At 39.9% G+C, this 60,064-nt stretch overlaps 2 protein-coding genes across 5 annotated transcripts in view; one reads left to right on the top strand and one right to left on the bottom strand.

Annotated features, from left to right (window-relative positions):
- Positions 1-22,439: 22,439 nt before the first annotated feature.
- gabrb3 (gamma-aminobutyric acid type A receptor subunit beta3) lies at positions 22,440-52,709 on the bottom strand. Of its 4 annotated transcripts, none has more exons than XM_008292572.1 (10): positions 52,630-52,709; positions 52,462-52,553; positions 52,264-52,331; positions 36,410-36,630; positions 33,761-33,843; positions 32,292-32,429; positions 30,757-30,909; positions 26,292-26,536; positions 24,590-24,670; positions 22,440-22,787 (listed from the first exon to the last, which is right to left on the bottom strand). In XM_008292572.1, the coding sequence occupies exons 1-10, from the start codon at positions 52,707-52,709 to the stop codon at positions 22,440-22,442; spliced, it is 1,509 nt and encodes a 502-aa protein (XP_008290794.1). The 4 variants fall into 4 exon arrangements, with proteins under 4 accessions (XP_008290794.1, XP_008290797.1, XP_008290796.1 ...); XM_008292575.1 differs by having other exon boundaries at positions 24,584-24,670; positions 26,301-26,536; positions 52,630-52,701; XM_008292574.1 differs by having other exon boundaries at positions 24,584-24,612; positions 26,312-26,536; positions 52,630-52,701.
- A 6,063-nt stretch (positions 52,710-58,772) lies between these two features.
- The window catches only part of gabra5 (gamma-aminobutyric acid type A receptor subunit alpha5), a 27,775-nt gene continuing 26,483 nt past the window's right edge, over positions 58,773-60,064 (top strand). The window contains exons 1-3 of the mRNA XM_008292576.1: positions 58,773-58,832; positions 59,572-59,653; positions 59,837-59,961. Of these exons, the coding sequence (XP_008290798.1) occupies positions 59,574-59,653; positions 59,837-59,961 (205 nt within the window). The 5' untranslated portion in view covers positions 58,773-58,832; positions 59,572-59,573. The remainder of the gene's footprint in view (positions 58,833-59,571; positions 59,654-59,836; positions 59,962-60,064) is intronic.

The following is a 60,064-nucleotide window of genomic DNA, read 5'->3' as shown; positions in this document are numbered from 1 at the left end:
CACATATGCTACATGGGAATTTTAGACCTATGTGTTAGGGAAGGCAGGGGACACCCTGGACAGGTCGCTAGTGTATCGCAGGACCGCACTTAGAGACAGACAACCAAGCACACTCACATTTACACCTACGGACAATTTAGAATCATCAATTAACCTTGACGTATTTTGGGCTGTGTGGGAGGAAGCCAGAGAACCCAGAGAGAACCCACGCTGCACAGGGAGAACATGCAAACTTTATGCAGAAAGATCCAGGGTGTCCTCACCAGGACGCAAACCAGCGACTTTCTTGCTGTGAGGCAACGGTGCAAACCACAGAGCCACCTTGAAGCCCTGAAAAGCCACGGCTGACTCGACTGCAACCAGTAACTTCTTTGCAATGAATTTTAGAAGACAACACTAGATTCCTTGGTATCTGCAGTTCAATTGAAAAAAAAAAGAAAAAGGATAGATACTTCATGATACAATTTTGTGTAAAGGGGCTGCACACGTCATGTAAAAAATATGAAAGAAGATTAGTCTATTTATTCTATTTTTACATTTGTAGCGTAGTCTGTATGCACGACCTCCATGCAGTTCACATTCCCTTTCATTTTTTTATAATGGTATAAAAGTATGGCGTTACAGCATCTGCTCCATGTACCATGCACATGCTTTACATTTGTAGCTTAGACATGTGTGCCACAGAAAATAATGAAATTTCTCTGAACAGTGGAGGTTTGTATCACTGGCACTCTCGCTCTAATGGTAAAACTTCATCTCATTCAGATAGTTGGCTCAGGTTGGCTCAGACCACAGCTCCTGGCTGCGTTGCATGGGGCACTTGGGCATTGGCAAGCTCAATGAGAACAGACAGCGGCTACTTGAGCTTTGTTCCTACCATGACCTCTGCATCACCAACACGTTCTTCCCCACCAAACCACACCACAGAGTGTCCTGGAGGCACCCAAGGTCTCATCACTTGCAACAGCTGGACTTCGTCATCACCAGGAGACCCCTTCTCAACCATGTGCTTGTCACATGCACCTGCCACAGTGCTGACTGCGATACTGACCACTCCCTGGTCAGCAGTAAGGTGCGTCTCCAACCAAAACGAATCCTTCCCTCCAAGCAAAAGGGCGGCCCCCGTCTTAACATCGCCAGAATGTCAATGCCCGAACTGCATGAACATTTCACTAAAGCCATTGACACGGCCCTCGTGGACTGCCCAACAAACAGCGCCATGGCGTGATGGAACTACATCTGCGATGCTGTGTATGAGGCCGCCTTGGACACTTTTGGGAAGAGAGTGAGGAAGAACAAAGATCGCAAGAACAAAGAATACTGAGCTAAACGTGCGGATAGGCAAGGCAGCAACTGCAATGGCCCACCTAACAAAGAGAGTGTGGGACAACACCATGCTGGCAACCAACACAAAGATGAAGGTGTACCAAGCCTGTGGTCTGAGTACCCTGCTCTACGGCAGTGAATCTTGAACACTGTAGTCCCGCCAAGAATGTAGGCTGAATGCTTTTTACATGCGCTGCCTCAAACGACTCCTGGGTATCACCTGGCAGGACCACGTTACAAACAAAGTCGTCCTGTCCCAGGTCGAGGTGCCAAGCATGTTTGCCATCCTGACCAAGAGACGGTTGTGTTGGTTGGGCCAGTTGTTTTGCATGGTGAGCTTGCCACAGGGATGCCCACCCTCTGATACAAAGATGTCTGCAAACGTGATATGAAGGCATGTGGCGTCTGGCGGACCTCGAATCAGCAACATCAGATCACACCAACTGGTGTTCTACTGTCGAGGTTGGCATCCTACAAGCCAAGGGGAGGAGGGAGAGCCAGTGGGAAGAAAAGAAGACCCACAGCCGGTAGAGGCTCCAGCCAGCACCTGTTGCCCCTACCACCAACTACACCTGCAGCAAATGCCAGATGATCTGTTGCTCCCACATTGGGCTCTACGGCCACAGCAGGCGCTGCACAAATACACTGATCTGACCAAGGCGCATATACTCCATTGTCTTCTTAGACAGATGGACGCCAACTACTACAAGTTGGCAGATCCTCTGGTTACTTCTGGAAATTTAATACATCAGCTGTATTGTTTGAATTAATTAGAGGAAGAACAGTAATGAACTGTTAGTGGTTAGAGCAAATAGTGAGAAGTTTAGATGCGCAGTAAATATTTAGGATTTCCTTTAAGAAAGCTGAATACTGCCTCTGAACAGTTCCCATGTTGAATCTTTCTTTGAGGTTGAACTTTCCTGATGATCTGAGTAAACCACAGTAAACTAGATTTCACTGTGTTTATTGTCTGATTTGAGTGAACTGTGCCTTTAAAGGTACTCTAATGTCTCAAATCAATGAATTGTATATATTTTTGTTCATATGTAATATCTGCAAAACTAGTTTTTGGACGAGATTGAAAGCTAAGTTTGTTATGTAATCATCCTCATAGCCAGCCTCCATTGACCTGAATAGTAAACACTATTTGAGTGACTGAGCCAGAAAAGTTTCCTGCATGTGATCTCTTGGGGTCTTTGTGGGCTGTGAGATATAAACGCATTAAAGAGACGAGTTGTTTGACAAACCAACAGATATTAAATATTTTTGGCAGGTGGAGAAAATATCTTAAATGTAAATCTGTGGTGGGTTTAATATCTATAAAATATATATTACTCCAACACACTCTCCAGAGAGAAACATGAATATTAAACGATTCTGCGAACCCAGGACTTGACTCAGTTTCAGATGTTTTTTTTTAAACTTGTTATTCCAGTGCTGACTGCAGATGTTCTGATAAAACAAAAACATTTCAGCATTAAATTTAATTATTTTAGCACATGAAATATCTGCTCCCTGTGTTTAAAGACAATAAACAGCCTGAAATAGGAGCCACATATTTCTTAAAGTCTGTAATTTGCAGAGTGTATAGAATATATAACAAAGAGTGAAACCTAATAATGACTGAGTGAAGTTCTTTAAAAATAAATCCAGATGCTGACATATTGTGGTCTTAGCTGTTCTTTGTGTTACAGAATGTACATGATCCTCTAGCTGTGTTTCCTGCAGTGTTTGTTCTGGACTGACGTGTGTTCAAACTGAAACTAACAGAGACTAATAGACTGTGAACCGCTGAGTCACTGTTTCATTAATAGTGTTTTACTGAAAGAGCATCTGAGGACAGACTTAACTTGTTCTTGATTTGCTGCAAAAATATCAAAGATCAGAAGAGACATATTTATATCAATGAAACAGACAATGAAGTAAATACATGAGGAGATGTATTAATAAGATATTAAGCCAATATCAAATGAAAAATGTCGATATAAATCACAGAAATGAATTAAAACAATTGTATATATACACACACAGACACAAAATAATGAAATAGATGTTTTTTATTCACTTAAAACTCCATTCTAGCACTCTTATATTTTGTAACTGTATATATGATGTTTCCCCTTAAAGTCTCCAGAGTTAGTCTGCACAAAGTGATATAAAAAAAATCAAATCAATGAAAATAATCCAAGATTCTAAATATATATTCTAAATTCTAAATAAATAAAATAATTTACACAAAAGTAGCTTTTTTCTCAGCAACAACAAAAAAAATCTGAATTCAAGTGTTGGTTGTTGATATTCATTTTACTGTCCAAATTAAGATAAGATAAAGTTTTAATAATCTCAAAGGAAGTTAAAAACAAACAAACAAAAAAACAAAAAAACAGAACATGAAAATAAGTGCAGAGTCTGACAGACAAGAAATAACCCATTAGCATATTACATAGCTAAAAATAAAAGTTGGTAAGCTAAAGTAAGACTAGAAGAGAAAGTAAAAGTAAAACTGTTAACTGTTAATATAACACAAGATAATGAAATGTTACGAACATTGAAATATTGCACATTAAATTCAAATTTCACAGAAAAAGTTCAATAAAATATATGTTTGTAGCCTTTTACCAGAGCTGCTAATATAGTTTGAGTGAAGAGCTGTATAAAAGTCATCTTTAAGCTTCAAAAATACAAATATATGAACCAGTGTATAAAAGATAACAGCCAAAATGAATAACACGACGCCGGAGCACAGATCAGATGTGTGAGCAGATAACGGGATGGGTTTAAACCTCTGCAGCCGCCCTGCAGATACGAACACAGCAAACGTCAGCCAACTGAACAAAGTCGTCCCTGTTCAACAGTCACCTTTAACCCTGTATGTAATGAAGCATACTGTAGATCATTGTAATATCTCTAAATAATATTAGCGCTATGATGCTCCACAACCTTGGCACACTCCACCGGTGCTGGCATGACGCCCAGAAAGCCTTTAAATTAATGAGATAACTGTACATTTGCTGTGTTCACCTGAATTCTCAGGTCCTGCACACAAACTGCAGACTGTTGTCGTCGCTCTGGAGGCAGCTGGATTCTTGCGAGATTCACAAAGACTGAAGGACTTGCACCTGGCTAACAGCAAAGGCTTGTCCTGTAACACAGAGAGAAGAAGGTAAACTAAGATGAACCTCAATGAAACTTACTGGTGATGAATCACAAAAGACGCTGCAGGGTTCTGGTGGTTAAAGCCCACATTAAAGTCTAGTAAAGGATAATTCAGCAGAAGAAAAATAGCCGGAAGAGTCCAAAAGGAGTCACCAAAACTCAGGGATTAAGAGAAATTGAGAACAGACGAACTAACAGAGGACAAGACAAACACAAGGCTAAACACACCAAGGTAATAAATAATCAGGGGCAATCAGAGGCGGGAACAAGACATCAACAGGAAGTACAACCTTCTAAAACACAAAAGTAACTCAAAATAAAACAGAACGTGACAATAAAGTGTAACCAACACATCAGGGACCAAGAAACCAAATGACTGTCAAACTGTCCTCCTCTGTCAGCAGAACAAACTTGGTCTAACTGTATGTAAATTAAACTAACTTAAATATTTTAACACAATCACAATTGGCAAAAATGGTTGATTAGAATGTTACAAATGAGGCCTGTTGCAAACATCCATCCATTATCTATACACTCCTTAATCTTCACTAGAGTGGCGGAGGGCTGGAGTCTATCCCAGCTGACTCAAGGCGAAGGCAGGGGACACCCTGGACAGGTCACCAGTCTATCACAGGGCTACACTTAGAGACAGACAACCAAGCACACTCACATTCACACCTAGGGACAATTTAGAATCACCAGTTACCCACACTGCATGGGGAGAACATGCAAACTCCACGCAGAAAGATCCCAGGCGTCCTTACCGGGACATGAACTGGGGATCTTCTAGCTGTGAGATGACGGTGCTAACCACTGAGCCACCGTGCAGCCCCCTGTTGCAAACACAACTCAGAAATCCTGCCTAGATTCTGATAGACCGTGGCTGAAATGAAGCCAGGTCTAAGGAGTCAATGGGAAGCTTTGTTCAAGGCAGCATCACACCTAGAACTAAATACTGTCCGCACAAAGCTATATGTTTCCCCGGACGCCTTCATTCTAGAGATCTTCTGTGGGATGAAACCTTGTAAAAAGAAGTCTTTTCCTGCTGCACGTTATGTTAAGACATTCAAGTTACAAGGAATGAACAACAGTTTTTACATTTCTGTATTTTTGCCCATTGGTTTGGAGCTGAGTATCTCAGATATACATGGATGACCCTAAATCTGTAGACAGAAAAGTGAGGGTGTTAGAGGACATAGGTAAAGGTAAGTACAAAAAGGAATCAAAAGAAGACGAGTCTGCCCGAGCACACACCCAAACACTTAAACCACATTCAGTGCCAAAGGAGGCTGAAGGTTTGCGCTCTTGGGGTGTTTTTGGACACGAGAGGTCCTGCTGCTTCCCTCCATGTGACCAGGCAGGTGATGGACAGATGTTGTCCTTCCCTGAAACGTAAACACTACAGGCTGCATCCTCCTACAACCAAACAAACATTGGCTGCACCTGATCAGAGGTAAACTTCACTCCTAGACTGTCTGGTCCTGGATTTCAAAACAGACCAACATGGCAGCTTGTTCATAAAGTTTAATTGTAATAGTCACAACAATGTGTTTCTGAAGACACTTGAGGCACAAAGTAAGCAGAGCAGATGTTAAATCTGTCTTCATTCTTTGTTCAGTTAAGCATCACCTGGGGACCTCTGGTAACTTTGTCGTAAAACATCGTCTGTGATTTTATTATTTTCCATGTCTGTAATCTGTGAAGTAAAAATTCTCTGAAATGATCTTCCTGTTTCACAGAACACAGAGGCCCTGTGATAAGGTTTTATGTTGTTCATACCTTGTAAAAGCAAATTTTGGATGCAAATTCAGGAGGCTCATGTCTCCACACCATCATGAAGACCTATTCACAAAAAGTTCAGATCCATCAGAAAGAATGTTTAGATGGATGACGTGAGTGGTAGCACATGGTAAAGGAACATTTCATTGTCTCTCAGCAGACTCATCGTTATGTGGCAGCCTGTTAATATCATATCTGCAGCAGTAAATTCAAGCAAAACACAGACCGTGCTTTTCTAATGTAACTGAGGCCCACAAAAGACAGATGTGGAGAGGCAACACAAGGTCCCCAGGTCATAGTCATCAGACTAATCCTGTGCAAATAGGTCCCTAAAGCAGAGTTGCAGATGAGCTGGTGTGCTCAAGCTACAGTGAGAGGTGAAAGAATATTTTTATGGAAAAACTCACACATTTGTAACTTCGATAACTTTTTCTTTTTTTTTTAAGAGTTTAATGAGGGACCAGAGATATTTCTGACAGTAAAATGTGTTTGTCTCTTTGGTACCTTAATGTTCATCACAGTGAGTTGAAGCAGCTACAAAATACAGCAAATATTTAAACTTGTGTGATATTTTTCTGCACTTTTTGGCTGCATTATGTGTTGTTTTTGAAGTATTTGATGAATCACAATCTACGTCCTGCAAACACACACAAACACACACCTAAATGTCTAGACAACACACACTCAAAGAGCTGCTCATTACTGCTGATTGTATTAATGAGTGCATCATTAAAAGTGATAGAGAGGATGCAGTGACGAGCTGAGAGCTGCTGACGGAGCACAGTCAAGTCCAAAAACTCTCCACTCAGACATGTCTAATCAATTGTAAAGGAGAATCGTGAAATACAGGACGGCAGCAGAGGCCTGGATTCTCTGTAAAGATGATCTCCCCAGAGGTGCTCATGAGACATCGAAGATGCATCACTTTGCAAAAATAAAGTGACAACTATGCAAGAGAACACCCGCTTTCTTCTAATCTATTAAAAACAAATTAAAACTCCACAATAAACGAGTGTTTCCTCGTCACTGAACTGTGTGTGGAATTCATTAGAAAACATCTAGTCTGGTTCCTGCGTTGGTTACTGACCTCGAACTAATAATGGTGAGTTTTCTGGAGCGAACCAACTGCTTACCGAAGCCTTTTTCAACCGCAGCCTCATATTTGACGGCAGCTTGAAAACCACTGATATTTGGTTTTCGTGCTCACAAACACTAACCCTGCATTTCTAATTCCACACCATTTCACTTCAGTTTTTCAGCTGATATAAGGATTTTTAAAAAATGCTGCAAGTCAACTTTTTTGCCACAGATGACTTGAATCTCATATCAGTTGAACACAGCAATGGGAAAACACTGTAATGAATGTGCTAATCAATAGATATCAAAATCAAGAGAATGTTATCGGTGTTTTTAAAATGTCAAACCATTATTAAGACAAAGACGTATTCTGGAGTCTGGTTTGTGAATTAAAAATGACAGTTTTACTCTATATACTGTATTTTAAAAGCCAATAAAAAATCAATTATGTGAGACTGTACAACAATATGGGTACTCTGAATTGAATGCTAACATGCTCACAATGAGGCTGCGTGTTTAGTAGGTATAATGTCTTTACCATCAGTGAAATAATAAAATAATTTAACTGGTTAAATTCTAACCTTCACTCTGATTTTGTTTATATTGTTGATTGAAACAAATTCAAGTTCAGCACTGACTTTTGAACTTTAACACCAAACATTCATGTGCTTTTTGTTTGTTTGTTTGTTTGTTTGATTATCTTGTTTTTGGACTGATGATGATCCCACCACTGTGTTTTAACTGTCATTTGCAGCCACAGAAGAGAATTTTGATAAAAAACAAAAAACAAAGAAAAAAACAAACAATGTATAGACTCACAAATATAATCCTTCTCAGTCAAAAGTGATCGCTAGAAGTGTATGGTGGTATATTTATTAGCTGAGACTCTTTCCTCAGCCTGTATTTTCGTCTTATCTTGCTCTGTTTGAGATGTTTCTGGGCTGTAGCCGTTGGGCAGAGGCTGTATGAAGGCCCCTGTTACAGAGGATAACCTGGTGTATCGATATTGGATAGATGACTGAAAAAACAAAACAAGAGTATCTGGAGTTTGTTTTTACCTGCTGGTGACCACAGTTGGAGATGACAGGGATGTAGAGCAACATCCATCCATCCATCCATCCAACCATCCATCCATCCATCTATTATCTATACACCGCTTAATCCTCACTAGGGTCGTGGGGGGGCTGGAGTCTATCCCAGCTGACAGGGTGAAGGCAGGGGACACCCTGGACAGGTCACCAGTCTATCACAGGGCTACATTTAGAGACAGACAACCAAGCACACTCACATTCACACCTACGGACAATTTAGAATCACCAATTCACCTCAGCATGTTGTTGGACTTGTGGGAGGAAGCCGGAGAACAACGTAACTACTGAGGTACAGAGCAGCAGAGCAGTAGCAGCCACAATGAACGATCCTGTGAGCCTGAGCTCAGGACACAGAAATCCTGATTTTCAGATGCTTTTCAGTTTCAGATCTCTCATGGTAGAAGTGTAGCAAAAGTCACGTGTGAAAAGACAGCCACCAATGGGGAAGCCGCTTGACTCGAACATGTAGACTTTTCAACTACGAATACCTCTGTACACATTGACAACTCTTTGCTCGCACTGATAACTCTTATTACATGTCTGAACTTTAACACAGATGACACATTAGAAAACCTCATTACAGACAGACCAATTGTGAGACAACTTTCGCAGATTCCGGTTCACATTGACAACTTCTTTTACACATTGACAAATCTCACTTAGGACAAACGGATTGAGATACAGACAGACAACTCTCCATACGCATGGACAAATAGTTTTGCTAAAATAATGACCCCATAGAGGACTAGGAGAGAACCCACGCTGCACGGGGAGAACATGCAAACTCCACTCAGAAAGATCCCGGGTGTCCTCACTGGGACGCAAACCGGCTACCTTCTTGCTGCAAGGCAACGGTGCTAACCAACTCTGTCACCTTGCAGCCCGTTATAGAGCAACATGAAGTTTTTTTTGTCTGTTGGACAGCTGCCTACAATATGCTGTATGCAAAACACTGAAAGCTGCTGTAGTATCAAATGTAGATACTGTAAGTTCTAGGTTATCATTTTTTGTCTAACTCGCAAGTCACACCAGATATTTCTGCAGGCCCAAACCAATGTAGTAACTTGATTCAGTGCAAACAGTGGTAAATGTGTAAATTTGTACATTTATGTTTGTAATGTAAGTTCAGTGCTGCAAGCTTGGATAACACCAGCAGGTTGAACTTCTCAGTATCTGCCTGCAAACTTTGTTGTGCAAGTTTGTGCATTATGCACTTCTAACCTGGAGAGGAGGGCCGTGCTGACTGAACTTGAAAACCTTGACAGGAGTCATGTCAGTGCTGCAGCGTGGTCACAGTTAATGCTAAATAATTATATAACTGAGAATGATTGTTTGAGCAGGTGGCTACTTTGGAAAGCAGCTTTTTTGTAGTAATTATTGCTTAATGAGTCTATGGGCCTGTTGTAACAAATAGTAGTGCAGAAGCAGATCAAATAGATTGTATCTATGCAAGGCTGGACAGGTGACCACATATGATTCAACCCTGATTCAACTGTGTCTAAATAAATGTTTTAGCACCAGTGAGGACAAGTGAGGGTTACAACTTCATTACTATGAGCACATTATTAAATATTTGATCAGAAAAGACACATATTGAGAAATAAATCTCATTTATGCAGCTGATGAAAAGAGGCTACAGGATACAAAATAAAATACTCTGCTCTGCACCAGTTTGCATGATAATGAAACACATTTATTAGCTGAAAATTGAATTTAAACCACTTCAGCTCTCTGTGCATCTATTATGATCCTTTGCTATATGTCTGGGTGCGAATGCAGCAGAACCATCTGGACTCGCTGCAGCCCAGCTGGTGAGCAGCTCTGCTCTCTAACAGCCAGCTGAGGTGTGCTAATAAAAGTGATGAGTTCAGGTGCTTCGCTGTAACCAGCGTGACAGTGTTACAGTGAATCTGCTGTACATTTGTCACTGCAGTTTATTTTTCTTGTCAGCTCAGTGGCATGTTGTGGTGACGAGGCAGGGCCACACATCTGTACTGGTATTAGCATGAAGAATGTAAGATTTCTTAATGGCTTTTTAATAGAAGTTGCTGTCAAATAAAATAGAATTTCAACTGTTATTGTAGATTTTTGCCAACATGAGATTTCTTATGGTCAACTTAGCATCTGAAAACCTCAATTTAATATGTTGCATTGAATAGTTTTTATTACATATTAAGCATTTTGCACATAATGCAGCTGTGACTGTGTTGTAAAAGGCTATACAGCACAACAGCAGTAATTCATGTAAACTAGGTTAACTGTTAAATAAATAAAAGAAAACCAATAAAAAAAAAAGTCATTGCTTTGTTATTAAGTGAAACATCTTTTATTACTGCTTCTAATTTCACACGTACTGGAACTTACCTGTGTTGCTGTGTTGATAGATTCAGGCAGATTTGCAGCAAAGCAGTGTTGCTGATTTTGCAGCAGACAGCAGGTTTGACGTTCGTCCTGGCTGCTGCAGAACATCAGACTTGCTGCAGTTTAGATGAATTAGAATCAGTTTACCTCCTGCTGTGGTCACTTTTAGCCAATTTTGACACTTCACAATTCACTGAAAGCATGGGGAAATATACCTTATGTGGCAGTCTGGAGTTGGGCACAAAGGAAATGGGAGGGTTGTCTGTCTCTAAATGTAGCCCTGTGATAGACTGGCGACCTGTCCAGGGTGCTGTCAGGGCTTCACCCTGAGTCAGCTGGGATAGACTCCAGCCCCCCACGACCCTAGTGAGGATTAAGAGGTGCATGGATGGATGGATGTTTAAACCCTGCATGAAAACTAATTCTAACAACCGTTATTGTTTAAAACAACCCTCAGACACAGAACAGAAGTAGATGTTGGGAGCTGAATACGTCAACATGACAAAAACAAGACGACACAAGAAAAAAATGTATTGTACATCAGCTCAGACACATCAGAGGAGAGTCCTTTAAAGGCCATTAAAAGTGCAGCTGAGTCACAACTAAAACCCCTGCGGACCACTCTGCATCAGATTAAACATTCTGAGGTGAGATTTTTCAAAATGAGGAACAGGTTTGTGTTGTCATAAAACCCAACATATCTGGTGTCGACATTTTCACATTTCTCTAACGGCATCTTTGAAAAACAGCTAAAGCTAAAAACCAACTTAAGACGGCTACGTTGATGTTACATTGCTTGACATATAACAGTCAAACATAGACTTAGCATTGTTGTTCACCATTATTAACTAATTATTTCTAACTTTGACTGTTAGAAGAATCAACGTTTCTTACCTCACATTTTGCAGACTTGGATTTTTTTGTCTCCCTGATACAGGAAGAAAAACAGACAAATGAACAGACTGAAAGACCAGACTGTATACAAATGACATGTATACATGTATACACACAGGAGTTGACTGGATGATGAGACTCAGGTGAAACTGATCCGGGCGGAGACAGCAATCAAAAAAGTGAGAAAACACACAAAGAAAAGGGGCAAAAAACAAAAAAACACAGGAGACACAAAAGGACTGAAACTTAAATAAACCCACAAGTAACTAAAAATATGGACACTGAACACACACACGACCAAACAGAGGGAGGCACAAGGCTTTTCTTATTTCTCTAAGACTCTGAGACTTTTAGGCACCTGAGACGTATAAAAGCAGCAACGCACAGATGGAATCAACAAACCATGATGGAGCAGAGACTTGTACAAGGTGGTAAGTTAAACATAACCTGGATGTGTTTTTATTGTCTCATGTCACTAAGCCAACAACAGCAAACGCACTAAGCAACACACAAAGCTGGTCAACACAAGGGTTCAGAACGTACAAGGAAAGGTTCAGAATGACATCTTTCTGTAAAAGAAGAATCCTGAACTAATATGAGGAGTTTGCTGATGCACCTCGATAAGAAGTACATTTTAAAATTCTAAAAGTAAAAATGTACAACATTTGCACTTGAGATGAATGAAATGTTGCACTTTTCAGGTGCAATATTTCATCATCAAGAGATGTATGACTTCACTACTTCTATATCATTATCAGTATTCATTATTACTTTTCTATTCTAGTCTGATCTTAGCTGACTTCTTTATACTTTTGTTTCATGCTTATATGTTAATGCTTTTCTATGAGGAACTGCATTTATTCTCATATCGTTTCAGGTTTTTTTCTGAGTAATATCTGTCACAAGTCCCTCATCATTAATAAAGTTCCATTTTATCTTACTCTTGTATCTGTGATACAGGTATCTGTGATATTTAATTGACGTATCTTCTCTTCTCAGGTGGGAGGGACGAAGACCAGAGGAGACAAGGAAAGGAATCGAGGATGTAAAAATTGAGAAATGAGAAGAACGGACGGACAATAAAACACAGGAGACATGAGGGGGAAAGAGGCACGATAAAGACAATGGCACTATTTTAAAACAGAATGCCAGGACAAAAATGAATTAATCAATTGACTGGACATGGGAATAGTGTGACAGGATTTTGAACGAACATGGAAAAAATCAAGTCTATAAAATCCCATGTGAGGCCACATATTTGTGTCATTCTCCTGTGATGGACGTCCGTCAGAGCTTTGTGCAAAAAGAGCCTAAATATACAGTCATGCACAAAAAGAGCTGTCAAAGCTGCTCCATTTGAGTTTATAAACTGTCCCTTCAATCATTCCGAGACAACTGAGAAGAACTCCGCACAGGCCGAGCAGAGTTTCAAGTAAAACCGATCAATCTGGTGAAGCAGTTTTGCCAAATCCTGAAACATATTGTTCTATAAAGTCGCACTTTTTTGTCGAGATGCTCTAGTGAACATGCAGAATGCGGCTGCCGGTGATAAATCTTCTGTGTTTGGATCTCACAGTTGATGAAGAGCTTCTCTGATGAACCTGGAGAACCAATTTGAGGCTGCAGCTTTGGCTCCTGGTTATTGGTCCAGCTGCTCTTTGGGGGGATTTTCTCTCTCACACGGCAGCTGCTGTTGTTGTTTCTGCTGCCTCCAGTTTTAATATCACTCATTTAGATTCATTATCCTGTGTGGCTGTACAGATATTCCAACTGTCTGTCTCATTACGCCCAGAATCGTATTATTGCCTCGGTCTAATCATCGTCCCAAAGAAGCCCAATCAAGTGTCTGATTTGTTTCCTTTATTGCGCACCTCCAGGTTCATTATCTGTAAATCTGAAGACACAGAGGTGAGATTTTGTTTGTTTCATTGCAACAATGTTTTTTTTTTTTTAAATCTCCAGCATTATGTTCTGATCTCCCAGTTAAAAATAACTCACTGTCCATTTAAGATTCCCAGAGGAGCGCTCTCACTTCTACTCCTCTTGTACCATCTGATCCCTCATTTACATGCCAATTACTGAGCAAATCTGTAATATTTTTTTTTTTGACTGACACTCTCTCACCCACCCATCTGACAGCTTCCCTGTAAAAACCCTAATTATACAGTCAAATCCTCAAAGCAGCGTTTGTTGCACAGCGTTTGCAGTCCAGCATCCTCAGGGATTTTATCACACAGGAAGCTTTTTGTTTCTCTAAAAGTTGTCATCTCTGAATATACAGCACACCCACTTTCATGTGGCAACTTTATTTCAGTGTCATTGTCATCGTGCAGCAGTGGGCTGATGTGTTCTCAAGGCCTGTTCTGGGCTTTAAATTAAGGTTTGAACCAAAAGCTTTAAAGGTTTACTTTAAAAAAAAAAAAACAGAAAAAAAAAAACAAGGACGTTATTTGTGCTACTGTCACTTCTTACAAACAGCACAGACGTCTGCTTATGGGGAACAGGGCAGGATAGGTTTGTTAGTTTGTTTCAGTTTCTAATTTTAACTCGCTTTCAGACTTGTTTCAGGTGCGATGACTCACTTTGACGTGATTAAATTACATTTAAAGAGCAGTGGCATCATTCGATGGAGCGATGGATGGTGTAGAAGTAAAGAGAGCTTGCAGCGACACTTCAAATATCCACAATGACATTGTTCCAAAGACAAATGAAATCACCTCATTCATGTGTTTCACAATTCAGCTGCAGATTTTTGCAGCTAAATTATGACTAGTTGTAATTCCAGTTTCTGATATCTACAGTTTAATTGTGACGAGTCATAATTCTAGTTCAACATATCTTTAATTGTCCTCAATTTAGGGTTGTGAACAAACGTTTACATCCACTTATAAAGACCATGTATATCATGCAGTCGTGAGTTTCCAATGACTCCTATGACTCTGAATTTGATGTAATCAAACAGTTTTCAGCACGATGATGCTGCCAACAAGCAGAATGAGGCGTCACTGAAGGAAAGGCTCCTCTTACTGGCAGGTAAGTTTCAATGCTCATTTTCCACCTCAGCACTTTTCTGCACGATGGATGTGAAATTGTATTTGGTCATCCGAGAGTGTCACATTTAGAAACTCTTAAGAAGCCTGAATAATGTGTACAGGCAGGAAACTGCAGGAGGTAGTGACATGTCTGTAAAATCTCATGAGAATGCCTTTGACCTTTATCCTCGTGTTTCATTGAAACACAACAAATTTAGTTGAACTGCACCAAGAGGAATAGTCAAACATACAACTAGAAGCTTGTGGACGAGCTTACTTAAGGTGAACATTGATGTTTAACCAAATATAAGTATTGCTGCATGTATATTTTTAACCCAGCAGATTTTGTCACATTTCCAGAAGACTTATAATAAACATAAGAAAGAACTAAAATACGGATTGTTTTTTGGGATGAAGACATGTTTCACTGATTCTATGTTAGAAAAGTCAGAGTTACAGGAGTCATTGGAAACTCAAGACTGCCATGACATGCATGGTCTTTACAAACTTTTATTCAAGACTGTACGTCATTGTTTTTAAAAGTCCTTCACTAAGTTTGAACCAGTCAGAGTGACGTAGATCTCTTGATCTGAAACTCCTCCTCGTCAAAATGTACAGAAATCTTTCTTCTTCTTTGTTTTTTTAAAGTTATTTTTCTGGCCTTTTTGCCTTATTTCATAGAACAGAGACGAGAGAGACAGGAAAGTGGGGGAGAAGAATGAGCGAGACTTAAAATCACGGCCGCTACATCAGGGACTTCAGCCCCTGTACATGGGACGCCAGCTTAACCAGGTGAGCTGAAATGGACAGAAATCTTGAGTTAGAGTTTTAACAAGGTTAAAAGACGTTGCAGATGGGGCGCCGCTAAAGCTCACCGGGTTGAGCTGGCGTCCCATGTACAGGGCTACAGTCCCGATGTGGAGGTCATGGGCTCGAATCCTGCTCATGGTCCTTTCCCACACGTCCTCTCCCCATTCTTCTCCCCCACTTTCCTGTCTCTCTCTCACTGCACTGTCAAATAAAGGCACAAAGGCCAAAAAAATAACTCAAAAAAAAAAAAAGACGTTGCAGATATCTGTAGTCTTGTCAGAAGCTACGGGTTGGGGGTGGAGGTAATTTGCTTTTAAACATGTGCTAAAACTGTAACTGCATATGACAAGCCATCTACCAACATGACAGAGCAGCACGAGGTCAAAGTTCTAGTAAATTTCAAGCACATGTCTCTGATGAATGAAGCTCTTGTTCTTCAAAACTCCTCACTGATGAGATCTAATTAGTTTACTGCATTTTCTAACAATCTTATCCACCACAGCAGCTGCAATTCCATCCCTAAACATTGTTTATATGCTTTGCTGTACCAACATCGAATAGGCAGCCCTATATGAGCAGTGTTCTGTACAACAGCTCAATAAGAGATAGGAAACAGATTAAAGAGCGAAAAGTAGCTAGGAGAACTGCAACTCACTGGAGTGATGAAGTGTATGATTTTATCTCAGGATCTTTTAGTGGAAGCTGTAAATCGTTGCTGGGGAAAGACATGTCAGGACTGCCTTGCTAAGGATGCTGTTACTGCAACCTGAGTCTGGCTAAGCATCACAAAACAGACGGACAGACGGCTAAGGTTTCTTTTGGAAAAAATGAACATGAACAAAGGTGATGTCATGTTGCATGTCGCAGTTTTTACGTAGCAAATTTCAACTGACCCTCAGTTGGAGCTCTTACTCATCCAAGAGGTGTTGGATGGAGTGAGGGATCTTTTCTACCAAACTGTGAATTTCTTCATGGATTGCTGTGTTTAAATAATAAAGCACTAACCAGAAAATGTTGCAGGTGGAAAAGATATTAATAGTATTATAGTATATTAATAATATGTTCTTGTTATGCACATTTTGAAGCATTGCATTAGAAAAACGTTCCCAATTTCCAATTTCAATGTTTTAAGTTCATTTTTTTGACTCATTTGAGGAGTTAATGTGCTTCATGGTTGATGGAAACATATTTCGAAGATGTTTTGGTTTAACAAATATTAAACTCACATGACTGATGAGTTGTTTTGGCCTCTTTTGTTGTCTTCATGTTTGAACAGCATGAAACCTGAGCAGTACTATCTGAAGAGAAAGAAGAATTACAACTTTGAGATTTTTGTTTCTTCTTCTTCACGGTGTTTTAGTGGTGAGCCATAAACAGTTTTAGTGTTGCCTTCTTCTGCTCTGCTTAATACAACTAACATAACTTATACCGCCACCTTCTGATGACACTATGCAGCCAAATTCATTCACCTAGCAGTTAACAGAAACAAGCTTTATACGCATTTTCTTTTTTAGCTGTTTCAAAAGTTTGCTTTAAATTCACTTTGACCATTATATAGAAACATGGATACAACGTCTTTTGCATGTCGAGCAGAGACGGGGCACTGCTAACTGCACAACCTCCTACTTTCATTCAGTCATTATGAGTCATTTCAGCCAAGAACAGTTCCAGCGGTTTGATTAATCTCACGTGTCACCAGAACAGAGCCATTTAATCAGAGAGCCAGCGACCGCGGGCTGCACAACTCACATTCCATGACAATGTAGGAGAGAGAAATTTCAGGCCTAAAATCTGTGTGTCACATCATCATAATGTGCAGCACACAGCCAGACACACACCTGCTGTTCATTTATCTGAAGTGAACCGCTATCAATCAGCAGCGGATTGCGGATTGAATTATCGCGGCTCCAGCATATCCAGCAGCCGAATCCTGTGATCCATTCATCCTCCGCCACACTGATCACTGCACTGACACGAGCCGGGAATAAGGAACAAACAGGCCCGGTGACAGAAATGAGATTAGAATGACTAACGTTATCGGGAATATAATGGAGCAGAGAAAGGATGTGGAGACTAAATGATGAATGCAGATGACTAATGAATGATTAGGGCTCGCAGTCGTCTTACAGGTTATGAAAATGATACAAGCGTTGCTCGTTTGAGACTCACTGCTGTTGATGCTTACACAGTAAAACAGTATCTGTGTTATGGTTATTGTTATGGCTACTTCAGGTTTGTTTCTGCTGACGAGGTCCCACAAGGGAATTTCCTCGTTGGGCTTCGCTTATCTGCGGCCGCAGATCATTTATGGTTTGGCTTTATTGCACTGTAACAGCAAATAAACATAAAATGTGAGAGGTAAGTACAGTGTACATGAGGAGGATTTTAGCCACGCTGGCACTCTGGGATATCAACAACTATTTAATGGGAAATTTTCTACAGACACCCATGAGCCGACTGACTTTTCAGCAGCAGGTCAGAGCTTCCACCTTTTTGTTGTTTTGTAGTTAAAATTAAAGTTGCAAGGGAGGACTGTCCATCGAGCTGCTTCCCCCCCAGTTTATCGTCTGTTCCAGGTATTTTTGCTTTTCTTACAGACTTTTTTTGGGGGGGAAATGATGTGGAAACTATTTGAATGTCAGCATGTTAACACTGTGATTATCTGAGGTGGGCATGGTACACCAGCGAAACGTCAGCATTATTACTTTTTTATTGTGAGTCTGTTAGCATCTGTAGCGTAGCAAGAAGCAGAGCAATAGTTTACCATTTGAGAGAAGGCAAACCCTTTTCTCACAGCTGTTAATTTGGAAGGAGACCATTTGAGAAGACAACTAGCCCCAAACTTTCACCTAAATATACCATCTGCATCAGAACATGAGGTAGTGACCTGAGTGGGATTTTTATGGCCCAACTGGAGGCAACACGATGTCTCCAACCTTACAAAAGAACTGTTAACAGTCACAAACTGTATACGAGGTGTGTCAGAAAAGTTTCAGGACTGGTGTCACAAATATATATTTCATAATCCAAACTACAAACTACAAGTTTTCCCCTTCAAAGTAATCTCCCTGGAGTCTAACACACTTTCCCAGCCTTCTCTGCCACGCTGCCATGCACACCTGGAAGGATTCTTCCAGGATCCTCTCAGCTCCGTCGTCACAGCCATCTTGATGTCATCCACGTCTTCAAAAGAGGTCCCCTTGGTGACCCCCTTGAACTTGGGGAAGAGGAAAAAATCCCACAGAGCCAGGTGGGATGAGTAGGGAGGTTGCGCCAACACGGTGATGTTCTTCTCAGTCAGGAACTGTCAGATGCTCAGAGCGTTGTGAGCAGGTGCGTTGTCATGGGGAAGCAGCCTCGACTTGTCCTGCCACAACTCTCGCATCTTCACTGAATGAAGCAAACGCTGCTGGATCTTTTTGTAGACGTGCCGGTTGATCATCTGAAGGGGAAAAGTCATAGTTTGTAGTTTGAAATATATCTTTTGTGACACCAGTCCTGGAACTTTTCTGACACACCTCGTGGAATGGATAATAAATAATGGTCAACTGGGCGGGAGGCGACCTACACCATGCATAGTCCATCACAGGGCTAACACACAACCGTACACGTTCACACTCATATCTACAACAAATTTAGAATCACCAGTTAACCCACTGGGCACTGGACTGTGGGAGGAAATTGAAAAACCCACTCAGGCAACCAGCAGGTTCAAACTCTCAACCTTCTTGTTGTGTAACAGCAGTGTTAAACACTTTGCCACAACATCACCCTGATAAACAGATTAACACTTTAAAAAAGTACTCACATTGGCATAACCAGACTGAGCTGTTCACCTTCATGTTTTGTCAGACACACACTTCACTGTATATCAGCAGATGCAGTCGCGTAAAGCCACATTAAAGTGAGTTTAAAGAAACATGGGGGGAATCAAGTGCAGTGAAGATTTGAAAGCATCTCTGTTCACTGAGAAAGTGCTTCTGGGACATCAGCTATGCGTCGTTTTTGTTGGATCTGTTGGAGACGTTGGGCTCCGCCAGGCTCTGGGTGTTGCTGAGTGGCGTTGACTTCTGGCAGGTGGTGTCACTCCTACACACTGCGAGTCGCTCAACCAGGCAGTGCAGATGGTGCGTCGCGAGCTGCCAGCAGTTGTTGTGTTTTTTATGTTGCTTTTTTTTTTGACATGCTACATACCCCCGTCCCCACTGTGAGGACTTCACATGTCCTACCTCTAGGAAAGAATGGAAGTAAGCACAAGCTGTGACTTTGTGTTTTATATTTTCATTCACAAATAGGAAATTATAATGTTGTGTAAAGACTAACAAAACAAAACAGCGAGTTTCAGAAATCACTGAGCAAAACACTGTTGACAACATAGCCGTGTAGTTAACGTAAGCTGAGAGAACATGTGCAGAGTTACAGTATGTACATCAAATCCCAGAGAGGACCGAGAAATCTGAGCACGAAGATGCAGCGATGACTCGATCCTCTCGCTACACGCAGTCTGGAAGAAACAGGAAGTTTATCTGCTGTGTTGTATACGTGTTCTACAAAATCAACGAAATATTGTGATGGCAGTCGTGAAAGCACAATGACAACAACAGTGAAATAGTGTAAACTGAGCAGATATTGTACAAGTTTACAATAAAAGCCTGGGAATGTCATGTGACACACAGAGCTCAACGATTGATCAGTCAGTCGATTAGTTGCCTTTAAATGAATCATCAACTATTTGGATAATCGATTTAAAAAAATAAAATACAAATAATTAATTGAATCGTCAATAGAACAGTTGCAGTCCTACTGACACCAAAACTGGCCATGTGTTGTCAGCTGTATGATGTTTTCTTTTGTGTTTAAAAAAAAAAAAAAAAAAAGTAATATCAAATGGGTCATTGTAGATGGTAACGAAACAGCTTGATATTTTTGGAAATACTTGAATTCATGTACTTTCTTGTTGTGAGTGAAATTAAAAGACGGAAACCCCTTTCATACCAGGTTACAGCTAGCAGACAGTTAGTGTAGCTTAGCATTAAGACAGCTTTCCTGGCTGTCAAAAGGTAAAATATCCACCTATTAGCAGCTATAAACTTCACAAATTAAGACATAAGCTGAAATGTTAAAATTAGTCAGACTCTGGATTGTAGTTGAGTGGAAGTATAAAGAATCAGAAAATGGCAATACTTAAGTACAAGTGTCCCAAAACTGTAACCCTAACTCCAACCCAAGTACAACACTTGAGTAAATGTACTTAGTTAGTTTACACCACTGTTTAATTTGTGAACAAAAGATGCAAAAAATGAAAGTAGCTGCTGTATATAATCCTTCCTAACAAATGTTTTGGTTTATATATGGATTTAGCATGAGATCTAATGTACAAGTCAGCATCAGAGGGTCCAGATGTTTCCAATCTTTAAGCTAAGCTAAGCTAAGCTAAGCTAAATGGCTGCTAGCTTGACCTTGATATTTGGCAGAACAGAGAGTGGTATCAATTTTCTTTGTGGAAAATAAAAAAAAAAAAAATAAATAAGAAAGAAATCCCTATTCCTCTAAGTAATGGCAGCAAATGACAGAATGACAATTTTATAAAATGCTGGTATGAATTCTCTTGTTAATTAAAACTGGGCTTTCAAAGACCTCTTGACATCTTTGCACAGTGTTTGGTTAATCACAGGAGCAAGGTCACAGCGAGAAAACAGCCGGTGGCATCAACTCCAAAACAAATTAAAGGAACAGTTTGAGATTTGGAAAATATGTTCAGCTGTTCATTCATGCTATGCTAAGCTAAGCTAACCAACGTCTAGCTATAGCTTCATATTTAACAAACGTGACAGTGGTATTAAACACTTGTGCAAAATAAGTATATTTTCCCAAAAAACAAAACCACTCCTTTTAGTCCGGTTTCATACTTAAAGGAGTTGGACTGGTTAGTGTTGACATGAACTTGAGTGTCCCTGTCATGATATTTGAAGTTTTTTGAAATATCCCATTTTTGTGTTTGTGGATGTAAATATCTTATCCCGATTTCAGAAATCTAAATAAACCATTATCCCAGTTGAAAGAAACCTGATTATGTTAGCTTGACGGCTCTGTAATAAAATGTACGTATACATCATCTCCTTGTGTCCCACAGCTGCTGACTACCTGCTCAGGTAAGAGCTAAATGACGCAACAGAAACACAAACCAAGCAATATTCCCCACAACTGCCCACTTATTACAACTCTATGGGCACTTGGTATCAGAGCTGATGCTCGTACTGTTGATTCCTCTGGTATAGTTAACTGTTCAAAAGGTGAGATGAATAAGCAGATTTCTTTCTCTGTGCTCCATGTAAATGCTGCACCCTGATTATGATCAGACCACAGTTCGTCTTATAACTGGGACACTCGTGCGCACGTAAACACAACGGCACAAATCAGTTCCAGATCATTAAGTTAGACTTTAGCTTAGGTGTACACATGGTGTTTGTCCATATTTGTTCCCGTGCAGATTGATGGATAATTAGAGCTGCATTAATACTATGAATACTTGTCATTTGCACTAAGCTGTAAGAGTGGGACCACATTATGTTTTGGAGTTATGGGGACAGATGTAAGAACTGATGTAAAGCAGTGTAAACAATTGAAGACATAACACTGCAAAGAGTGTGTGTTTCAACCCATGAGACCGATGTCTCAGGAGTTCACAGGGGTTGATGCAGAGAGTTACTGTCTGTACATGCGAGTCTTTGTAAAACACATGTTCTGCAGATAAATCCTTGTGACTGTGCATCATCGGAGTGACTCATCAAAGTCTGCACTTACTCTGATAAAAAAAACAAAAAAAAAACGTTACTGTGTCAGGTTCATCACAAACAAGTCTCTCATTCAGAAACTAGAATGAGCCAAAGAGGGGTTTAAAAAACAAAGTGTGTTAATTGACGTAATAAAGCCAGTAGATGAGGTTGAAGAGGGAGAAGCTGAAGGGGAATATAATCCGTGACCATCTGTCGATGGCGTTCACATCGGTGAGGTCAGGGATTTTGATTTTGAGCTGCGAGGATCGTCTCCGCAGACGGGTTTTCTTAAGATGTGCGTTCCTGTCCATGCTGAGGCGTCCCGACTCCTGCGGCGTGCTCGGCTTCCTGTACTGGACCCCCGAGTTGTCGAACATCATAGAGGAGGAGTTGTGAGTCTCGCTGACGGTGGTTGTGATCTCATTTCCTCCCACCTCGTTGTGGATCTCCAAGGTTGTCAGCAAAATGTTCCCCTGGGAGTCGACCTAGGAACGACAGACAGCAGCGGTGTTAAAAATGGGCTGAAGCGGAGGCTTCAGTGACTGATGACACATGTGCACCATGTGTCAGGGGCCCGGAGCCGGCCTCCTCTAGCGGCTGACAGATTACAGCCGAGGAAACAGAGAGCGGCCTTCAAAAGCAGGTTTTCTGTCCCAAAGTTAAATCACTTCTCACAAATCAGCTCAAGGTTGGACTGGATGGCTCTAACACTAATGTCATGACAACTATCGCCACCCACACAAACACAAATAAATCATTTGGACCTATGTGGCAAAAATAGAGGCGCAAGATGAACACAGTGATACAAGAAGGTGGTAACACGGCATGAGAGGAGGTGACAAGGTGAATATTTATTTTCTGTCAACTTTGGTGCAAACTTATGACACCAGCTGATCCTATTCTACAATATGAGAATGAAATATGGACATTCTGAGATCCACGTCAGAGCTCATCTATAAATTAAAGCCTGCTTAACCTCGTGTTATATTGAGTCCTTCCATTCATTATTTATAGCAGCGACACATCATCGGAAACAAAACATATACATCATATTTCATCCAAACAAATTCCTGGAGGTAGCTAGACATATATCAAAGAAAATCATCGACACAAGAAAGCTGTAAAGAGCAGTGAAGTGGGATTTTCGACATATAGTCATCATTTTGCAACACTTACAGCTGTCAAGTCGGTCAGCTGTAACTGTTGCATATATGCGTGATTTTTTTGCGGAAAGTAATAGAAGTATAACACACGAAATTTAGGGTTTGGTACATTTCTCGGTACAGCAAAGGAATATATATATATTGCCATTGAAGGAGTTACAGAGCTAAAATGCTGCATATTGTCATAAATAAAGAGAAAGTATCCTAAAGTGTACGACATACTAATATTCAAATCAACCAGTTTCATCTTTAAAACTGTACAAAGTGAAGTTGCATTTCTCTCCTGTCAACACTGAGGACTAAGACCATATTACTGACTAGTTCAGTGCAGGTATAATCACCTAAAAACTGTGGTGATCTGAGTTTTTTGTGCATGATTGTGAAACATTGTTTAGTGTATGTCCCTGTTGGTTTGGTGGCTGTGAGTGTTTTTTGAGGCTGGGCAGGGTTTTTGGACGGGAGAGGTTTCACTCACTCTCTCCCACATCTGATGTTCATCATAGTCAGCACTGGATAAAGCCTGCCTCCACCTGTGCTCCAGCGCCAGTGGATTGTCTTCCCTCGAGTGGTAACAGGCCAGCCAGTTTGCTTAGAATAATTGTGTTTAGAGAAACTCGCCTTGTCTAACTTGTGCCTTTGTCTCAGCTCAGCCTCTGCAGCCGTGCTCCTGCCTCAGCCGTTTAGTCACCCTGTCCCTTTGGAACCTCCCCTGGACCACCCTCCCTCACTTGACTTCCCTTACGTGCTTCCTGGTTTCCTCTGTACCTTGCAGCCTGAATAAATCCCTCTTTCCTAACCACCAACCCCACTGTTGCTTTTTTGGATCCCTTTCCAGTGAACCTTAACAATATTAAGCCTAATGATGGGTTGTTTACATTTATCTTATGGGATAACAAGAGACACAAACATGACAATAAAAGGGTGTGGCACAACACAGACAGAAGCACTGTTAGGAGGAATCCACTCATACAATGGTCGTGGTCAGAGAAATGGCTGGTAGAGGAGGATACTGTGATATAAAGTATGCTGCTTTGTTAAATGAGGAGGTCAAACTTTGCATGGCGGTAGCAAAGTTTCAGTGGTGGGTTCACAGATGTGACACTACAGCAGTGACAGACACTCACCCGTCGTGAGTGACGACGCCCTTGTACCTGATTGGACTGTTTAAGAGACGAGGACTTGCAATTGCCTCCTTCCAGAAGGGACTAGCCGAGAGAAACACAAACACAAACCCCTTCGTCTGAGCTTTGGTCAGGTGGTAGCCAAGGAGCTCACAGAGCTTCACAGTCACAGAAAGATGATGGAAGAGTCACAGAATCCTTCTGTGTGGATCAGTTACAATCTGTGATTCATCTGAATCACTGAACCAAGGTCCCTTTTCTTTCCATGTTTGAAAATACATCAATATTGTGTAAAATACTGATGCAGTCTAGGAATCAACCAAAAGGGTTATTTAGGGTCATTTAAGGGTTGATACTGATATCATTTTTTTGTAATCAAGGAAGGTTAAAAAAAAAACAAAAAACTATATATATTTGGAAATTATATACATTAATAACTTAGCCTCTAGGCATTAGCCCTGAAAGTACCAAACTCCTGATTTGTGGCCACTGCTGTGCTGTTTGTTCAGTTTTTGCAGGTTGTGTCTCTGCTAGAGAGATGTCTGTCACAGCAAACTGTTAAAGTTAATCCTACTCTAGAAAGATGTTATGGTACTACAGATAGCAATAGAGGCTAAGAGGCACAACAAACATCTTAATTGTGTAATAGCCTTGCCCTGGTGGTGAAACAACAGTTGCACTGACACCAAGTGAACTATTGGAGCGTTTTCTGTGTAAAGGGGAGACTAAGCATACCTGTAAAGGTTGTTGTGTTTATCATAACTTAAACATCACTTCCTATCTCATGTTGCAAACACAGCTCCGCTAATTCACCAGAGCTGCTCCATTCAGCAAATGTGCTCATCTGTCTCTCTGTGTAAACAATAGCTTTCAGTGCTTGGCTGCTACTCATGATGTGTAAACAATCACACAGCGTCGGACATTGCTACGACTATGGAGTGACCGCAGATTGAGAAAGCCAGCTGCATGAGGACAAAAGTAGCTTATTTAATTTATTTTGTGGCAATCGGCCAATATAAAACAATACCAAGAACAGGAAGAACACAAAATATCAGCCTCAATAATCATAACATAATGTGCGTAACTGCATATTCACTTTCATTTGATCTGCATCAAAATCAAAACATATATTTGATTCCAAAAGTATGCATTTGCTGTAAAATTTATATTTGTTTGCTTGCATTGAATAACTGTTGGTCAATATATTGAAATAATTTACAAGTTATGTAACATCTTATTATCGCAATGAAAAGTCATGTATGTTTAACACAACAAGGGAATTTATTTTTTAGGCCAGACAACAAATATGCTCGACTGTTGGGTTTGTTTAGCCGATGAGTCAAAAAGGTCATTTCAATTTGTAAATTTTACTGCAGTGCATTTTCAAACATGGAAATTAATTTTAAAATTGCCACAGAACTTTAAATGAGTTACATTATGCAAACAAATGAAAACAAGTTAGTTTCATATCCATAGCTGTGGACCTCTGCGACTACTTTTGTTAAAAGTACTGATCAATTACAAATTATTATTACATACATCTCCACCATGGTCATGGAGAATTGCTCCATGTGGATGATACAACCATTTGAGGCACTTAAGTTATCATATTGCTAACATATTGCTAACATCCAGCCCTAGAATAAAGATTCGCTTAGTTATGAACATACACAGCACCTCTCCAGTGTTTGGAAGTGTTCCTCACCTTGGGCACGTCAAATTTATTCCGGTCATTATTTGCCTTCTGCGCCTTCTCCGCCAATTTCTTCTGCATCTGAGGACCTCGTCCAAAGAAAATGTAGTTGACAAAGGCATATTCCAGCAGAGCCAGGAAGACAAACACGAAGCAGCCCATCAGGTACATGTCTATAGCTTTGACGTAGGGGATCTTGGGTAGGGTTTCTCTCAGATGGGTGTTGATGGTTGTCATAGTCAGCACAGTGGTGATCCCTGGAAGAGAAGAAAATCAATTCCCACAGTGTTACTCCATCTAAAATAAAAGTAGAAAATTTTAGCTTTCTGCCAAGTTCCAAGTCTAAGTCATTTTCATCAGCTGCAGGTAACTTTTCATCATGGATAAAACAGTCATAAACAAATAAAAACCTTAAAAACTGTCAGATGGATCTTGGTGAGCTTTCATTTTCTTAGCTTGGATAAGTAGAAAATGCTCATCTATGTGGTTTACAGCTCATTTCAGCGCACATCGAGCGAACAGACTCAGCAGATACACAACAAACAGCAGTGCAGTCAGTCTCTCAGCATCATGCACCATCAAAAATAATGTGCCTGTGTTGTTCCTGTGTCTTCTGGATGGCTCACCAACCTGGACAGTGTGTCTATTTCTGTCGATTCAGGCTTACATAATTAAAACAAAAATGTTTCACTGTATGGTGTGTGTGGGGGAGTTGAGAGCGCCGTGGGTACATGGCATCGATTTCTGCATAACAAAGGGACGAGCAAGGATCTAAACTCTCTAAGAGTTCAGAGGAGACGGATACTCGACAAACCCCTTGAATAACTGTGCAGCACTGCTCCCAAGTTTACAGCAGCTGAAGTAGACGAACAAGTTAAGAAGTGATAATCACAGAAGACATAGACCATGCAGCTGTTGTGAGATTCAATGTAAATACGCGGTTTAATTTCTTAACGTCCCACTTCAGACGTCTTTTTCCACTGCTGAGCCTGACAGGCATCCTTGTAAATCTAGTTTTGCTCAGGATATTCACACCACCATAATGGCAGAGAGAATGGAAACCTGTAATAAATCATCACACAGACAGTGATTAAATTTGGACAGCACAGTAAGTGTAAAAGCTTTCTAACTTGCATTGATCTCAGTGTCTCAGACAGCTTTCTTCTCAATGAGGAGGCGTTACAGCAGATGAACCAGAGGAGAGAGTTTCCTGAAGAGGTCTGACCCTGTGGAGGTGCTTTCCACACGTAAACGGCCCACCAGGCCTCCTGAAACCTACTACACTCGTCTTAAGATAGTGTACGATTTAGTGATTGCTGCAGTGATGTGCTCTTTCTAACACAGGCACTACTTTTAGTGCACTGAGGCTGAATGAGGATTTCCATTAAGTCAAATATTCTAGCAGAGATCAATGAAGATAGGGGAGGTACAGTGTTTTCCAGCGGAGACCTGAGCCTCGTTTTAGATTCAGTCCTGCAGGCCAGTGGAAAGTCTAAGAGAGTATTAGATCCAGTTGTGTCTCCTGTTACACCACAAGGCAGCAGCCTCAAACAGGCTGAAGGGAACATACAACTGATAGGTTGTTTTTGAATCTAATATTTTTCTGTTTAAATGCGACTGAAATGTGGGAAGAACTCACCAGTATATCACACAATGTCTAATCAGGGTTCATTTACTATTCTAGTGCTACTACAGAGTCTGGTTGTGATGATACCGAACAAAAACTTTTGCTTTAATATAAATGCTAGAAATATAAATACTATTTCACAAATCCTGCCAATTTTGTTTCTAAAATCAAGTGGCCCTACACAAACATTTCAGAAATAAAATGCTGTCTTCATTTTGTAAAATTAGAATTTAAACCCGGATTCATCTGATAAAAGAACAAGATAAAAGTAGAACTTGAGCAGCAAGTCAACACCATGTTTGAATGTTTATGCTATTTAATGTGTGCTCACAAGGAAACAACTGAAATTTAATTACAATCCCAGCAGCTGAATGTGCTTTAAAACAGTATTAATTCATTTCTTTCTAACTTAAAAAAAAGCCATTCGCAAACGCAACATTTTTTAAAGTTTTAACAATGAATGTCCTGACAAAAGTTTTGTCTGGAAAACATGTCTCTTAGAAATTATGTTTCTATATAGTGTAATTTACTGAATTATCATTTAACAAGTGACAGATACGTTGATTCAGAAAGTATTAGTCATATGCTCACTGACAACATGTTTTTTTCTTGCAGTACAATATTTACTTGTAGTGACTACACTTATTGAAGGAGCAGTCTTTCTGGAACCTTACAGTCCCTCTGTGGTCATTCATTTAACCTTCCACTCTGTGTATCAAAATTACATATTTAGAAGTGTATTTTAAGTGGAAATAATCCGTTCCTGGCTTTAAAGTACTTCCTCTAGAATGTGCAGTTCTTAGTGTTTTGGGCAAACTGAAGAATGCAACTCCAGTATTTATTGTGTTATGATCTTCAACAACTCCTGAGGGAAAAATCTGGCTTTTTCTCTTGGCCCTATTCACAAACTTGCTACTGGACAGGTAGTGTACTCATCGTTTGTAAGAGCTTTTTGCTAAAAATGGCTTTACGCTGCAGCTGCATACAACGCTGATGAAATTAAATCAAAGCAGTGAGGTTGAAGCTGTGGTTGAAAGACAGCAAACTGCGCTGTAGAACTGCGGGGAACTGAGGAGTCGAGTGATGATCCTCTGTCGGTTCATCACTCTGACTGACCTATTTTACACTGGACCTAGTTATCTGACCCACTGTTAATACAAAAACACTGACTGGTGGGATGACCTGATAGCTGAGTAGGGCACAGACCGCATGGATGAAAAAGCCTTCAGCAGTGAATCCCTACTTAGCTTCCCTTTACAGAATGCTATTTGCCTGTTCTGTTCCCTAAATGTAATGTCTATTTCTACTGCTCCTATCAAAATAAAGGCAAAATGCCAAAAATGTATCTTAAAAAAAGAACAGAGTGGTGCAGCTTTAACTGTGTCTTCTTTTCAAGCATAAAACAAATCTGTGGTGAATTAATTGAATAAAAAAAAAGACCTGATATAAATCTAAACTCCTTAACATCCTTTTTTTCCCCTACAGAGTCATTCAAATGTCACCACACACTCTAATTTGAGTTCACTAAATGTCCTGAAACATCCAACCTGTCATCCTCGCAGGTCGGCACAGTGAATCTTATGAGCTAGACATGATTTCACAGCAAACGTTCCATCAACTGCACAACATCTCAGTGGGCAAAGGGGCCATCCGTCATCAACGTATCCTGCGTAACAAAAAAGTCAGATTTTCCGCGGTGCATCCATCTATTCAGAACATCCTCATTACCTCCCACCTGCATCCCACAACTGTCTTCTCTTCATACTTCTTGTTTTTAATCTGTCCATTCCTACCTGTGTGAGTAATGTGGTTTGCAACTGCAGTAAAGGACTGAACATTACTGGTTTAAGGGAAATGCAAGAGTGGAAGGAGAAGAATTTGCAAATCGGATTCTGAAGATAAAAGGTGCAAAGTGTAACAGAAAAACGGCCAACATAAAATTTAGCTGTCAGTGTCGATGTGAAGGTAATGTTTCAGTGGGTGGTGTATGTTTTCTTGTAATAGTTTTTCTCTTGACACAGGGTGTTAAGTGGATGTATTGCAATACTTATTCTCGCAAAGTCTCCTCCAAGTAATGTCCTATTTCTACAACCACACGTGACTTGTTATCCTTGTCGAGCTAATGCTATGACAGGGCTGAAGGACATGCAAAAAGAATCATATTTCTATTACTTTGACAGATACTGCGACATGAGTGATAATTTTAGTGGGAATAGTCATTCTGCTGGCCAGACATGTTCCCTTTTGTCCGGGAAACAGGATTTGCAGGCCAGGGTGTCTCTGTAGCTCCACAATGCTTAATTAAATTGGTGTCTTTGACACATTTGACCAAAAAAAATTGCAGCTCCTTTGGATATTGCACGTGGTCATATGACAATTTAAAAAAAAAAAAAAAAAGGATTAATTGTTTGGTCCTTTCCTTCAAGAAGTAAAAATGTTGTATGCTAAGCACAACACTAATAATAACAGATTCATGATACTCGGACCTACAGGTGTGTTAAAATGACACATCATGTGATCAAGTGTAAGGTTTTACTTTGCAGAATGACATAAGGATCACTATGAAAGTATCTGGGATGACATGACTGTACAGAGCTTGAAATGAACATCGGCCAACCTTCCAAAGGTTGCAGGGTCAAGTCACATTTGCCATCAATCCCAGGTTCATTCTGTATTGGACTTGACTTTGGTGATGTCATACTTTAAATGCTTCTGTCGGGTTTCTTGCTTTGTGACAGGGGTGGCCACTGTACACAGGCCTGCAGGCTGAATCTATTAAACACAGACGACATCTGCCTGTAGATTAAACTGCAGACCTGAGGTCACCGCACTGCACAGGACACATCGTACCTAATGCAACTCTGGCAGCTGAGGCGTCATAATTTATCCAGAATGAAACCCAGGATAGGATGGTGATGAGGATGGAGGGCATGTACGTCTGCAGGATGAAGTATCCAATGTTTCGCTTCAGCTTGAAGCTCAGAGACAGTCGAGGGTAGGCACCTGCAGGACAAGACACAGGAGAAGAACAAGCCCTCTTCAATTCAGCAGAAACATCACTTTGTTTTGGTTCCTATGGTGACAGTTTCATGAATTGATTTCATCACCATGGAAACAGGCAAGCACAGTTCAAGTTGCAAATCATTTGATAAAACTTCGTGTTGAGATTATTCAGCAGCTCATATTCATATACAACATCAAAACCACCAGCAAGTGACGTGAATAGTAGAGATTATTTTTATACGATGCCATGTTCTGCATCTGTTCTGGCATTCATGTGGATGTTATTGTATTTTGGAAAGCCCAAATGCACAAGGCAGGAAATGTACTAATACTTGTCAAATAAAGGCACTGACCATGTATTTTATCAGTCAGCTCATAAATTTCTGACAAAGTTTGAAGAGGTTTAAATGTTTCACATTTCACATGCAGTCCAATGCTTTGTGTATCCCTATAATTTCCTATGAAATTAATAAATTCCTATATAAATGTTCCTATAAATATCCCAACAATTTCCCTGAGGTTTCCACCAAAGGGATCAATAAAGTTCTATTCTATTCTGTTCTATTCTATTCTATTATAATGTCAATTGCATCCAGCAGCACTTCTCAAGAAAACCTTTGAGCCAATCAACAACATTTGTATCAAAATGTAAACCATTGTTTTGATCACTGTTATTAAAAACTACAAGTCTGTAAGTCTAAAAGTCTAAAAGTCTATATAACGCCTTTTGTTTGACTTGCAGTACTGTGGTAAAAAAAAAAACAACAACATTTTTTTCCATTTTTAATATGATATATATATCTATAATGAAAGTATATTGGGCTCTGTTAAAAGAGGGGAAACACTAAACATAGTGCTGATGGAGAACTGCTGGCACGCTGCTTTTACTTTGTTGGCTGTGTAGACATTGTGTCAAACTATTAATAAATAATAGGATGTTTTTAACTTTGACATATGCTTATTTAGTGATAAATATTTGATGTTACAGAGACATGCACAGAAGTTTTCAGCTGATTTAAGGGGCTAAAACTGAACATGTGAAAAGTGCCCCATAAGATGTTTGTTATTTCATGAATTTAACCCTCTGAACCCAAAGCAGTTTCTCTGCATTTTTTGCTGCTGTTACATTTTTACTCAACGTAAGCTAATTTTTTATTGCAATACAAATCTTTCACCTCTATAAAAATAGCATAATCATGGCTAGAAGTAGAAAGAACGCAATCTCTGCTGGTTTATTTCTAGCAATATTTTAATGAGACATATAGAATAAAGTCATTTTGATTAAATATCTTGATTTTAAGCTTAGATTTCACTAATTTTCCTGATGGATTAATAGAAATATAAACAATAATGCATAATCCATTGTGGTGTTCTATAGTCACCTGTGGAAAAGACCACGTTCCTGGAGACCAGTTTGTAGTCGACTATGGAGAACTGGGGGAGCTCAATGCGTGTGACTCCAGTCACAGCAGTGTCTCCTCCTTTCCAGTAGAATTCAATATCATCAGTTGTGTAACCATCTGCAAGAACAGATTCAGTTCAGTCATTTTATTGTCTGAATAGGCAACTTGCTTTGCAGTCAGATAAAATAAAGACAAAATAAATCACAAGTACAATAAACAAATGCAAAAAAAAACCCAAAAAACAAAACTGTTTCTTGTACTTACAGTTCATACAAAAACAAGATTATATGTACGCACTTCAACCGTGGTAATCTCCTAAAGCCATGTTAAGACATAGGAAATATAACATTGCAGACATCATCAGTCTGTTAAAGTGACACATTTTTTCATTCCAACGTAGGTCACTTTCACATTAATGTTTCTCATGACTTCATTCAGACGTACCCATGACATTGACAGAGGGAGTCACAGTACCATATTTGCTGAACATTCAAGATTGGACGGTACATCAAATGACGTAATGCATAACGATGCACTAATAAACAAAAGAATAAATCTGCTGTGTAACAAATGATTTCACTGCAGCTTTTCAACTGTGACTCTATATGTGACCACTTATCTATCTGAGGTCACTGTGACCTGTTATTAGATCCTGATCAATCCTTTCTCCATGTCGGGGATAATTTATAATGATAAGTCATTGATGAAGGTACTTCTGTTGTACCATGTGTGTAAATGCGCACATTTCTCTCTCTCTCTCTCTCTCTCTTTGGAGATGTCAACACATTCAGATGCTGTCACATTAATAAAAAGAAGTTCTTGTGGAGAACCTGCTGGTCAAAGACGACTATCGAGGTGTCTGTGGTCTGACAACTACATGTGACTGTTATGAGCATTGAAAAGTGCAGCTGTCTCATTTCTTGGATGGTAAAAATGTATTTGTTTATTTGCTTGAGTGAAACCCGGAGGTCAAAAAGCATCAACTGATTTACACCAAATGTTATGAATCAAACAGACCTGACTGTGTGTAAGAGCTGATTGCATGAGATGTGAATCTTCATGGGAACATGTGTCACTGCAGGCAGACAGACTTACTGTATGCCACACACATGAAAACCAAAACTGTCAATAGTTTAATGGCAGCACAGATAGGCAAACATGCCCAAGACCCAGTCCTCTGCTATAGAATTGCCGTGTGCTTAAATCCTTTCTGTGGGGATGAAGTCGTTGTAACTGGAGAGGCTGCAGCGAGCAATCGCTGAGATACGACAGGTTAATAAATCCAGAGCGATTCAGCAGTCTGTGCAGTTTCTGTCTCCACGAGAAGAGCAGTGTGAGAACTTTTTTTTTATGAGAATCACGGTGCTGTTCATATTTTTAAGTGATGAAAAAGTAGAGCTGTCTGCTGTATTTCTTTACTAAGCACAAGATGTGGGGCTTAAACTTACAGCTCTCAATTTCCAGAGTGCAGTTCTGTTCGTCCAGCGGGTATCGCCTCAGATCCATCATGCAGGCTGCTGTCGTCGTGATTCTGGATCAAAAGAGAACCAAAAAGACATGACCTCATTTTATATGCAGTACAGGTGTTACAGTAAGAAGTGGCTAGTACAGATGTGATTCATCTATAAAAGATGCAAGCAATGTTTATTATTAATTCTTTATAAAGTTAAACTCAATACCAACTACTTTCAGAAGCAGGCATTCCCTCAGAGCTGCACAGTTATATAGAGAATCCGATTCTGAGCCGCAGTTTAAACAAACATGCAACACCAGTTATGGGATGTGAGTTGCTGTATTAGTATTAAATTGTGTTGAGCTGCAGCTCAAATGGCTTCAACAAAGCAAATAAAGCTCTTTGCCACTTCATGCGTCTTGGGCAGTTTAGAGAGCAACGCGACAGAGTAAAAGCCAAGAGTAAATGCAGAGTCAATAAGCACTGGAGATGGATTGCTAGCTAATTACTGAAAGCATCATGGGAAGTGGTGAGAGATGATGAAAATGTGTAAATACATCTGGTACTCCAAGATGCAAACGTCAGCCAACACTGATTTCCTATCTAGCTAATGGAAGTGTATGTATACACTATGCAGAATGTGGAGAAGTGTTAATAAAAGTGTATCATATGTTAATTTCATCAGGATAAACGACACTTAAATGGCCCTGACCCTAACCCTTCATAGGTCTTTATCTACAGCAATAGACTGAATCATTTCTGTGCATATTGCCCTGCTGGAATGTAAATAATGAAGATGATGTCATTCATATACCAAGTATTTTAGCATAAAGTCACTATTAAAACAACGGCAGAATCAAGTCTAGTTGCTATTAATCATGGATTTAACTCTTAAAAGCTAATCTCTGTGAATCAAAGTTACATATTTTTTTCTGGGGAAATAATAAAATAATAAAATGGCTGAAATGTAACTCCACATGGCTGCTTCCCCTAAATTGGTCAGATCTATGAAGTCCTTGGTCAGATCGATGAAGTCCTATGCCTCTCCTTCATTCACCCTTTCCCACTCAATGCAGCTCAAGCGCACCAGCTCATCTTTGACAACACCTCAGACTTCTACTCATCACGGTGCAGGGGAAGGGCTCTCCGCATCATGAAGAACTCCACCCATCCCATACACAGACTGTTTCAGCCCCTCCCCTCAGGCAGGCAGCTCAGGAGCATACAAAGCAAAACCACCAGGCTAAGAAACAGCTTCTATCTAACAGCTTCTTCCCTGAAACTGTCAGACTGTTGAACTTGAGCTGTGTTCTGTAGCCTCACACCACCATCACAGACGGACTGCACCAACTGCACTACTAAACACTTTTATCCATATATGTGCAATATTTTAAACAGTACAATATTATATTACAGTCTCCCTCGTTGCTACACATATGTTTAGTGCTTATTTTTATTTATATTCTGCTCTTGTTTTTATTGCTCCTGTTTTTATTATTTATTGTACTTATTATTTATTAGGCTTTTTCTTTAAAAACCAGGACCTTAGTACTTAATTCGTACCACAACATGTGAATATGAGCTGGCATGACAAAATAAAGTTCCTTGAATCCTTTAAAACTCCAATACTACGCTATGCAATGCCACGCTGTAATATTGGGGAGATTTAGCCATACATATATTTAAACCAATTCCCCAGAAGAATAAAGATATTGAAAGCTCCATCCTGCAAGTGGACAGGGTTGGTTCCGTAAGGCCAATTCATGCTTTTGGTGAATGTGCCCTCCAGTGTATGTGTGACATAGATTTCGTCATCTACCCAAATGAAAAACAAACAATTGTTTGGTATGAGGAGAGAATGTATGAAGAGATTCTAGATCATTCACACCTTTTTAAAAAATCATTACCAGAGTTGTAATTGAATTAGTTGCTGCAGGGCTTTGAAGGTGCTTTGATTTGTGCATGCTTTCCATCGACAGTGCCCAAACACAGAAGGGAGTTTTAAATTCTCCAGGTATCCTGTGCTATATTTGCACACCACGCCCTGCACACCTCAGAGATAATTACTGGCACTGTGTTACATCTAAGTCTGTAAGTAGCTGCTAGATCCTGTTCCCTGTGTGTTTTCCTGCAATGTATTTTACAGTTCCACCTTAATGGGCACATCTTACACTGCTAAACATGCCACATGACCATGTCAATTTGTATATTTGTGAGTCTGTCAGTGCCCTTTGTGGTTTCCATCCTCATCCAGTTTCATTCAGGATCGTATTTATCTGTGCACTTGTTCGTACATTGTGCCCTGATTGTGAGCTAGTGTCCTTTGGCGGTATTTATCTTATGTCAGTATATCCTGCCTTTGAATGGGACGTTTTGCAATCATGTGTGTTTTTAGACATGAGGTAGTTTCACAGTGTTCCACTCCTCTCTGCACCAATGCTATCATGTGTGGACTAGTGCTTTGGCAGTACTCAGACAGGGTACGTTCATGTGTTTTGGAGATGTTCAGCTTCAGTTGTACGCTTTTAAAATCCAGCTTACTCTTGCTCGTGTTTCTCCAATCCTGCATACTCTAGCTTTAACTAGGGACTAAAGAATGTGGGCCTTTCACAAATATTCAATTAATGGAAACAGCAGTGCTCACCTGAGGCCATAGAGGACAGTGCCATCCGGGTGGAGTCGAATCATCCGGTTCTTAACAGTGACACCGTGCACAAAGGACTTCTTGTCATTAAGGAAGTAGGTGTCTGGGACCCAGAGCTGGTCAGCTACTCTGTTGTCCAGTGTCAGGTTGAGAGGGATCCCTGCGTAGGCTAGCCTCTTATCTCTCCAATACTGCTGGAAGTACATCGTCAGCGTGTAGTCCTGTGAAAAGTAAAAGAGCATCACGCAGTTATACTTGAGTCAGAGAAAGTACAAATAATGTAATTTTGTTTCAGATATTTGCAATTTCTGAAAGCCTGTGTGGCCGAAAGCAGCCAAACTGAAGCCAGACTTTCTTTATAAGGTTACTGAGTTCAGCACTTGACGTCTGCAGCCCAGAGCTGTGGATGGATTTTTTTGTAACAAAGGTGATATTTATAGAATTGTCAGTCTGCCCTGGGTGACCATATTTCAAGACCATTCTCAACAAGAAATCCTCCTCAGCTGCTCTCTGCAAAAGACTGGCACCAGTGCTCAAACTATAGATTTCCATTACTGCAGAAACAGCATCAACACCATGTTTCAGCAGGGTACTTAGCACATTTTTCAGATAGATAGATTGATATCATTACATATTACCAGCCATACATGCAATGACATTAATAATTTATTGGGCGTTCATTTGCAGCTAGTTCCACAAGTTGATCCATCAAACACAAAAGCTTTTCCGGGCCTTTAATGGAGCTCTTTACTAGCTCACTTGGCTTTGTTCTGCTGACTAATGTTCTCTTAAATAAATAAGCAGTTCTCAGGAAATAAACAAAAAAACTTGGCTGTGCTGAAAATGTCTATACTCTGGTGCAATGGCATATCCATAATAAAGTGTTTGAAAATGCTCAGAGTTGAAAATCAATACTGGTATTTCCCTTTTCAACACTGAACTAATTATGGCTTGGGGTTGGTCTGTGAGGTTCCACCTTAGAAACTGCTGATCTGATTTTGACAAAGTAAAGAATTGCATTATTTTTTGTTGATTCTCTCATTACACTGTACACTGGTGCAAAAGGGCATCTGCATTATGCACGACTGACAAACTCTAAGCTTGTTTTGTGTTTGGAATGAATTACACTATGTTATTTGGTAGTGTAATATAGTATTGATTCTTATGAATAATTTAGTGTGTGCCTACAATCAGAATACATATTTATTGTCTTACCCTATGTCAGAAGGTTGCCTCTGGTTACTGAGACTGTGTGGGCTTCTGTTTGTTTATTTGGCCATAAAGGAGACATTTTCAACTTGTCAGACTAGGTGTAGGTTCTGTAGTGAATGTTACTGTATCTTCCAGAAAATCCTTGGCTTGAGACTTGACAGTTTTATTTTTTGAGCCTCTTCAGAGATGCCCTCGCCCTCCCATTTCTCTTTCACCCCCAAGATGCCCTCATTATGTTCCCTCCCACATGCAGCAGAGGTGTGAGATGGGTGAATCAGCTTTACACAACAGCTCTCATACTACAGCGAAGGAGCCCATCTACCAACACACTCCCTCCATGTCTGGGCCACAGCTATTTTAGTCTGTTTGAGATCTTTAGATCCCACTGAAACATTTCTTTAGCATCTCAGAAGCAAAGCTTCACCACATCACTCTTACTGTACATACTGTACTGTACACCCTCTTGTTTTCACAGTACACTGTGTAACCTGCAGGGTCCCTCAGGGATCTATTCCAGGCCTCTGCTTATCCCCCACAGAGGCTTTTCAGTTTGTGTACAGGGCCACAGCCACACTGGAGGTCAGAATTGACAACTCTTGTCAAATGAATGCTATTGGCTGCTCAGAAAGTGGCTCAACTCATAGATTATGTCACGTACTAAGTCTGTCTGTGAGGCTGGCTGTCTGAGGCGCAGAAATTTAAAATAAACCAACCATCTTTTCTTATACTTATTATTTGTTATTGATGAACTGTGGTTGTTTTATAAGATTATTACAATTACATGCACACATCACACATTTAATGTTTAATTATTTCAAAATGCAGCTTTCTACGACAATACATGTGACTCTGGGTGTATTTAAAGTAAGAAAACCTGGTTGTAGTGTCTGTGATACACCTCAGAGAAAAATATTTTGTCTTACAAACATTGTTATGGTTAAACATTGATAAATTCTACGGCTGGGTTATATTGTGTAAACAAGATTTACATAGCCTGAAAATGTGCCAATGTGGAAGTGCCTTAAATCTGCATTCTTTCTAATGACCAGCAGGGTGCGACTCTGCTTGTTGCAAAAAAGTCCAATTGTATAAAGATGTTTGCAAAAATATCCCTTCTTCTCCTTTGCTCTGTTTTCCTCGTGAACATTTTCCTACTGATTTTATGGTCTCCATTTTGAGCTTCACATCTCCTTCAACACAACATGATATTCATTTTGCTAGTTATTGGTCCATTTAGAGTAAAAGGAAGATACATCAGGTATGTTTTAGGGTAGAGTGATTAACACATTGCTACTGCATAGATAGACAGATGTGTCCTTCAGTAGCTCCGTCCATCTTTTATAAACAGACTTTGACTCCAAATGCAGCTCAACTTCTAAAGCTCTACTGTAAGGATGCCTTAAAACCAACGTTAGGTATTTCAGTAAAGTGCTGGGCCACCATGAGACTACAGAACATAATTTCCTTCATTTATATTTTGAAGATCACTTAACCTTAACATATGAGCATTTTTGGATAAGAAAGTCCTCGCTATTGACAAATACAATAACATCTTTTGCTATATTTTCCCACTAACATCTTAGTGAATGTAAAATTAGATTTGCATCTATTCTTAATGTAATGTAATTTATATTTGAATCTTAAAAATATGTTTAAATATGATGGCTGAGTGAAACAGCTGAAATCAATACTGTGAAATGGCAAATGCTTGCAAAATCAAATCAAACCATCAAATTGCTGTGAAAAGCAATGAGCCATTATGCAAGACATCCCAAAACTGATGTATAACAAGAAATTTAGTGATTAATTTGATTCTACTGAGAGATACTTATGTAAAGAAATCAACTATTGACAGCAAATGGCTATGCAGTTATATTTGAGAGGAGGAAGGCTCTGATTTTTCAAACAATCCAAGCAGCAACAAGAATTCTGCAGAGAGAATAAACCCGCATTAATTCCTATACGTGAATATTATTTGTAGATAAATCAGCAAAACTAAATTAGAGCATGTGAGGAGGAGGATGGGGTAGTGGAGGGAGCCAACAGCATTAAATGGTGTAGTCTGAGTGTATCACCAGGTAGCAAGAAATCTATGTTTATAATGAATACAGCAGCACGTGTTTGGCTGCGACCATGCAACCGAGGAAAGAGCCAGCATAAATGAAAATGCTAATCTTGTAAACAGCTAACATACAATTTCACTCAAAATCCCTAGTGACATTATTGGATTATGGCCCAGCTATACTGCAAACGAACATTCAGTGTAGAGTATTTCAACATGCCGGCATCATGGTGTGAAGCAGCCAACTCTAAAAACAATGTCTGAAAATACCTGTAGATTGTCTTTTTTTGGGGTTTTGGCACATTAAAGGGTGCTGTTGTTTGTTGTCAGATATGAAGACCACAAGAGACAGAAAGAGGTTTCTTCTCAGCACCAGTGAGTAAATGAGGCCCACTGGGAAGACGAGACTGTCGTGTCATCTTCGGCTCGGAGAGTTCACAGTCTCCGACTCAGACATGGTTACTGTGTGCCAGTCAAACATCGTCTACGTCAACTTAACACCAAGATATCTGCTGGGAATACAGGAATAGCACTCAGAGAAGCTTGCCCCGTGCGAGAGGGGGGCGTTTCATCACTCCATAAGACAGTTAAGTGTTCCCAGTGGGATTCAAAAGTGTACTAGATGTGTTTTACAAACCATGCGTTTAATCATTTCACTCGCTGCATCCTCCCACACAGCGTTTAACAAGACTTTCATTAAATGATTTAATTCCTTTCACTGCCTTAAAAACTGGCCACTTATAAGTACTTTTATCTTACAAGATAGAAGTTGTCAATTAGCTCTTTGTATGCAGTGGAGATATAACTATATGCTGCAATAACAATGCATTAGTTGTTTGACAAACTAATAGTGAATCTTTCAACCCATCAAAACAATAATTGATTGTCAGAAGACATTTCTCTACTGTACCAACAACAGAGGAAATCAGGACATATTAAAAATAAAGTCAAGGCAAACATCCCCAAAATAAACAAGCAGCAACAACAAAACAAGGCTCCTCAGCCTGTTTGAATGGGGTCTGCAAATGTCGTGGAAAATCCTAAAACTGGTGGGTTGCAGTGTCCAGGTTGACTGATCGAATAGCTGATCTATATGGTTTCATCCAACCAAATGCTCATGGGTCAGAACATCACTGGTGTTTCTTCTATAAAGTCAAATGTACTAAATCAGTAACCTTCTTGGATCAATCCATTACTATTGGCAGGGGGAGGAACACCCCACTAAACACCTCTAAAATTGTTTTAACTCTTCTGAACTCACCTGTCATAATGATGACTACTAACTTATTTAACGTTTACTGAACATTTCCACAGCTGGCTCCAAACTAATTGACGCCATTTAAAAGAAGTTGTCGGTGTGGCTGCATTTTGTTTAAATGGAGGGCCACAAAGTCAAGCGTAAACTTAGCAAAACAGCAGTTTCCATATCACACCTCGACAACCAGTACGGTGGATTATCTAAAAACGGAAGGCCAGCTTGTCTGCTTTATGTCCCTCAGTAGTTTTTGTGCTGCATCTTAATTTGTTATCAATTCAGTATAAAACAATGAAGTTGGAATTATTTAATATGTTGAAAATGCCAATCATGATTAAAAAAAAAAAAGAAAAAAAGCAACATTTAGAGGTAACGTGCAGATCCCTCCCTATCTGGTGTGTGCAGACAGTGAGAAGGTCTCTTTTTGACTCTGTATAAACCCCTTTCTTTCTGATGAGCATAGACATGAAATAAATTCTCACTGGCGGGAACTCTAGTCCTCCTTGCCTTATTTTTCTTCTTGTTGACTCCAAGAAGATTCAAGGCCATCTCACTGGTCTTCTTTGTATAGAGATATAATCCTACAACAGAGCCCGATTACAGCATTAAAGCCTTGAACTTGTTGACCTTATAAGATTTGCAGTAAGCCTTCTTACCGGTTTGAATTATGTTTTTATATTTGTACTTTACTTTCTCCCAAGACTTTTGCAGCTAAAAGAATAACTGTTACACACCATAGGAACAGGTTACATCTAAGCAGCACATTTAATGGGATGCAAAACTGTAATTATAGCTGATCTGCTTGGGCCTTAATGGTGGCTGTGATATTAACAAGCCGATTAACCTTCATATTCACACAATCATTTTGCATTTTTTTTGTTGAAAGATCTCCTTCCTGACTTTGGCTGCAGCAGCTGTGTTTGTTTGTAGACTGTATTATAAGTTTAAACCCCTCATTTTGATTTAGGATTACAGTTTGTTATTCTTGTGAGAAATACGCAGCTCTCGACCTGTCCCTGTTTGCGATCGGTCATCTGGTGCCAACACCACCCCTTTTATGTGAACGCTCTCATAGTTCGGAAAACCTGTGCTGATTTAACGAGCTGATAACCAGCTTCATGTGACCGCTGGGCATATTGAACTTTCTTTGTAGTCCAGACCCCTGACAGTGTTTGTTGTTTGTAAACAGGCATTTAGATATTAAAAGAGCTCTTTATATGGTGTAAAATTCCATGATTAAAGCACATTTGATGCCTTAAAGCCATGGAGAAACTGTTAGCCACCTTTGGTCATCTTTACTTATTTATTAATCCATTTCTTTGCATTGCACAGCACCAAACAGAACCGACAGCATAAGTCAAAAGTTCCTCAACTGCAGCTAGTTTAACCTGGAATGACGTGGTTTTGCCTCATAAAAGTAGTAAAGTTCCATTTTTATTTTAAGCACGAGTGAAATAATTCTGCTGCATACCAGGTTTATATTCCTGCAGGGTCACATCCTACTATTGTGTAACGCTAAATGCAGCACAGTTTCAGCACAGTGTGAAACTCAGCATGTTGTAAATAGAGGACTACACTAGTATTTCCAGCTGAGTTCTCCTTACCTTGTGAGTAGCTGGGGCCTGAGGCTTTTGGTGGATTGCGTTGCTGATTATTAACTAAGACCGCCGATATAAATCTGAGAGAGCATCTGTAGTGCAGAGTTTTTTAAGGGTAACCCTTCCTTCAGGCAGAAGGTGGATAATGTTAAAGTGTCAAAATGGATGGGAGTTTTAGCACATGATAGATTCGTCTTCCAGCTGACTCATACTGAGGCTACTGAATAAATGTGTAACGACACCGCTGGGAGGATCTGCTTTGCAGCTTTAGGTGCTTTATGTGCATAGACAGGTGCCTCTCTGCAAAGTGTAGGAACTCTGCTGGGCAACATCTAAAGGAGTGATTTCTCTTAAGATGTACCCATACTGCTTTTCTTTTTTTTTTTCCTTGAGTGCACTTGTGTAACATGGCCGTCTGGGGACGAAAGATTAATAAAAGTAACAACAGAATGGAAACGGGCTCAGAGCAATCTTAATTTCCAAGCTAAAAATAAAGGAATGGAGCGAGTAAAGTCAGAAATATATTAATAATCTCATCTCCTAGACAACAAGCTCTGCAGCTCGCCCACACAGGCTATAATGGGCCGATACCTAGTGTGACTCTGGCTGTTTGAAAGCACGTCGCGAACACCTTTATGCTCTCTGCTTTGCTGGGGGAGAGACAGCAAGTTCTCCTTTTGTCTGCACAAGTCATCCAAGTCATTTATATTGATTCAACACTGAAAACAGCTAAATTCAGCATTTTACATCTTTAAAATGAATGATAAACAAGTTTGTAACAGCAGGCGGTGGCAAAACAGTTGAAGACTGCTGAATTGATTTATTAGAAGTCATAAATGCATCAACCAAAACAAAAATTAATTTACAACCATCCATCCATCCATCCATTATCTATACACCGCTTAATCCTCACGAGGGTCGCGGGGGGCTGAAGCCTATCCCAGCTGACTTAGGGCGAAGGCAGAGGACACCCTGGACAGGTCACCAGTCTATCACAGGGCTACACTTAGAGACAGACAACCAAGCACACTCACATTCACACCTACGGACAATTTAGAATCATCAATTAACCTCAACAATGTCTTTGGAATGTGGGAGGAAGCCGGAGAACCTGGAAAGAACCCACGCTGCACGGGGAGAACATGCAAACTCCACACAAAAAGATCTCGTCATAACTGGGGATCTTCTAGCTGCGAGGCGACGGGCCGTTTTCTATTCTTTTTACAAGAATAGGTAACTGAAATGTGATACTCTCAGCAAGACTGAAATTGGCCAGATGGCTCTATTGGTGGATCTAAGTTTGCTGCAGATCTGTATGTTGACCAATAAGAATAAAATTGGAGCAAAGCAGTGAATGTTTGAAATGTTTGTAAAAAAAATCCCTAATGGCCAATATACAGTACTGTGTTAGAGAGTTTTAGTCTCAAATATCCAGAATCGATCGGGCCACAATCAACTTTGTTTTTGGTTTATTCTTATGACAGATTGAGAAATCACTTATTATCACTTCGTTGCATTCTTGTTGAAATTCAGATACAAAGACTGATACCACTCTCATACATGTCCATTGTAGCTGAAGCTTTAGGCTGCAGCTGGTTGGCTGATTAGCACACACTCAAGACTGAAAGCATATGGTCATGTTTATATATTGGTATATCTATCACTCTTCTTATCTAACTTTCAGAAAGTTTATATCATATCATATTTCATATGACACAAATGTCAAATGAATGGTTCAGAAAACCTGAGACACATACAGAAACAGAGCAGCAACATCCAATAATTTAAAATAAATGTGTTTATTTAAACTGAATTCACAAAGGCTGTTTAAATAATTTTTATACAATTTGTAATTCTGGAACTTTCGTTGTCAAAATGCTGCAAAAGCCAATTCACAGCAGTCACTGCCACTTGGAAAGTGTGTGTTTTGGCTGCTCTTGTGATAAATATATAACAAGTAAATAAAAGTAAAGCCATTTTTGTAAAGACGATGACCTTCTGAATCCTGTGATACCAAATTTGTTCATTCTTTACTGATGTGGTGTGCGTGGGCAAACTGAAAGAAGGGACAGGAAGAGACTGTGCACGTCCTCAAGGAATTTATGGGGTTAAAAGGAGTTCATCATGTATACTTATAAACAAAGGCCTCACCCTTCCCTGAAAAATGACTTGTGTTTTGCTCTAAAGCTACTTTTGATAAAGTCAAGCAAATCCCAGCGGGGGAAGCACTTCGGCTGAGCATCATCTTGTTCAATGTGAGGAGGTATGTGGAGCAGAGCTGCGTATCCAGAGCAAAAGCATCCGGCTATTACCAAAAGTCAAGAGAGATGAACTTGATCTGAAGCCAAGTCTTCTACAACTTGCCCGTAACAGGGAATAAGACACTGAGAACACAATCGCTGGACATCCTTTCTGGATCCTGAATTTCACTTATTGGTCTAGAACACGTCTTTAAATTCAGATGTTTTTGGTCATTTTTTTTTTTGAGGATTATTTTGCTGCCTTGGAAAGTAGTTTCCAATTATCACCCATAGACTGTATATAAAGTTTGACAACATGACAACTCCCCAGAAGGGCCAAAAGAGGCCAAAACACCTCAGAAGCAGGTGCTCCCATCTTGTGCTGGTGACATCATTTGCAACCAGAGCTAAGAGCCCAGCCAATAAATGATATGTAGCTAGTTAGACAACTATCCATCCATCCATTATCTATACACCACTTAATCCTCACTAGGGTCGCGGGGTGCTGGAGCCTATCCCAGCCGACTTAGGGTGAAGGCAGGGGACACCCTGTACAGGTCACCAGTCCATCACAGGGCCACACTTAGAGACAGACAACCAAGCACACTCACATTCACACCTATGGACAATTTAGAATCACCAATTAACCTCAACATGTTTTTGGACTGTGTGGGAGGAAGCTGGAGAACCCGGAGAGAACCCACACTGCATGGGGAGAACATGTAAACTCCACGCAGAAAGATTCCGGTGCCCCCACCGGGACACGAACCGGCAACCTTCTTGCTTCGAGGCAACAGTGCTACCAACTATGCCACCTTGCAGCCCTAGTTAGACAACTAACAGTTAGAAATCATTTTTTATCTAGAGAATGATAAGCATGCAAGGATAAGGATAAGCAACATACATGCATCCATAACAGTCAAGTTCAGTATGTGTTTTCTCACATTTGGGCAGGACAGGAGGCAGGAGTACCAAAAGATGGCAGCACTTATTCCCATAATATTGTGGCTTCACTTTTGTACAGTGGGAGGAAGTATTGATGCGTCATCTATTTCTGTAGTCAGTCTCTTTGATCACCTTTTCCATCATTAGTTTTGATGTGTTTCCATATAACTGTCAAGCAAATTTAAAGCAAGCTTCTAAAATGTTGCAAAACAAAAGCTACATCAAGAAAATGCAAATGATGCTTCTTTTCATTACCTGCTTTAAAGCGAATAAACTAGGCTGTGTAGTTTAGTCAGAAGGTGTTGTTATAGGCTCCATAACACATGGCTATAATTAACAGAGTTGAAGAAGTCAGACACAAAAGCGAGTATTTGCCATCCACTAAAAAAACTGAAAGAAGAGGTAACAAACAAGCTATGGCCATCTATAAGAGAAACATGAAGAGAGGACTGCAGAAACTGTTTTCAATCCGCTGTTCAGTCATGTGAGTTCAATGTTTGCCACATCAGAACTTATTTAAAAAGGTGTTTCCATCTCAGCACATTAACTCTTTTTCAAAAAGTCAAAAACCACAACAAGCAAGTGTGAAACTGGGTGGTTTTTTCCCCCAAAATTTTGCCCTTTCTATTGACTTTTCTAATGCAATTCTTTAAATTGTGCATAAAAATACGCTATAAAAACAAGGTTATTGTAATATTAGATTGTCAACTCAGAAAAGACCTGAGATACTGTCGCATGTCAAAATAAAAGTGGTTCTAATGTATTGGATATGATTCAAAAACATCAATCATCAGTAAATTATCTCAGCAGGGAGTTAACAGTGTGACTCGGTTGCAGATAATTCTGAAGAATTTTACTTTCCTCCTACTTTGCACGATATATGAAGAAAGACAGAGACTCCACTAACAGCGGCTTGTTGAAGCGTATGAAATAAGACAGACATGCACTGCACTGCAGATCTAATTTGTCTCTATTCTTACTCTGCTTCTCTTACAGCACCAACCATGAACACTGATTTACTAAATGCAGTCTCTGATCCTATTACCAGATTAAAAGTCACTGCAAAGACGAGATGCACACGTGCACACACATACACATTTTTAGAGAAACCAACGTGCAACTTGACATTTCAAATAAAAAGTAGCTCAATAAGTTGAAGCTTCTTTAAAGGCTCAGTAAGGGTTTGCAGAGGACAGATGTCTCTTCAGTCAAGCTGTACAATAAATGAGTGACAGTTCTCATCTCTGCTCAGGAATCAACATGAAGTCTTCCATGATCTGGCGACACACTGGACATGCCACTCACTGGGCTGCCATCAACGTTTGCCTCATGTTTCAAACTGGAACGACATGGCAGCTGTTGTGGAAAACGTCAAATGTCCCCCACCAGCAACAGCTTCTGAATACAGTTCAGGACGAAAGGCGGGAAGGGAGGCATGTAGCTGAAACGTTTGGCGACAAGCTTCAAGAATTTTCAACGGTTTTGGGTCGCTTTCTCATCTTAACACATTCCCTCATTGGTGGGAAAGGTGTTGTCTGGGCTCAGCTGATTCTAAGAGGATATTTTCCAGACTTGACTCTCTTGTAAATCATAGTCTGGCTTTGTGTGGCTATATTTAACACCTAAGTTTATTAAATTGCTCAGAGAACGTCTCAAAGGGCTTTAGAAACGAGGTCAGAGCTGTTTAGAGCCATGACAAAGGAGGCACAAGGAACACAAGGAGACAAGAAGCAATGATTGAAAAGTGACTAAAGCTAAAGCTGCTACAGGTACAGAGAATCAGAGAGAAGGACGTCATCATGTTGAACGCTGTCTCACTCATCTTTAATAAATTACTGTAAAAATACAGTCAAGAACCTAACAGTAGAGAACTGTTTTTCTAAAATATGGTTCAAAATTGTAAAATCTGATACTTTTTTAGGAACCAAAAACCGCTAACAGCACTTTAAAGTAAAAATTACTAGTATTAACTGAACAAAATATTCGCACGACAATTCACAAAGTGCCATTTTTAGGCACGTGACTTGACTTCGGCAACTAAGAATATTATAGATAACCTTAAACCGAAGCCTTAAGATTGGACATTTTTTACATTTGGTTAAACTATTTTCCCTTGGTTTCTATGTAAAATATATGCCTCATTCTTTATCCGTTATTGTTTCAGGTGTTTTTGTTGATAGATCTCGTCTCTAGTGGTGTTTATATATTTTCTAAAAAAAAAAAAAAAAAGTTAAACAATAAACCTCATATTCTGCGGTAGACTAGTGTAATCCATTATACAACTAACTGTTAAAGCAATTAATGATGATCTTAACTAAATTTTAAGGTAAACCTTCTAATTGCAGACCACCACTTTAAGTTTTGAATGCATAAATGTTCATGCGGGAAAATGGTGCTAATTTCTTACTTTTTATTTTTATTCTGAGACTCCACTATGCATAATTCATCGTTCAGAAATATTTTTGCCATCTTTAAGCCCTGCCTTCCCTAAAACCCACTTTGTTCTGATTGGTCAACTTCTGGAAGCCTGCAGAGCGGCTGCTGCTTGTGAGCTGTACTGCCTGTACTTTGTAGACATGCTACAGATAACAGTACAAGGAAATCTGTGACCAGCTGATATCTGCTCATTAAGAAAATAGAAAAAAAAGTTGGAAACGTCGGAAATCTGGTTGACAAGATAATCTGAAGCCTGAGCTTTTTACTCACAGGGATGACTTTTAGATACGTTTACCTCATTATTTGATGCTTTGGCCACATTGGTCATATTTTAAAAGAAATACTGGTTATAAGTAATGATAAGCGCTAAAAGCTTGGCGTTAACGGTTTCCAAACATTCAGAAAGCGTAGATGTTTTGCATCTGTTTGTCCTCATTCAGTTTCTCTTTGTTGTTGTTTCATGTCATTTTGTGTTCATTTTCTCTCTGTTGCATTTATTTGTGTTTTTATGCCTCTTTGTAGTTATTTAAATCTGTTTTTTCCCCCCATTACAGTCATTTTATGAACACTACTGTAAATACTGCATAAAGACTGGCAGTGAATTTATGCTCAAACTTCATCAAAACACAAATAAAGAGTAATTCCACAGGATTTTCTGGACCTGTTTTGCTGTGAAACACTTACTCAGACAAAGAGCTCAAGTTAAATGCGATGTACTGCAAGATTTTCAATATACAGTGTTTCACTCTGCAATCCCAGAGTGTAAGGAGGATTTTCCATGAGCACACAGCTTCATCTGCAGCCTTGAGATGCTCTACTGAACAAAATGTGCGAAGAAGCTACAAATGTCAGACCACTCTGGAGGGGGAATTGGAATGCAGTTTAGACTGAAAGGAACAAAATAATGTTGTTCAGGACCACAGATAAACTTGGTTGAACTGGCTGCTCAGAATCCCCTGAAAAAAGTGATCTATAGCTCCAGATGTTAAAAAGAAAGGAATTGTAATATGAGGTCACTGCTTTTTAATGTCACAGTAGAGTCAAAGCAGTCACTGATCAACGTTCCTGATAATGATGTGAAGATATTTTGGGCTGTCTCTTTCTATAACTCCTCATGGAGACAGTTCACCATTATTGTATCATGAGCAGATCATTTTTAACACAATCTCATCTGCCACTGGGTGTGTTTATTTTCTGTGTTTATTGTCTGATGTGTTTCCTGTGTCCCCATCTGCACGCCTCGAACCATTACCACAGACAGTCTGATACGATCGCCACTGAGGCTAAAATGCTTTCATACAGGATGGCTGAGCAGACGGCAACTCTCAAGTTGAAAGCGGGTGTGGTCTGTAATGTGGACACGGTGTTTGGTCCATTAAGTGCTGAAATTTAGTTACCACATTATGGATTTTTAGAGATAATGAGTCCAAAAAATGCATGAATGTCTGAAATGAGAGCATTTAATTGAAAGAAGCCAACTTATGTTCACATTTACAGCTCTGACACATTATAAGGTTGGAGTACTATTTTGTTTGAAAACAGTGAAGCTTAAAAGGACAAGATTTCTCTTATACATTAAGTCAATAACTGTATTTCAAGCGTTTTCAAAGTTGAAGCAAAATTAAGACACCTCTTTAGACACATTTAGGCTAAATTACACTATTAAATGTATGCAGAATTACCTATTAGTCGCTCCTGTTTGCAGTGCATTCATTAATATACACTGGATAAAAACATAAGGAATCTCAGGCAAGTTCTGCAGTTTAGTTTAGCATCTTTTTTTTCAATGACTTCTAAGCAGTTTTATGGAGGTTTATTTGGTGTGAATATTGGAGATAATGATAACCTCAAGAAGTGTAGGTCACACGAAATCAAAAATGCTGTGCATTGTGTCTCTGTGTTCAGAGCCAAGCTGGCGGTAGCTATGGGCAGAATAGGTAAACATGTGTCTTGCCTACTCAATCAAAAGTTAAGCTTTTTATTTTTATTGTTTGCTCAGTGAATAGAAAGTTAGCACAGAAAAATACCAGTGCTGTTTCTAACCTCTGCTTGGGTGAGCAGGCTCTAACTCAGACTCAAAGTTGCCTGCTGCAGTGTCTCTTGAAGTATGCTAAATGAAATTATGCAAAGCAAGTAAAAGCACAAACACAGTCCTACTGCTTTTGAAAAGAAAGTACACAATCAAATGCACTGCATGCAGTAACAGATGTACAGAATGGAACAAATTTGTGTTTTAAATGTTAGTGAAGTTTATGTTTTTAATGGTTATATATGCCAAGGATCATACAGAAACACAACACACATACTGCCTAAGTTGTTGACGTATCATTTCTACAAACCCACTGTAAAACAGAACACAGCAGGCCCCAGTTCAGAATCTGACTTTGATTTAGACTTCTACTAGATTCCAATACTAAATGCAAATTTCTTGCTTATAATAATCTAACTGTACCCACAGTAAAGCCATGACAACACACAAAAAAGGAAATCCAATTCTCCATAACAGTACAATGAACTTGATCTGTATATTCTTGCTATAACCACATTGTCTAACATGATAAACTAAAGCTAACTCATTTACAAAGCAGGAGTCTGACTGGAAGCGAGTGTTCAGCTTCTCACTCAGCCACAGTCTGCTGCTGCACAGAGATGCATTAAAATGCACCACGGGTACATTTCATCACACATACTTGTCAGGACAGCATGTCAGGGGCTATTTCCTCTCTGTACCATGTGATCGGGCATCAGGCTCCGTCAGCAGTTCAGACCACTGATAGATGGCATAAAGGCATCAAACTGTACAGAGTCATCCTCGACACACACGCACGGACAGACAAGCGCACACTTCTGAGCATCCAGCTAGGTTTTTTTTTCTTCACAGAAAGGAGAAGACGTGGCAACAGAACTTACTGACCTGATGTTCTAACTGGACCATTAAGCCATCACTGCTGAAGTCACAGAGTCAATGAACCAGGATGTGCAGCAATACGACGAGCTATAATCTAATAAAGCAGACGAACAAACCACTCTAGACAACACAGAGGGACCTCTACGGACTGCTTTGTGTTTTAGACTGCCCACATACATGTTCATATTAGTTTCCATTTTATTTAACCTGTTATTTAACACAAACTCTCTTAAGATTACAACCTCTTTTTAAAAGCAAGACCTGGAGTTTGCACAGAGAGTTGAATGCTGCTACATCTGCTCTAAATTTGCTATATTTTTAACAAGTCATGCTTTACAAAGAGTTTAATACTGATGCTTAAAAGACCAGATATAAACCCTTCACTAGAGCAGACTTTCGATTGCCAGGCTGGTAAAATTAATTTAGTCTGTTGTTAATCCAGTTTGGTAAGCCTTTCTAGCAAACATACCTGGTCATCAGCCGCGACTAATGGCATTATTAATGGTTAATTAACTATTTAGAAAGGCTTTACAATTGTTAGTAATTCAAAAGGACATGTTTAGGTTTGCAGGTTTAGTTCGCCCCAGAGAACACTCTAGTCGAAGTCTGCAGAGCATTAAGAGCGAATATAATTTATTAGCATCTTTCCAACTGGATGGATTATTGTAAAAATACCTTGATATCATACAAAAGAGCTTGTAAGGAAGAATGACTTGTTACTATTTACAAATGCATTTTTACCAAATATAATAACACCAGTCAACCCTAACCTTCCTCTTAATAATGACTTATAACTAATCAGTAGATGTTTTATGTTGACAAAGGAAGCCTGATATGAAAATGGTACCTAAGACGCAGCGAGCGATTATTTTTATTGTCCATTAATCTGTCTTTTATTTTTTAAGAATAATGGATTAGTTGTTTGGTCTGTAAAATGTCAGAAAACGGTGAAAATTTTCAATGAGTTTTATCCAAATCCCAGGATGAGAAAATGTCTTGTTGTGCCCACAACCCAAAGATATTCAGTCTACTAACTAACAACAGTTAATGAACATTTTCAGCTCTAGGTGCAACAGTATAAAACAAGCACTTCTTAAGTATAAACACATTTTCATTCTTTGAGAAACAGTCCACAAAAGTTCATTTATTTAAAAATACAAATGACTCAAATCTGACGGAGGATTTGTGTAAAACTTACCATGTTGACTTCTGACACCATGTCTATGCTTGCCACGTCTATACTCATGCCAACAGCAACCGGTGGACCTAAAAAAAAATAAAAATAAAGCAAAAAATAAAGTTAACAAGTAGGGGTCCTCGGACCCTAATTACAAACAAAAGAAGCATTTGTGGAGGCATGAGGGGGAAAAACACCAATAAATGACCCGAGTTTTACCTCCAAAGTCTGGCCGGAGACGAATATCGTATCCTTTCAGCAGTTTATCCACAGTCTCTTTGACATAAGACATGTTGCCCGGCTCGTTGACGCTGAAAGACAGAAGACAGAGGAGGAGATGAGTCCTCCCGGAGGCTCACAGCAGACCTGCGTCCGGCTTTAACTCACCTCTGCGCACAGCACATCACCGCCACGACCAGCGGCAGTGAGAGAATGTCACCGAGCCCTGTTATCTGGCTTCCCCACATCCCCCTGCGGGCTGTCTGGCTCCAGTGGTCAATAAAAGACTGGACGGAGACGGAGGAGCCACGGTGCTCACACAGCCGCTGCAGCCGCTCACACTCCGGCTCTGTGGACGCGAGGCTCCATGAGGCGGAGTGTCAGATGTGCTCGGCTGTGATTCGGCAGCGGAGCCTCCTGCAGGTTGCCCCGCGTCCCCATCCTCCGACTCCGGCTTTTAGAAACCACTTATTTCGCTCTACAAAGTTTCTTCATGATGCCAGCTGGGATCCACAGGTCTGTTTTATTTTATTCTCTATGTGTCAGTGCCCTCGCGCTCCCTCACTACTCATTTAAAAGTGACTCCTCGTGCAAGTGCGCGCGAGCCCATCCTGGTAGGGATTTCTTTGCACGTGACAGTATGCTTTTACAGTAGCAGCTGATCGGAGCTGAAGTCCTGACAGCGCAGACACGGTGTGGTTTCTGTAGAGAGGGGGACCTTTACAAGAATGCTGCTACATCTGGGCGCCTTTGTTTTTCCTTTTTGTGCTCTAATTGCACACTTTTAGCAACCAATGTGTCTCTTCAAATCCCAAACAGGCCCACGCCTGTCTCTTACAGGTCACTCAGGTGTGACAAAAAGTGTGCAAAATGAGGTGGTTTTTCACCGCAAAAACTTGGTGCAGGAGTGAGATGGTGCAAACATTTTCAAAAATTGCTCTGGGGTTGGTCCTTTTAGCCTTTCTGTCATTAACAAGTGCTCCAAAACAACAGCACATAGTAGTTACTACACATTAGCAATAAAACAATTATCAGTCCAGTCAATAATTCACCGTTTTTTCTATTGTTGGTATTTTTATTTATCCATCACTTTTAAGATAAATAAAATGCCCTACTTTGGCTCTGATGCAGCCACTCTGTGGTCTAAGCAATGCTCTGCCCACAGCATAATCTGATTGGTTACATGTCACCAGTAACAGCCAATCAACACTGAAAGCAATTGTTTACGGACAGAGACAGATGAGCACATTTGCCAAACTTAGTTGTGCTTCAAAGGTGAGGGAGCAAACATTGCTGAAGTTGTAAGAAACATTGCAATCTTACACAAGAATGTTCAATTTCCTTATTCGATTGAAAATGCCAGAGTTATACACTTGTTGGTGTCAGTGCAGGGCAGCCAGAGTTTATTTTGATGATGGTGCTAGGCTAAGTCTATCAGTAAGAGGCTTTCTATGGCCCCTTAGCCTATGGCGATGCTACATGGGCTACTGTAATAACTTCTTCAAGTAAGATTAACTTTAACAATCTGCTCTAACTGAAAGACACGTCTCTCTAGCACACAATCTGCAAAAACTGAACACAAAGCACAAGAAGCACCATAAATCTGGTCATGAACTACTTTCACAGTGGCTAAGGCTACGCTAACAACCTCTGGCTAAGTTAGGAGGCAGCCACAGATTACCCCGAAGCAGTGTCTGGAAAACAAATAATACCTGCAAATACGGGCCTTAGTGAGCAAAACAAGTACCAGAACGGCGAAAGACTAACAAAGCAGAGAAGAACAGCAGACAAGGTCACAGTTTGCTTCCAAATGAACTCTGGTGCAGTTTGACTGAAAAACAAACAACACTGATACCAACAGAATACCAAAACTTACTACGACTTTTTTCTTCAGGGGCTATGCTGTCCACTATAGTTCAGTACATGTGTTGAAGCCATCATCTCCTTGCAGCATATCTTTTCCAATGTGTAGCACGGGAAGAATTCCCAATGTTCTTTGACTCCTTTGTGCATTTTAGAAGTCCTTCATGCATTTTAGCAAGTTCCTTTGCAAAATAGGCTATAAAGAGGCTATAATCCTACCCGCATGTCTTTTGTGTTTTCAATTTTAGCTTCATGTTGAAAACACCAGTGTAAACACAAAGCAAACCAGAACTTCTGTTTTGCTGTGGACCAAGAGAACTGAATGACAAGCATTACGGCACACCAAGTCTTCACGAGACCAAGATGAATCACGTTAACATCTGTCAGCCCCAAAAGAGACTGTTGCAGGAGTGGAAAGACCCACCTAGTGAACTAGCAGTCCAGTTAAAGGAGAGCTAGCTCCCTACCTGGGCTTGTTCCTGCTCAATGATTATTTAAGCTTTCTTACTAGCCAGTAATGTTTCCCTTTTAAAAACCACCAACATTTCCACACCTGTTTGGCCCATTCACAACCCTCACTTAGCAAGCTAGCTGTAAACAGAGCGGCCCCCTGAGAAGATATTGTGAAATAGCATTCAGCAGGATGTGAATTTATTACAGCAAGACAACTGTAAAAACTTTTGAAAGAAGAAATAACTAAAATGAAAAGTGTAATTCAATGAAATACGCAGTTGATCAGTTTTTCGGTCTTTTTTGACATAACTTATGGTAGCTAATATTCGCTAACATTAGCCTACAGTATGGGGAATTTCTAGGTAAGCCGATATAATAAAGCAGGTTTCCTATTTATAAGATAATAATTTGGACTTTTTATAACAGGAAAAGCAGGTGAAGCTAATTCTGCTAATAGCTTAGTTTTATAATTGCTGGAACATGACAGGAAGCCAGGTTTACTGCTCTGCTTTAGTCAAAAGGTTCCCTATGAAAAAGGTCAGTTATTTTTGTTTATTTGCTGTAACTACATGCTAATGTTACAGTATGCATATATAAGTATGTATTCTGTAATAGTCACTTTGACCACAGTGGCTGCTGCACAATGCAGTTCAGTAAAATGAATTTTACACGTTTTCTCTGGCATACAGTAGTCATTAGAAACTGTTGATGTTTTAGGTTCAGAAAACATTTAAATCGTAGGTCTATGTGAGTATTAAAACACAATTTGCTCAATAAATCAAAATTGTTCCTGTGAAGACTTCATGAGAATTGTTCTCTGAGCCCTTTTTTCTGTTTGCGACAGTGTTTGCTGGAGAGGAAGAAGTTCAATACTGCTGCAGGGAATCAGAGTGAGCTGGAGCTGGACTCTTCCCAACAAATTCCTCCTCTTTAATTTAAGACACTCACACTGGTTTTCTTCCACATTTCAAAATGAACACTCTGCAGCTTTTCATAGTTTATTTTTATTCCAGTGCTGTGTTTAGGGAGCGATTCTTACCTTGTATCATAGATGGCGTACAGCTTTTTGTTCCCATCGACAGCATTCCTGTAAACACAGAAAAGCAAAGCATTACTTTCTGTGTCAGTGCAGTGCTGACTCTGACTTGCTGCAAGAGATTTGTTTCTGAGTCCAGTTTTATTGCACACTGTCAGAACGCGGCAGCACCAGAAGGATTTCACCTCGAGTCCAAACTCATAAAAGGTGATGCAGCTTCGCGAAACAACTTTTTCTCCTTGTACTTATATTGTGAAATCTGAAAGCAAGCTGGAATAACTTGACCCTAATCGTTGCAGGTAAATGCAGAGTGACGAAGTACAGAGTTGTGTTTGTGCTGCTGGAGGACAAGTTTGACATATTGTCTCCTGCTGCAATCTGGACCACTAACCACGAAATCAGGTTTTCAGGTTTGTGTCCCACTTAAGTCAGGGACACAATAGGAGGGAAAATGGAAGATGTGTACATATAGTAGATTTTCAAAAAAGCAAGTAGTAGGCATACATGAAGAGTTTGAAGTCCATATAACGCTACTGTAGCTCAGCGTATGAAACTAGGGAGCACTGTGGTGTTCGGTAACATGAGGCTTCCTGCAGGTATGAGGTCATTTATAAACCCGCTTTAAATTTAATTTCCAAAGGTCTTAAATATGTTTTGTAGCCTTTTATAGCCAGTCATAAAAACTGCTTCCACATGTGATTTTCAGCGAGGTCATGCTGGAAAATCCTCAGTGCAACCTCTGACCTTATATAAAATTCATATCAAGACCATAAATGAATTAATTATGAAAAGTCTGTCCATTTACTCTGTCGCTAATCCAGACCCAGGTCACCTTGGAAGTGTAATTAATGTCATTAATAGGAACTGATGTCATTAGGGCTACAGTTTATGGTTACTTTTATTATGGACTGATCATAAAATATTGCAAAACAGTTAAAAAATATGCCCATCACAACTTTAGAGCCCAAGTTGATAAACTTTCAACATCTGCAAGTACACAAGGGTTCACTAGCATCCATGTAATTTATTTATCTAATTTACGTCACCTCCCCAGAATCCACACTGCGTTGCCGGCGGATGTTTATAAGCAGCCCAAAATTTGTGTCGGCATTTGTGCGGCCTTTACTCTACAAGGGCAATAATTATTCCTTGTTGACTTGTTTTATACTGTCAGGAAACACTGACAAACATGTTAAGCAGCACATGTGCATCAGATGTTGGTAGATTCACATTACAATTCATAGTAAACCTTGTTGTTACTTGTTTTCATTGATACACTGTAAACAAATAAAAAATAATAATTAAAAAACTGTAATAAATGGTTAAAGTCTGGCAGTGAGGGTGCCAGAAAAACATGTTAAAAAATGGTGGAGTACTGTAACATTCAAACACTGTAAAAATGGTGAAAACAACAGTAAGTATTTGTAAAATAATGACCTTTTTTGCTGTAATTTTATAGTCACACATTGCAATTGGGCCAATTACTATTTTTTAAAATACATTTTTGATATGAACATTAAGTACAGTTTTGGGCTGTTTTTTGTTTGTTTGTTTGTTTTTGACATCAACATGCAAATTAATACTTTTTACTGCAATTGTACTTCTTGTCTTGAATTTTTTTTTTACAATTTTTAGTTGTCATTATAAACATTTTTTTCTTTTAAATAATGGCAAACAATTTTACTGTTAAATGTTATTTATTTATTTTATAAAAGTACAATTTACTGATGTTTACATTATTTAGTTTTTGCCATTTTTGTGAGGTTGCAATGCAAATATAATACAGTTTTCAGGAATTTTGCTAGTTTTTATCTGTAATTCAACAAAACAGAAGAAATCTCTAAAATAATGGTTAAAAATTAGTTAAAACATTTTCAGTCCTCAACATACAGAATTTTTTCTTTAAAATATCAGCAAATATATTTAAAACAATATTTTTGCTGCTTTAAGTTCAGTAAAAAAAAATGTAATCATACTGTGAAATTCTGTAAGTAAACAAATTGCCATTTATATACACAAAAATACACATTTTAGATGTTTTATTACACTAATAAATAACAGGCTTTTACAGGTAACTTGCAAATTAGCACTGTTTGGTGGTTCTACTAGTTGTTGTCTGGAATTTAACAAAACAGGGAAAATCTGTAAAACAACAGTAAATTGTTTTTTTGTTTTTTTTAAATATGTATTTAAAACAGTTCAAATCAGGAAACAGAAGCAGACCCTGCTGAACCTTGCATGCAGTTTCCAACATGAAATGAAAACAATGCAGTTGTATTTTTAAATCATTCCATCTGACTTTACTGTGTCACTGCAGGTCCTTAAACCGACCAGAACCATGTGGAACTGAACCTGCTGTTTGTCGCTGTAACCTGCCTGCAGTGAGGTTTGTGTTGTAGATGTAGACTGATTATACAGAGGCTGTGTGCTGGTGGTGCTGGTGGTGGTGGTGGAGACCCCTCTCATGGCTTCATCCTGCGATTGTCTCCCTCTCTGTTCCCTCCTCCTCCTCTCCTCCTCCTCCTCCTCCTCTCCATCCCTCTCCTCCAGCATCACTCTCCTTACATCCTCCCGCTCTCCTGCACGCCTCGTCCGCTCAATTCGCACCAAACTCCACATTTTTTTTCTTTTTTCCCATTTCTTTTCTCTCTCTCTCTCCCTCTCTTTCTTTGCGTCGCGCTCCGCCTTTTGGACACAGGATTGGATTTAGTGCAGAGCTGGCTGTGTGCTGGCGGCTCCTCGGAGACCAAACTAAAGGATGGTCAGTCAGCAGAAGTGTTGGGAAGCCTTTCTTTTCTCACTGCCAACCTTTTAATCGCTCTGGGGAGAAATAAACCTCGCTGACAGTGAAATTATCTTTTTTTCCTCCTCTCCTCTCTTCTTCCTCGTTTTTTTCCCCCCCAATGTGCAATTATTGCGCACGGAAGGTGAAGGCGGCGTTAACAGGAATTGATGACAAATACTGAACAGTGCAATCTGCGTGGCGGAGAAGAAGTTTGACTGCGCATCGTCTTGTGTGGTAAGATGTTGGCAACTGCGGCTCGGCGCCTGTGCAGCACGGCGCTGCTCTAGGCCGGTACGGGAGGTGGGCTGAGGGTGGTGGGACGCTTCGGAGGAGGAGGATGGTGGAGAAAAGCCGAGGTGTGCTGCTGCTGCTGCTAGAAGCTGCTGCAAGAGAGGAAGGTGTCCACACTTTGCCTGCTCGAGTGAGTCGTGAATGAAGGGGGGATGCGGTGCAGGGTGCAGCAACAACAGAGGCTCTCACGGAGTCCAGCTGTGGTGCAGGAAAGCGCTGCGGGATAGTTGTGTTTGTGGATCGTAGATGCAAGCAGCACAGGTAGAGCTTTTGTTCTGGATCTACACGCAGCCTGAACTTCATTAGAGAAAAAAATGAGATGCTCTGGTTTGCAGAGAGGTGCAGGAGAGGGAAGGGAAGCAACAAAGAGAGTGATGTGAGACAGAGGAACTTGGCACTTTGTCACTTAACAATCTGCAGATTTTCCAGATGTTGCAGCAGTGCACCTGATAAAGATTTGTGAAACCTATGCATGCAGTGAGTGTAGAGGTTCTACATGCCAGACACAGGAGTCTGTGTGAGATTTAATATTTAGTGTGTAGTGTCCACGGTGAAACAGGCAACACAAGGGTGCATTTTGACAATTATGAAATCCTTCAATGCTGCTTTAATTTGGAGCTACACAGTGAGTCTTGCAGGTAAAAAGGACTTTTTCTGAACAGGTGAGTGTGTGTGCTTTCAGGAATGGGCGATGGGATGTGCAGCTTTGCAATGAGACGTCTGTGGTTCTGTGTCTTGCTTGTGAGCATCACCTGCCGTCTGAGGTAAGGAACTGACTCAGGGCGCCATATAGGCACATTTTTGAATAATTCACCGCTAAATAAATGTCAATTCTTTCTGTAATATTTGCTGGAGTGATTGAAATTTCATTTTTTTAAATAGCTGGTTAGGCTTAGTTTATATTACACTGACTGTTTTCTTTGCTCTAACAATGCCCTTTCATCCAGCCTCTCCCAGGATGTAACTGGAACTCCCAAAGAGGCAGAATTAAACGACAACATCACCATCTTCACTCGCATCCTGGACGGACTGCTGGATGGATATGACAACAGACTCCGCCCCGGACTGGGAGGTAGGAATGAATGAACCTCCACACTTCTGTCATGTTGATAATTAATACAACCACTCAGTGATTAAGCCACGATGGAGGTCTCTCATCTCATCAGCAACTAACA

Source organism: Stegastes partitus, unplaced genomic scaffold (assembly GCF_000690725.1).
Source record: "Stegastes partitus isolate 25-593 unplaced genomic scaffold, Stegastes_partitus-1.0.2 Scaffold819, whole genome shotgun sequence".
NCBI classification, from domain to species: Eukaryota; Metazoa; Chordata; class Actinopteri; family Pomacentridae; genus Stegastes; species Stegastes partitus.
This window is presented reverse-complemented; position numbering and strand designations above follow the sequence as displayed.

What these genes read in the sequence shown, in the direction of transcription:
- gabrb3 (XM_008292572.1), bottom strand. Translation starts at nt 52,709, where the DNA reads ATGTGGGGAAGCCAGATAACAGGGCTCGGTGACATTCTCTCACTGCCG. An exon ending in TCTCCGGCCAGACTTTGGAG is followed by an intron (nt 52,332 to 52,461) that starts GTAAAACTCGGG and finishes ATTTTTTTTTAG; the next exon opens with GTCCACCGGTTGCTGTTGGC. An exon ending in GAACGTGGTCTTTTCCACAG is followed by an intron (nt 30,910 to 32,291) that starts GTGACTATAGAA and finishes CTTGTCCTGCAG; the next exon opens with GTGCCTACCCTCGACTGTCT.